The sequence below is a fragment of the Zychaea mexicana genome (genome assembly GCF_025766255.1).
Source record: "Zychaea mexicana strain RSA 1403 chromosome Unknown BDB00scaffold_41, whole genome shotgun sequence".
Taxonomy (NCBI): domain Eukaryota; kingdom Fungi; phylum Mucoromycota; class Mucoromycetes; order Mucorales; family Lichtheimiaceae; genus Zychaea; species Zychaea mexicana.
In genome coordinates, this window is record NW_026516704.1 from 239,499 (window position 1) to 311,587 (window position 72,089).

A 72,089-nucleotide genomic window follows, 5' to 3' on the forward strand; every position below is an offset into this window, starting at 1 on the left:
CTTCGAGAACTTGCGTCTGTGGCTCGACCACCTACCAAAGACGTTCCTCTAGGCTTTGCCCTCTTAACCCTCGCAACCAAGGTATTTTACCTGAATTGATCAGTTTGGTATAATAATATTTTTGCTGATAGAACTACAGTTGCTGTACTTCCTACTTATCCTTCTCTACCAGCTGCCACCGTTGTTGCCGTCAATGCTCAACCATCCGCTCCTCCTCTACCAGCACCACCTACCACTGTCAATGCTCAGCCGCCTCCTGTCGTCGCTAGCAACTCTCCGTCTCCTCCACCTACACCTGCCGCCAATCCTCCTCCAGCCACGCCTGCTGCTGTTACTGCTCCATAACTGATCCATTGCTCTAGTTGCTGGGCACCAACGCACATGCGCCGCACCCACCGCCTCTGCCCTTTTAACCTAAGCAATGACCAGCATGAGCATGGGGCACAATACCAAATTGCGTGCAGAGCCACTTTTGATGCAGAAAATGGATTTGGGTCAAACATATGTTATACTGTAAGAGATTCCTTCTATCGTCATGTGTTGCCACGTATAGATACTGTTTGTTTGTATTGTGGTGTACTAATGTGGTTAGATGAAAAACTTAACAACTCCTCCATCAGCAACCCTCACTTTGGTCTCTGCTATCTTTCTGGAAAAATCCGATTGCCAACTCCTCGCGCTCCTCCTGTTCCTCTTCGTGACCTCCTAACGAATCGTGACCTACATGATCCCGTTAGTATCAACTTTCACACCAATATCAGGGCATATAACAGTATGTTTGCATTTGCATCCATTCTTGGTGGTAATGTCGATCTAGTCTTAGCCAGTGGTGCAAACAGCGTGTGTACTTACCATATCAATGGGACTATCTATCATGCTGTTAGTGCACTAAGACCCAACAACCAAGCGCAAGCCAACTATTCGCAGATATACTTCGCAGATACATAGGAGCAACTAGCCAGACGCACAAGTTTGTTCACCGGTCTCCTCCCTGATACAATTGCAACCCTGCAAAATGTCATGGAGACCCACAATCCTTTGGTGCATACATTTATCTCTGCAGTTGAAACTTTGGGCGAGGAACCAATTGGAACGCTTCAGGCTGTCATTCGATAAAGCGATCTAGGCTGTCGTTGTGACCAGCAGGGCTACCCTGAAGTGGCGGCAATGGTTGTTGAATGCACCGTAGATGGCACGCACGCGAACATGACATTGTCATTAGGAACTAATCGGTTTATGACTATATAATTTTGTGCCAGAAAATTTTTAATAATCAGCTGAATTCTAAAAATCGAAAAAGCAAAATTGAATTTTTTTGATTATATAAAAATACAATTATAATAATATCAACTGATAAAAAATAGTTATCCTCAATACTAAAATTCTTATATGCAAACAGTCTATGATAAAATCTATTAAAAAAATTATGAGTCAGGTGATGGAGAAGTATTTTGATGATGAAATTCTATGCCAAACAAAAGAAAAAAAACAAAAGATGATGGAAAGTATAATAAAAGAAAAAATAGATGAAACAAAAACTAACTATTTTTAGTATATGAATACTAGTCCAAATGTATGTACCTATATACATAGAAGAGGAAAAAAAGAGGGTCGCATATATCATAAAAAGATTAAGACAAACATTGGTAATAATAAACCTGACTTTCTATGCTATCAACATAGTAAGCTACATATACGAAAAAAAAGAGAAAAAAAAATAAAACACTAATAAAAAAGCAGAAAAAAAAGAAATAATACTAAAAAAATTAAAACAATGAAAAAAATTTAAAAAAATATATATATGCAATGGAGGGATTCTTAGTTTTACTGATATTATTAATAGAATAATGCAATAACTCATACAGATGTAATTCATTATACTTACAAAAACAAAAGAGGATATATCCTCTTTAAATATATAGGGTAGACTATGCTATTTTTTTATTTAAAATTTTTTTTCTTTCATATAATCATTAATAATATCTTTTGTATTAAAATCATTTTGTTTTACCTAGGTATTTTCATCATCACTATAACTAAGCCATTTTACATAAAATATTAATTTATTATTATTATCAACCATATGATCTATTATTTTTTCTACCATAAGTACTGCATTACCTTATTGATTACAAAAACATAATTATTTTTATTAGAAATAATTATTTTTCAATGTTTAAATAAAAAGAAAAATAACTGTTAGTAAACATAAATGTTTACAAAATTATTTATCTATTACTTTTAGAAATAATTAATGCTAAGATATTTGTGTAGCCACAAATATTTTCTTGGCACATTATTTCAAAATAATTAAAAAAAAGAAAAAATTATATTTTTATTTTTTATAGGTTATTCAAAATATATAATTAAATATAATTCTGAAAATTAAAAAATTCAATAATTAATTATTGGTTTTGTATATTTTCTAAAAATCTAAAAGAAAGAAATGGGTTAATCCCATTTCTACTAGTAGAAGTAAATTTTATTTATTTCTTAATTTATATTTTAATATTTGACAAATAAAAAAATGAAATTAAAAATTTTATTAGTAAAATAAAATGATCATATGATCATTTATTTTATTTTTATTTAATTTAGAAAAAAACAATTCTTTTTTTTTCTTCCGTCTGGTTATATATCACGAATCTTCGATTCTTAGATATATATTAATAAGTAAAATGTACCATTTTAATTAGGCAAAGGTTTACCTTTGCTCTAGAATTAAAAAAATAAAATTTATTTTTATTTAGCGAAGTAATGCTTCACCTTTATTTTTTAAATCAAAAATTAAAAATATTTGAGGCGTAGCTTTGCTACTTAATATTTTTTTTAAATCAAAAATTAAAAATTTTCGAGGCATAGCTTTGCTACTTAATATTTATTAGGCTTCGCCTAAATTAAAATAAATTTTAATTTATTTTACAAGAATCAAAGATACTTGACCAGATAGAAAAATAAAAAAAAGAATTGTTTTCTTTTAATATTATTTTAAAGTTATAACTTATAATAAAAATTAAAATCAAATAATAATCATTTTAAATTTTGTTACCAATAGCTTTTAAATAGAAACAGTTGGTAATGCATATGCGCCACCTGAAATATATTATCATTATTCTTTTGTTGGTTACATTTTCTTTTCTTAGGTACATCATTTATTAAAAATTCATTATTATCTATATTTTTTTCTGTATCTTTTTCAATATCTTCAATATTTAAATTTAAAATTTTAGATTGTAGTTCTCTCAATTCATTATATTGCTTATTTACTTTTTGTTTATTACTAAAAACTAAATTAATTTTATTTATTTTTGTAGGAAATTCAAATCTATCACTATACCATGCCATATGATGAGATTGAACTTCTATATTATAATCTTCACAAAAGTTATAAATATTCTTTAATAAATATGCAACACAGAGTTGAAGATTATAATATTTCTTATCGGACATTTGTAATGCTGCTTTATTATTATTAAATCTATTAAATTTTGATGCTAATATAGAAAATTGACTTTCAATTTCAGATCTAAATGAGCCAAAATTTACTATTATAATTTAACTCATTAACAGTTAAATTTTTATTAACCTCTTTTCTTATTGGATAAACAAAATTATTGTAACTAAAATGATAACCATATTCATTTGCATTTTCTATAAATTTTTCAACAAATAGATTATATCCACCATCCATTCCAATACAATCTAAATTATTTATATTTTTATATAGTTTCATATTAAGGAACATAGTTCCATCATTACCCTTTGCATATTTTTCACTATTTGAAATATATATAATACTTTTATTAATATCTACTATTATTTGAGTTCTTAAACCAGGTCCCTTTAATTTATATAAATACAATCTACTTTTACTTTCATTTGGATTATAGTATTTTATTTTACTATCATGACCATCAATATATAAAGTTATATTTTCAAATCCATTTGGATTATATGTATTTGCTGCTAAAATTCTAATTTTTATATTTGAAAATAAATTTTCTAAATCATTTTTTACTTGTTTATTAATATTTTTATAATTATTTATCCAAAAATCCTTATATAAATCATAAAAAGATGTATATGGAATTATATTTACCATTTCAGGTCCTGTTCTACCAGATACTATATGATATAATAAAATTAATCCTTTTTCTACTTCACGATAAGGTCCTGGATATTCTCAGTTAGTATATAATTTAGTTAAAAAATAATAAACAGGAATATATCCTAATTTTTCTAATGGTTCATTTTTTATTTCTTTCATAATTTCATTACTTTTTATATCTTTTATTTTTGTATGATGATTAAATCTATTTTTTATTTCAGGCCAAGGATCCTGTAAAAAATTTCAATTATTAACTATTAATTTATTAACTTCATCATTTAATTTATTTTTAAATTCGATATTTATATTATCAATGTCCATTGTTTAATATGGCGAATGAACAATATCTATAATTTTTGTTATAAATAACAAAATTATAATATTCTTCTATTCTAGTCAAGTTAGGCTGCGTCCAAGTATTCCTTGCCTAAAGAAGGGATATGCTCCCTACCGGTACGCTGCTATAATAATAAAAAATAATTATATTGTTTATAAAAATCTTTACTAGTAGAAAAATTATTTATTGATAACAAAATTAAAAAATTAAAATTAATAGTTATAAAAATAAAACATATAATAATTAAATTTCTTTTATTATATTAAAAAAAATTAATTAATAACATATAAAAAAACAATTATTTTTTTATTAATATATTGCTATTAGTAGTCTCCCTATACTATTTTTTCAATTTCTATTGTATTTATTTTGTTAATAGATAATAGTAAAATTGCATCAATTCCGACTTGTCCCCATTCATGACCGTGTTAAGGGTCTTCGTCGAGTCAGCTCACTCTACGCGTCATATATACCGCTCTATTACGTTCTTATGTTTCTGTTTGGTGACAATGGGTGGTTCCAAGGAATGACTTACTAATCGGAGTCTCACGGCACAGTGCAAGTGACCTTGCGTGAGCATTGCGCTTTCAACCCCATGATCCGTAATGGCGACCACAAGACTTTTCAACACCATTTTGGGCGACTCTTTCAGCAGATGGTCGTCGACAACTATGCCCGTATCGAATTCTCTCGCTTACATTATATCCTTACCCACCAAAGAACAATACGTGCAGAGTTGTATAGTGGTGTCGGTGACAACGTTGATCCCAGGCAAATTGGCCGTACTGTCATTTTGCCGTCATCATTTACAGGTAGTCCACGCTACATGAAGCAGATGCTTCAAGATGGGTTAGCAATTGTTCGCTAGCGAGGAAACCCAATGCTTTTCTTTACCTTTACTTGCAACCCAAGGTGGCCTGAAATCGTTGCAGAGCTTCTTCCAGGTCAGCAAGCATACGATCGTCCTGATATCGCAACTCGGGTGTTTCATCTCAAGCTCAAACAGTTGCTCAATGATATCAAGGAAACGAAATGCTTTGGTCAAGCCGCAGGCTACTTGGCAACCATTGAGTTCCAGAAGCGTGGATTGCCTCATGTACATATTTTGGTCATTTTGGAACAAGGAGACTGCCCCCGCAATCCCACCGACTACGACCAGTTTGTGTCTGCTGAGTTGCCCAACTCAGTCACCCAACCACAGTTGTATCACACAGTGACATCGTGTATGATACACGGCCCATGTGGTCCAGGCACAACCACTGTATGTATAAAGGATAATAGTTGCTCACAAGGTTATCCAAAACCTTTCAATAACGAGACCTGTGTCACTCGAGATGGATACCCACAGTATTGATGGCGCGAATTTCCTGACGGCCGCAATAATCATCGCCACATCTTCACCGCCTCTCAATTCCTCGCTGACAACTGACATGTTGTGCCGTACAACCCCTATCTTAGCCACAAGTACGATGCACATATTAACGTTGAGATTTGCACCTCTGCCCGTGCAATCAAATATCTATGTAAATACATCACGAAGGGCACGGATAGAGCACAGATCGAAACCACCACTATCACTACCACCATCGATAGTCCTGTTGCTGAGCCGGTCAATGAAGTAGAGCAATTCCAAAACGCTCGATACATTGGTCCGTGCGAGGCTATCCATCGTACCTTCGAGTTTGATGTGCATATGCACTATCCGACAGTCGTACGTTTGGACCTTCACTTACCTGGCGAACAGATTGGCAATCTACGTGACGATATGACACCACAAGAAGTTCGAGCAGCGCGTGATGCAGCAGAATCCGGCACCAAGCTTCTTGCCTTCTTCCACCTTTACAGTGAAAATCGTGAAACAGAACAGTACCTTTACTCTGAAATTCTGTGCCACTACACTTGGAACAATAGAAATCACTGCTGGACCCCTCGCACCAACCCTCCTTTTAAACCTGTCGTCACTCGTCTTTATCATGCTCTGCTTTCTAACATGAAACAATATTGCCTTCGTCTGCTTTTGCTGTTTGTTCGCGACCCTACTGGCTTTCTTTCCCTGCATCAATATGATGGTACGATATATGCGACGTTCCAAGAAGTAGCTGTTGCATATGGTCTTTTGGAGTCTGATCATGAATAGGATTGCTGTTTGGCTGAGGTTTGTCAGGTTGCCCCTTCTGCTGCAGCAATTAGACAGCTATTTATCTATATTTTGACGAATTGCTCTCCCGCTGATCCGGCATCACTGTGGAACGATTATCGCGAGCATATGGCAGACGACTATTTCTTAAAGATGCGCCGGACGCTCTCTCTTCCAAATGAAGCCAAGTTGTCTGACCAATAGCGCAATCGAATCTTCCAGCGTACACTTGGTGATATTGAAACCCGCCTGCAGGTTACAGGGCACCACCTTTACGAGTTTCTGTCATTGCCGCAAACCTGTGTGACCGAACTGGATCTCCTTCTATGGCTTGAGGGGGTAGCAATGCTTGAGCACCGTGAATATGATGTCAATGAACAGACTCGTGCCCTTGAGGAGTTACTGCCAACCCTCAATGAAGAACAGCGAGCTGTATACGATGACATCATCAATTCAATGGTTGTCTTTGCCCCCCACTACTACTCCCTCATCTTTTTCGTAAATGTTACTGGAGGCACTGGTAAGTCGCAGCTGTTCAAGGTGCTGTTAAGCCGTATTCTTTCGCGTGGAGAGATTGCACTACCTGTTGCTACATCTGGCATTGCTGCAATCCTCCTTGCAGAACAATCTATATTTATAAAATAATCTAAAAATATAGAATAATAATTATACTATAGTTTAATTTTTATACATTTAATAATTGATGTTTAAATTTGATATATAATATTTTTTTCTTTAAAATAATCTTTAATAATTTGTTTTTCTTAAAAATCATTTTCTTTAACCCAAGAATTATCATTATTATCATAACCTTTCTATTTAACAAAAAAGGAATATTTATTATTTTCTATTTAATGTTGAATTATATTTTCTATTTTATATATATTATCATCTTTATTTAGGTTTCTCATATTTTCTATTTTTTTATTTGATTTATATAATCTTTTCCTTCTTTTTTTAGTAACTTTTTTTAATTTGGGATAGTCTAAATCACTTTCTTCAGTTATATTATTTTTATTTTCATTGTCATTATTATTATTATTAGTAGAACTTATATATTCATCAATAATCATATTTTCATTTATACTTAATTTTAAAAAATCATTTTGTATTTCTGTTAATATTTTAAATTTATTAATCTGTTTCATTTCATTATTATAAACAATATCAATTAATCTATTTTCTTATGGAAAATCAAAGTTATCAGTTTTCCATAATTTATGATGTTCTTGTATAATAATATTAAATGTATTTGAAAATTTTTCTATATTTTTTAATAAAAATGCTACTTTGATTTGTAAATTTATATATTTAATATCATCTGTCTTTAATGTTGAGTTATTATTACTAAATCTTTTAAACTTATTAAATAATTCTTGAAATTGATTTTCTATCTTACTTCTAAAACTTCCAAAGACTTTATTATAATATATTTCTTGTTCATTTAATTTTTCATTTACTTCTTTTCTAATTAGATAGAGAAAGTTATTATCATCTAAATTATATCCTTTATTATTGCATAAATCTTCAAATTAGTTTATAAATAAGGTATAACCTCTATTAATAGCTATACAATCTTGTTTTAAAATTTTATTATATAACTTCATATTTAGAAACATCATACTATCATTAACTTTCCACATAAATCACTATAAGATACATATATTACCATATCATTTATATCTAAAACAACTTATGTTCTAATACCAGAACTTTTTAATTTATATAACCACCGTTTTTGTATTGATATATTTGGTTTATCGTAAGAAATAGAGCTATCATGTCCATCTAATAATAGTGTAATATTTTTAAAATTTTTAAGGTTTTTAATTAATGCTGATAAAATTCTTATTTTCATATTTGAGAACATATTTAATAAATAATAATTAACTTTTTTATTTAACGAATCATAATTTGTAATCCAAAATTTCTTATAAAATGCATAAAAGCTAGTATATGGAATATATTTTTTTATATCTTTACTAGTATATCCAGATGTTAAATGAAATATTAACATTAAACCTTTTTCGATTTCTATATATGGTAATGGGTATTCAATATTTGAATATAAATTATTTAAGAAAAAAAATACACTTATATAACCTAATTTTTGTAGTAAATCTTCTTTTACTTCATCTATAAATTTTATATTTTTTATTTCAGTTCTATGCTTATATTTATAATTTATAATTTTCCAGTTTTCATTTAAAAAAGACCATTGTTTTAAAACTAATTTATTAATCTCATCTTTTAATTCATTTTTTAAGTTTATTATATTTCCATCATTTCTATTAGTATATTCATTTATAATTTCAATGTCCGATTCCATAATTAAGTCCTATATTGGGTAGTAATTTTAAACTATATGTAAAATTCAATTTTGGAATTAAAAATATGTAACTTAGCAACAAATAGAAATTTATTACCATATATTATATTTGTTTAAAAGTCCCAGAAATAGAAAAAAAAAGTTACCATAGTAACATAATATATTTTAAGTAATATTTCTTCTATAATAAAATGAAAAATAAAATGTTTATAATTATATTTATTCAATAATATTATACTATAAAAAAATAAATATATTGTATTTTTTATTAACTATAGTAATTGTTTGTTCTTCCTTCTAGGTGGCCGTACTGCGCACAGTCGTTTCAAAATTCTTTTGAATGCTGATGCTGATACTACATGCAATCTTCGTCTTGGTGGACTGCATGTACATCTTATACAGCAAGCCTCCCTTATCATTTAGGATGAGGCTGTTATATGCAGCAAACATAACTTTGAGGCTGTTGACAGGTCACTCCATAACATAATGGGTACCATTGATCCACTATATATAAGAATCCCTTTTGGTGGCAAGGTTATGGTTTTCGGTGGCGACTTTCGTTAAGTGCTTCCTGTTGTGAAGCAAGGTACACAGTCCGAGATAGTACAATAAACTATCCGTGCAACTAATTTTTAGTTACAGCAGCATGTTCAAGTCTTGTACCTCACCACCAATATGCGTATGCGTCAGGCTGGCCCGGATGCTGCTGTATTTGCTGATACACTTCTTGCAATAGGTGATGGGTAAGCACCTTACACTAATGCTGTTCAAATTCCTGAAGAATGGCGTATGGATGCAAATGACGTTACTGCACTCATTGATTTCATCTACCCATCCATTCGATCCTTTGACCCTCTTCCCGAGCACTAGGGTTCCGCACGGTTCAGTTTGGTTCGGTCCTTGAAGGGAACCGAACTGAACCGTCTAAAGCAAGAACCGAACCGACTAGAACCGACGAGAACCATAGAACCGAGAATCGAACCGAAGAACCGAACCCATCATGTATATAAAAAAGGCGAAATTCGGTATCTTTAAATGAAAGCTGATGTGTGTGTTCAAATATCGCGGTATACTTGAATACTGCAGTAAAAAAGAATAGTTTATTATGGTACATTGAACAGCGATCTCAAAATGAATAAGAGAAACAGAATGTAAACATTTTTTATACGATGTGGGTTATTGCATCGTTAGAAGATTAAAGCACAGTTTTTACAAAAAAAAGTGGGTGCTTATAGTAGTTAGAGCGACGTAGTATTACTAGTATCATACAATATGCTATCGTAATATGGAGGAATTAAACCGCAACCGGTAGTACACGCAGCTACTGCGACTCTACGTGTGTATAGTGTCTCATAAAAGGCAAAGAATGAACAGATAAGATAATTCTGTTATGGGCCCCAGGATGTGCAATCTCAGATGGAATGCACAAACTTGATAAAACTGACCGAGAAGCCATGCTACATCTAGTAAAGTAGTACGTCATGAAGACTAATGCATTGTGGATAGCAAAGTAGAGGAACAAGTAATAATGCGCGTCATGGGCGGAGAAAGCAAGCTGCCATTAGAAGAAGTGTTTTTTCTCTTCTCTTCTTTACTATTTTTCCCTCCCTTCTGCTTCTGCAGGTTTTATTAAGTTTTTCAATAAAGTATGGCTTGCAAATACACTACTTCTTGGTCTTTTCGGAATAACATTGTTCGTAACTTCCATTATAGCCTACTTTATACTAATTACCAAAATCGCTAAATGCAATCTTCTGCCTCTCGGCTCTTCGGTTCTACTTATACAGAACCAGTTCGGTTCCAGTTCGGTTCCGGTTCTACGGTTCTGATACAGATCCCTACCGAGCACTATCATGGCCGGGCTATTATAGCGGCGAAAAATGTCGACGTTGACGAGATCAACGAAGCAGCGTACAACCTTTTCCCTAGTAACGGACGTGAATACAGATCTTTGGATCATATTGTCGACGCCGATGATCCTGACTACGCCCATGCCAACTATCCTGTTGAATTTCTCAACAGCTTGACTGCCAGTGGAATTCCCTCACATTCTTTGCAGCTCAAGGTCGGTATGCCATTGGTGCTCTTACGCAACATCAATCCGGATGCTGGTCTGTGCAACGGCACAAAGCTTTTTGTCACCCGCCTTCTCAACCACTCCATTGCTGTTAAGTGAATTGACTAAGGGCATGCAGGTCGAGTTCACTATCTTCCTCGCATCCATATGTACACGACAGAAGGTGACTATCCTTCATCCTTTTTCGCCGCCAATTCCCTGTCCGCCCGGCATTTGCCATGACCATCCACAAAGCATAAGGTCAAGCCCTCGAGCATGTCAGCATCCGTCTTTGCGAGCCTGTCTTTACCCACGGTCAATTGTATATTGCACTCTCCCGCGCTACCAACCCTAACAATATCTGTGTTGCCATCGACCTTAAACGTGTCACCGACCCCGCCACAGCTTCCACCACCAACATCGTCTACTGTGAGGTGCTTTTAAACCCTCCTACACCGCCACAACCACAACTGCAACCGCAATCACAAACACCCACACACACACAACCAAATGTTGCCGACGAGTAAATCTTTACGCTGCTCTACCGATCCTCACTACTATCATACCACCATCATCACAATATAGATTTCTTTTTTCTTCTGTCATTTCCATTATTATTATTATCCATCTATTTCTTTCTATTCCATTATCAAGCATCATCTGTCGCCCTGTTTTTTGATTCTAAAATACAATATAATTAGGTTGGGGTTTACGTTTAGAGGGGGGGTTGGGGGGACGCAAATATGATCATCAATGTCATATTAGCAAAAGCATCTGTAGACCATAACAATGAATTGGGTTTCAGTCTTTGCTTTAGTAAGTAGAGCGAGCTTGATTAAGCATGTAACCATCACATCTTTCATAATGTCCAAAGTTTTCCATCTCAACAAAATGTCCAAGACCCATTTCAAGAGCAAGAGAATTCCACCTTTGAAAATTCTAACGTGTAACTTTTGTGAAGAAACTGAACACGATCTGTTCAGTTGCAAGGTGTACATCGAATTGCACGACCACCTCATTATTTGCAAGGGTTGCCAATGTGTTGGGCATGAATCATCTGAGAGTACAGAATGCATTACCTCAGGTAATTAGCGTTGACACAGTAAAATCATATAAATATTCTTACTATGTATGAAGTATTAACTTTGGGCATTATTTAAAGCAGTGACGGCATCCTTTTTTTAACCAAACAATAAAAACAATTTCCACAACTGTTTTCGACATCACTTTTAAGCAGAATACTTTGAGAACAAATTTTCAGCATTGTTTGAAAAACACTTGGGGGGTGGTAGGGGGGCTTTGCCCCCACCTGGGGTTTGGCGCAGAGCCCCAGTAAACTGGTCCCTGGAGGACAGATGCTGACACGCAGCGAAGCGGAGGGGCTCACATTGTCCGGAAGCGAAGCGGAGGGACCAGTTTATCCTACTGAAAGTAAGAAGGGCAATTCCCTTATAGGCTCCACATTAAGGCGCCCCTACCCCCCAATTTTTTTCAAAGGCCGCAGACAGGGCCACCGGGAACGGGCAGATCTATTTGCACCCTCCCTCGTGCACCCCCCCAGTCACTGCCCAGCCCGGATTTTTAGTTTGCACCCCCCCCTCCCACCGAACCATTTCGTACACCCCCCTTCATCGAACCAATTCTTGCACACCACTTCATCCACATTCCTCAATCACAGATCGAATTGAAGCAATTCAACACAAGATTGAAGAACGAAGCATTAGCATCGTATCAAGTAATATAAAATGAGTAGCTATAAACTAAATGTATGCATTTGCCTTTTTCAACGTAAATTGTCAGAAAGGAGACACACACATGCACAATAAAATATAGCACCGGCAACTGCTACTTGCTTGTATAAAGAAAACTGTCCTAGATGCATGGACAGAATATGCGAGTAATATGCTAATGATGGAACTGAAAAATGATGTAGAAAAGAAAGTGAGGCTAAGAGGATAATTAAACAAACAAAAGAAAATAAACTTTTTGATTTGACACGTCTTACATAATGCATATGAAACTGAGACTGCATTAATGCAAAATCCTTCAAATAGCAGTATATTTATCTACATACATAGTCCGTATATACATAGTCCATAGACACATTGACCTCTACATTATCGTGTCGTTCGCATCATGTTTGGTACTACATAGTACTCAGGAAGTGACAATGGAAATTGGAGCGTATCTTAAAAATTGCTTCTTTTACTTCCCATAAACAAACAAGCATACTTCTCTAAATCTCTCAACTCATTTCCATCGCAATGTCAAAAACTACAAGTGCAATTCCTAAAGAACTGCGGGTCATTATGACGACTTTGACTCTGCCAAGCAAGCTTGCGTCGACTGGGGGAAAAAGAGCAAGGTTTCCCTGTGTACCTTGAAAAGTATGCGTACAGGAGAAAAAAGAGTCCTCCGTCTTGTTTGCAAGCACTTTAGACAACCTACCAATCAAGAGGTATATGACGATGGCAAAACTACGACAGTAGAAACCATATTGGCGAACGACAAAGGTGATGTCATTCGATCCAACAGCAAGGACAGCAAGAAACGGCGCGAGAAAGACTCCCAGTGAATTGGATGCGAGTTTGAGATCAAGCTGCGGCCATTGAGCAAGGCTAGCCAGCAATGGCACGTTGTCTCTTTTTACGACGGTGAACACAATCATGAGATTGCAAAGGAGCTCTCGTCGTATCCAATGCTTCGTCAGCTCGATGGGAAGCAGCACGAAATTGTTCTTAGCATGATCAAAGGGCACGCCAGTAATACTGCAATTGTGTCATACCTTGCTGCTAACAAAACGGTTGTCAGCCCCAAGGACATCACGAATATGCGACAGATGGTATTCAACAACGATCCCGACCATACCATGTTCAAGCTTATCAGCAAGCTACAGGACAAGGATTACGTCGTTGAGTGGGAATCGAAGCAAGATGGCGAAAAACGGTTCTTGCACTCTCTTTTTTTTGCGCATCATTCTGCAATTTCACTTGCTCGCCAATTCCCTGAAACCATAATCATGGATGCCACGTACAAGACAAACAGACATCGGCTCCCCTTTGTAAATGTCGTCGGTACAGGCAATGTTGGTTATCCAGACTTGAAAACGTTCTGTATTGCTGGCGGATAGGTGTCTGAAGAAACGAATGACAGCTACGACTGGTTTGTCAAAAAGCTTGAGCAAGTTGTTTGGCCAGCTGAGCAGCCAGTCTCCCCGAAAGTCTTTGTAACTGACAGCGAATCCGCGTTGATGAAAGCCTTGGATCACGTATTCCCCAACTCGAAGAAATTGCTCTGCACCAACCACATAACACAATTTTCAAGTCAAGCTGCAGAAACTTTTTGAAGTTAAAGAGGACTTTGAGGCGCTCCTGAAAGCCATCAACTACTTGATGGCTGATGAATATGATGATAAGTTCCAGAACAAGCGGCTGGTTCCAGATGAGGAATTCGAGCAAAAGGCGATCGGCATGTACAATGAGGCTGCAATGAAAGCCAAAAAGCCGGAAGAAGTGAAAGCATATCTCGAGAGGTAACTATATATTGGATTTTTAACGGAGATCATTTGCTTGGACACTATACTTATGTGTAATACTTTCGCTTGCAGTAAGCTTTCTAATAAAGAAAAATGGGTCGGACGGTACCTCGCAGATGTCAAGCATCTTGGGAATAGTACCACCAACAGAGTTGAAGGAACGCACGCCAATATGAAGAAGGCCATACAGTCCGCCAGTGGTAACCTATACCTTGCTTTTGAGCAAATCGATGAATTCTACAGATTAAAGGTACAATACATTCGTATATTATATATATATATATATATATATATATATGGTAGTTTGATATTTACCTACAATCCTATTCTACGCACATTAATTGCTAATCGTATTCGCTGTGTGTTGATTTGCCTGTGCAGAATCTAAGTTGGGATCGTCAATTGGATAGCGAACATTTCGGTGTAAACTCCCATATCCCGCCAAGTCAAAAGGAAAGGCTGGTAGATTTACAGCGCCACATATCGAAGTTCGCATTCAATGCAATTCGCAAGGAGCTTGTATATCCAAATCCGCTAAGAACCGACAACTGTCGATGTGCAATCAAAGCTCATTACGGAATTCCTTGCTGTCACATAATACCGTCTAAAGGAAAAATTCCTTTGAGCATTATCCCTAGACGCTGGCATCTCCATCCTAAAAAAACAGCTCCTGAAGGTATAGATAGTTTAACACCACTCTTACTCGCTATACTAAGCTGTAGTAACTTTATGTAGAGGAAGAAACACTCCACAGTAGCAGCAACATTCTAGCGATCTCGGAATCATATTCTGCTCCCACCATGGAGAGTCAAATCGAGGCTGAGCTCACGCGTATCACCACTATGTTGCATCGATTTCCTGACCAAAAGCAACGCTTAACTCTTCTACGCCATTTGCAAGCCATCAGCGATGATCTTTTTATGGACATCAAGCAACTGGAGCAGCCAAAATCTCTACCAACGAAAGGCAAACCTAAGCGCAGCTCAAAGCGCGATCTTATTGCTTTGGAACACCAACAGAACGAAAGCAACAAGAAAGCCAAAACAAACGTGGGTCGCGAAGCAGCCGATATTTGGTAAGTAACAGTATAATCATTGCTGTAATTGATCTTCTATTGTTATTAGATATACAGTACTGACTAGGTTTACTAAGGGAGGGCAAGCATAAAGTTAAAGCTGACATCACTACCATACCACTACCGCCACCGCCACCACAGCAACAGCAACAGCAACAGCAACAACAACAACTTACAATGCCACCTTTTTGGTCATCCTTTTTGCCCGCTTCTTTACCATCACCTTTTCCGTCTGCTGATCCACCTATTGTGCCAAATCTGGACATGGTCTGCGATGCAATTCCACGCTCTGCTGTGAATTTAGTGCACAATCCGAAGCCAGATGGAAATTGTGGTTTCCGCTCGTTGGCTGTTGATTTACTTGGAGATGAAAAACGATATATTGATATCAAGGCCGGAATGCGCGAGTTCTTTATCAAAAATCGCGGAAAAAGTATTTATGAGAGGTTCGACGCTGAAAGAATGCTAAGTGTCCTTGATCCAAATGCGCATCATTGGTTTTACTATCCAGAGTGTGCTCAGCTTGCCTCGGATGCGTTCAATACGCCTATAGCATTCTTTGGCACTGAATCCTCGTTATTTTGCCCCTTACTAAGCACCCCATCCCAAGCGATACGTACAACTCCAATCGTCATGCAGCTCATTCACAACTATATAATTTTCATCCAGCTCAGGCCGGGTGCATTGATTGAATGGCCTGCCTGCTACCCTTATGCTCGAGGTAAAGGCCGCAAAGATGGTGGTGCCAGAATCCGAGGTGATCAATGGTATCCCTTATTCCAAGACGCATTTGAAAGCATGATCCATGTGGATATTCCCCTTCCAGAAAATTTGGATGCTCATTCTCTTTCATCTGGATCTGAAGCAGAACACTCTGATTCTGAGCCAGTTGACCTAACTGGACCTTATCAATTTTAGTAGCACAATGTCTCTTCTTGCCCGCTCTTTCTTTTCTCTCTCTTCTCTTCCTTTACTTTTCTCCCCCTCTCTTTTTCTGATATTCATATAATTAATCCGATATACACATGTTTGAACCAATGGATACATCGACCAGGAAAAGGTGAACCCATGAGGCTGCAAAGTACTAGGCCATTCAATTGTATGGATAGTTTGATGTTACCACTTCCTTTATTATTTTTCTAATTTTTGTTTACAATCCCTTTTTATATCAGCATGAATAGTCAGCTGCCAATGTGTGTATGCAAAAGAAGGAGCAACCGCTTTAGCACCTACTTGGACTCTTTAGTTCCTTGAATATATCAGACCATCCATATGGCGTCTGTTCAATGTTGGAGTTCATATTGCCGTCCTGATAATAGCCAAGGGAAAAACAGAGATACACTCGCATAGTTCGTCAAATGTATTTAGTGTGTACACAATGTTTCGAGTGTAATGACATTTAATACCAGTTGCAGTCATCAATTTCATCATCGATATTTGCTTCGTCGTTTTAAGATGACTATTAGAAGAAAAAATGAGAAACGACGACCACAGATACTCCTCTCCTTAACACATAGTCCGTTACTGCACCAGCGGACATATATAGCCCACCCACACAACGGCCAATCGCCTTCGAATCACACCACTCTAGTTATATTTTTTTCGTCCAGCACAATGCTGATTTGTCTGTAAGGGAACTGCCGTAATACTGACAAAGAAGCCAAAGTGCATGAAGAAATAAATAGAAAATCAGGTTTCTTTTGTTAATCTACCATCTTTACGTTGTAAATTCCGATTGTCTCTTTGTCAGCTCCAGTGAAAGCATTGAACGCTTGCATATTTGTTCAAGTCTTGTCAACTACATTATAAGCAAAAGAAAGCAAAACAAGTTTCAGTTTTTGTTCATCCCAGTTGAAATCGTTGCTAAGACTATTAGTCTCGTTGCATAAGAATTACCTACTCGCCCACACACGGCCTATTTTAGAGTATTTTTTGAAAAGAAATCTTAGAAGGAATCGCTGGATGAGTGCCTTGAATGTTCCTGTCATTGCATGGAATGATAATAGTATGGGCTTTATGAATGAAAAAGACTCGTCAAAAATAGCAATGATTTTCCACAACTCCTTCTCTGCTTAATAAAGGTGTTTCGGTGGGAGGGGGGGTGCAAACTAAAAATCCGGGCCGGGCAGTGACTGGGGGGGTGCACGAGGGGGGGTGCAAATAGATCTGCCCCCGGGAACGGCTATTTGCACCACCCCACCTGCACCACCCCTCGGGTAGTGACTAGCTTTTCGGAGGTGAAATGGCATGGTGGGTGGTGAGAAACGATGAAGGGTGGTGAGAGGAGGCATATATTTCAATGAAATCTTTATAATGGGTCTATCTGTTATTGTTCAAGGTAACTAAACTACTCGTTAACTATCAGTAAAGTACCGGTTTTTCTTTAAAGTGATCTTCAATTTTCTTATAAATCAAAGTGCTGCAATAGTACGATTACAGCAAGACCATAACCATTGTAATATGGGTGTTCACATAATATATCATGTTTTCATGGTCTGATTGATAACTAGTACACTTCTTTGACACTATTTTCTTTTTGCTTACGTTATTCGATCACACATCTTGTAGCAATATTTCTGTTTGCGAGCTGGTTGTTTGACGTTTTTAAAGTAAGAGAGAAGGGAAGAGGTCTAATTTTTGTGGTCGACTAAGTAGGAATGGTTGGTGAAGTTGTGGCGGGTACAAAAGAGATTATGGGAGCGATGGACAGAAGGGTACACAACTTGGGCAGCTGGTCTAAAAGAGACATGGTAGAAATGAAAATTGCTCAACTGCATACTGAGTTGAGAATTCAACAGAATACCAAGCAATGGCTTTTAAGAACGCATTGGCAACTAGAATTGCACAAGAATGATTGAAATATGAAGCAGTATTGCAAGGAGAGGAGCGATCGGATAACTTATGCTCCACTGAAGTCAGTTCATCTTCTCTAAAGAGATGTAAGAAAATAGCGCGATTCTGCTGCAAAAACACAAACATATCGTCTTTGATGGATGGCCACATATCCTCATCGTTTTTCAAAGCTAAAGCCAAGACACGAAAACCACAATTACCATCAGGCTGAGGACTAACAATAGTGGCGACTTGCTGCTTGGGTACATCGGTGCTTAAGACACCAGCCAATGGCACCGCCAGATCCTTGCCCTTTCCTTCCCTATTTTAACGGCCCACCACAATCAGCTTATATTATACACTGGAATGATTGGTACATACCATGTGGCTGCTGCGTCAGCTCCGAAGCGCGTCTTGGCCTTTTTCTTGCTTTGCTCATCTTGGATTTCGAGTGTAATTGGCAAGCGTTTGTTGTTATTACTGCTGTTGCTGCTGCTGCTGCTGCTGGCGTTATTTGCAGTAGTGCGAGCTGTTGTTTTCTTTGTTGGCACAGGTGGAGATTGCAGCTCATGCATATCAATGAACGAATCATTACTGATTGCCTTCAATTTATGCAAAAGATCTGCTAGTTGCTGCTGGTTTTGGAGATTGAATCCTAGGTTTTCAATCCAGACAAGCTCAGCGGCGACTTGCTTTTCGATCGTTGGCTTCTCGTGGTCGTCCACAACTGCTATAACGTTAGGTGCAGAGAGCACATCGACAAATTCGTCTATTGCAAAAAAGAAGAAAAGAAAACCGGCTCATAAATCGTCGGTGAACATACTCACCATTGTTTTAAACTCTGCAATAGCCATACCATTGAGATTCGATGCTGTTTTTTCTGGGAACAAGTGCCAACGCCGAGGGATAATCGACAATGGAATGGGCCCGTCAGCTGGATACATATGACAGCATGGTATTCCGTAATGGATCTTTAAGGCACACTTGCAATGCATCGTCTTCAGCACGTTCGAAAATCTCAACTGGTCTTTGATGGCTTCAAAAGCAAAGTGAGATATATTACGACTGAGGAGCTCAAGTCGCGTTTTATATGCCTCAGGAAGATGAGAATTAGCACTCAATGCTTCCTTATCAACCTGCTGATTCCAGTTGGTGTTCTACAAAAGCGTCTATCATCAATTACACAGTATTGCTTATCGCAAACCCCAAACGTGCCGATACTTAAATATAAGTATGCAACAATATGAATTGATGCGAACATTTCTCAGCAAAACGTATGTATATATACCTTGTCTTTATACCACATATTCAGATGTGTGAAAGAAAGATGAAGGCTGCTGGATGGATCGATGTACTTTTTGATTTCGGCGTGAGCACCTTCAGCCCGGTTGGTACTGGTATTTCCAAGGTGTCGCAGTTGGCCGGTCTCACTGCCAACCCATTTTTCCCTAAAGGCAAGTTTACTATAGAAAGAGTATATGAGCTAGATCAATCATAAAGCCCCGCAAGGATTTGGACAACATTCAAAGGTACACTAATCATCTACCTTTTCAAGTAGCTTCGTGCCTTTTCAGGATCTGAACAACACAGTATTGCATTTTCAAACATAGTAAGCGCCTTTTGCTCTAGTTTTACATCGGACACCTTCTCCATCATATCATCGAACTTGTCCTTGTAAGAGCTAGACATCAAAAGGTTGAGCGCCTTTTCTACCTGGTCCCATTGTTCTTGAGTGTCAAAAAGCTTTCGAAGGTTCGTCTTGAAGTTTCTATGCAAATGGATTTTACACAGTATCTTCGTAGACTCAGGGAAAGTGGAATCAAGCGCAGTCATTAATGCCGCTTCACTGTCTGTGACGAACACTTTTGGATAAACCGCTGTCGAAGACGAGTAAACAACTGACTTTAGCTGTTGAGCAAACCACATATACGACCCTGTGGTCTCATTCGAGACCCATCCTCCAGCTACACAAAAGCTTCTTAACGCCTTCACGCCAACATTTCCGGTACCAATCACATTTATAAATGGCATTTTGTTGCGATTGGTCTGGTAGGTGGCATCCATGGAGATCACCTCCGGGAATTGGTTTGCAACCTTTATAGCATCGCCATGGGCAAAGAACAACGCATTGAGGAAAATCTTTTCCCCTTCTTGTCTCGAGTCAAAACGGACGTGGTAATCGTTCTCTTGCAGAAGGTCGATCAGGTTGAACATTGCACCGTCAGGGTCGTTGTTGAACACTGTTTGACGAATGTTTGAAATATCCTTTGCGGTGGTACCAGAATGGCCTTTGCTGCGTAGGAAGTCTGTGATGACTCTGTTGGTGGCATGGTTGAGGATTAAGGTACGCACTGTCTGGAGAACGTCTCCTTTCAAACGGCGGTGCAGTGGGTAGGCACTAGGTTCCAAAGCCATATGGTGATTGTGTCCGCCATCATAGATACTCACCACACGCCATTGCTGGCTCTTACTGTCTAATGGTCGTAGCATCAGATTAAAAGGGCAACCAATCCGTTGAGAATCCTTGCTACGTCCTTTCTTCTTTTTCTCGGTGCTGCTCAGAATGCCACCTTCCTCGTCAATAACAATTGTTGTTTGTTGCTGCTGCAATTGTTGCTCTTTCGGTGCCTGGTCATGGGGCTGACCAAAGTGCTTGCAGCCAAGTTGGCACCTTCGCTTGGGGCCTTTTTTATCAGCTCTGATTACTGAAAGCTGGAACTTGTTTTTCAACGCCCAAGATTGCAAGGATGTAATTGCAATGTCGTACGATTCGTACGTTTGGTTGATTTCCTCAGGGATGTTTGGTGATCTCGTCTGTAATGTCGACATGCTTGCTGAATGGAAAAGGAAGGACGCGTTTTCTTTTCCTTGTCACACAAAATTATAAAAAGGATCACATCTTTAGTTCTCAACTCAAGCCTCTCTGATTCTTTCGGTAGCAACATCCTGGTTAGTGTGTCATAGTCTTTAGCAAACGTTCTCATCAACGATAGTGCTTAATACTGCAATGACTGTAAACTACTACTGATGAATTACATTATTTTGACAGATAGTGTATTTAGTCGCGTTTTTTTTCTCACTAGTGCTCCTTTTTTTTTAAAAAAATAGACATTTATGCAGCAAACTCGTAATGTTTGTATGATCACTATGTTTCTTATAGTTATGGATGCAATTGAAAAACGTGGTGGTACTGCTACACATATTTATGCATTAAATAAACAATACGCCATAGTCTTGTTTCACATTCATCTCTCACCACCCTTCATCGTTTCTCACCACCCACCATGCCATTTCACCTCCAAAAAGCTAGTCACTACCCGAGGGGTGGTGCAGGTGGGGTGGTGCAAATAGCCGTTCCTGGTGGCCTTGTATGCGGCCTTTGAAAAAAATTGGGGGGTAGGGGCGCCTTAATGTGGAGCCCATAAGGGAATTGTAAGAAGGGGGCTACTCCTCACAAGATGGAGAAGAGGCTGTAACTTTTTTTTATTTATTTTTAGGGGATAAAAATTAGGGGACCAACCTAGCTTCAAATCTTATACTATTCTTGTACTAGTCTTATACCAATATCGCTCTTATACTGGTCTTATACTATTCTTATACCAATGGTATAAGATATACTAATACCATCTTATACACCACTTTTCCCACCGTGACCACTGGAGTTGGCAAGCGATGTCAGAGGCACTGAAAGCACACTGAAAGCGGTACTTTCAGAGTGCTTTCAGAGTGCTTTCATGATGGCTTTCAGAGTACTTTCAGAGTACACTGAATGACCGTTTTGTTTACAGGTGATACACGTCTCCTGCATGCCATTCATAGCTTCTTACTGGTTGGGGAGATGTTTAAGCAGCACAGTAACATTGGCGAGTTCGTGGCTTCCTGTGCATTAAGGCTTGCTAATGATTCGTTGGGAGAAACAAACTTCCATTCCCTTTATCCAATTCTATTTGCTCAAAAGCCACTCATACACCCCTTTTCATTTGCTCAAAATTGCTCACACATGCATATAGTATATTGCTCATACGTGCATATAGCCAATGATAGTGCTTTATTAGACCACACGGCACTGACGGTGACGCGTCAGCACAGGTAGTAAAAAAAAGGATGGAATAATAGTATACAAAAAATAGTAGGGGAAAAAAATACAAAAGAAAAGCCATATAGAAACTATTCAATAAACTACACATGCTGGTGGTATTCAAAAAGCAGCAGTACCAAGGGATTCTTGTTACAGCGATGTACATAGAGATTTCCTAATAAAAAAAAAGAGAAAAAGTATAACCATTAAAATACGTCCTATACTCTATTGCTCCACGCTGTTATAACCCCCACCCTTAAACTTACCTTATAGTACATCATCTTGTCTCGTTTTCATGGACCACTGTAGCCTAAGGAGGGATGAGATAGATGAGGTTATAGCGAGCTGGTTAGTAACATGAAAGAGGTTGAAGGAATAGCTGGTGAAGTGAACTCAATCTCATTGGCAGAAGTGAAAGGAAGTGAAGTTGCTCAAGTGATGGTGCTCAGGCGACGGTGTTAGTATGAAGGACTTTAAGGAAGACACATTCAGCACGAAGATGTGACAATCTGATGAGGCCGTTCAAGTAAAAAAGCTCAAAGTACAAGTTTGAGATGCACAGCAAACGTAAAAAAAAGTGGGTAGAAGAGAAAAAGGTGACGAAATTGAATTGAGCAGAGCGGAATACTAAATAAATAAAAAGAGCGGCAAAAAGATACACGTAGAAGAAGCTTTTGAAGAAACACGTCTTTCATACAAAAAAAAACTGCTTTATTCAATTCTTATATGTCCAGAGCGCAAGGCCATGACGAACTTTTTCATCTAATGTTCGATCGTTAAGTTCTATTGTAGGTCGTTCATGGGAGGATGTGTGGCCAGGTTCGCGGATTTTGTCTATCTCTGTTGCCTATAAAGCTGATTTAGACTATGCTGGATATATCAAGATGAATAGAGTACGAGTGATCTCATGCTAGTCCTTACATTATCGGATCTCTAAGCTGGACGAGAGATCACTTAACTATCCTCAATATCGGACATGCATGCTGCAACAAAGATGTCTCGGGGATCTTGATACAAGGACAGTGCTGGATGGGTCTTGTTTGCGTTGTACGTTCTCTTACGCTTGTTCGCCAACTGTCAACCGAATATATATTGTATGTTATTGCGAATCCATGCTGTAAAGAGAAGTTGAAAATAAACTTACACTTGCACGCGCAGCTCGTTTCTTGCTTTTTTGTCGGCGAGCTTCTTTTATGTGGTCCGGTTGTGTTTCCCAATTTTTCTGGTTGTAAAAAGAAACCCTGAGCGCCCTCTTCATAGCCTGGGTGCTCCAGTTAAAAAGCTGGTAATCTCGACTCTCCGTCACTGTCCTAAGAACTTGATTTATGATGGTACAGTTTGGTTCATCATTGATGCGTAGGCTGTAATCCCACGCGAGACCTTGGTGTCTGGATACAGAGGAATAGGCTTCTTGCAGAAGACTCTATATATCATAATTGATGAGATGTTTATAATAGCCCATGCAAAATAACTGTCGATTTGTAAAGCTTCTACAAATACGTACCATCATACTACTACTGCTATTGCTCTTGATATCACTTCCAGCTCTGATTGTATTGTGGCTCTCGACATATGCCGCAACTCTCTGTTCTAGCTGTCCTACTTGCTGGCGTAATGACTGGATTTCATCGTTATTGACTGGAGAAAAGCTTTGTTGGTGGAATTGACCTGCTGGGAACATGGTAGTAGAGAAAGTAGTGACGATATAGATTGCTATGATGCCTATCAATGCTAGAGAATGGCCCATCTATTTATACTTTAGTTGAAATGGATGATTCAGACACCAAGTTACCGAGCTCTCTACTAGATAAAAGTCTTGGCCAAATAAGTTGAGATGTCCGTTCTCTGAATGAGCTATTCGGTAGAGGCCATCCGGAACACTTTTGCATAATATGCCTTGATGTGTAAAATCTGTAAACAAGTCTCAGGAAAAGTAGACATATATTATAGACAGGGATGCATCTAATCGCGCGAGGATGGTATTTGTTGTTTCTCTTTCTTAGCTATGTGATGCAGATATAGTTTTGCTTTGAAGTAAGTGAGACAGCATTGTCAGATTCGGGGCATGTCTGTTGTATAACATCCATGAGTGCGTAGTACATGACAGAATACATAGATGCTTGGAGGAAAGAGAGAAGATTATATATACCAAAAAGAGATGCTGCCCGCTGTACGCTATCTATTACTAAAGCTAAAGTCATGCATAAGAAAGATGGGATATGTTAGTGTAGGGACAACGATAAAACAAGCAAAGAAACAATACCAAATCGAGATGCTGTCCGCTGTATATTACCCATCATTTATCATCCGTCGTATTGAAGGCAAAAGTATACATATCTCATTGTGCGGAAGAAAAAAAACATGCATAGACATAGTTACCAAATCCAGATGCTGCCCGCTGTAATATATATCAACTAGGTCAAAGCCTTGTTCGTGCATGTGCATTTCCTTTTCTTTTCGTTCGCTGCTGTAAGCGTCATGCAGCTACCATTACACAATGGGACGTGGAATATGCACATCCTGGTTTTTCTATCGATTCGCGCCATCACATTATAAAAAAAAACACTATCAATCCAGTTGTGAGCAGCTGTTTTTTATTTCATTCTTTCACGAAAAAAATGTTGCTACCCTCTGGTTGATGTGTAAGATAATTGTACCTGCAAAAAATTCATCTGTAACTTACTGTTCTACATGAAGATGGCCGTGAAAAATTAAACGCACTTCAGAAACAGCGGTGTTTACTCTACCTGCATAGTAGCATTTACCAAAAACGACTACACATCCACACCGGCATTGCTGTGCATTTCCAACAATTAATATAGCATCCTCATCCGTCCAAAGTCCAAAGCAATAATAGCTTCCAAGTACTTTCTGCATAAGTTTTCTGCTTCGACTATATATAAGCTGGATAAAATAAGTTTTTGAATCATATAACCATTTTTTTTCAAATACCTTCATTATGTCAACTTCCCCCACGCTTCCATCCCTTACACTGGATCTAAACAGAGCCGTACTGTGCCATTGCAACAGTTGCTTTGTATCAAACGACTCGCACTGTAAGCTTGTGTCAGCACGAACAGAACGTCGCCATTGTCACGACCACGGTATAGCCAAGTGTATGTTGTCGTATATATATTGCTGCATATATTGTTGTGTACATATTGTTGTATGGTTCCTGATACATAAATAGACATCCTTCTAGTTTCTGCATGGCGCGAAGGTCGTTCAAGCCTCCAGCTACTCTATTCGGATCAGCCAAGCACCGACGAGAGTTGCAAGTTGTCATTTGTCTTCAGAGTGGGAACGTCTTGGGTTGTTCGGTGCTAGTATCAACGATCAGACCATTAACGTTATTGCCATTTGACCCGTTAGCTACACCAATGGAGCTCGATTCAAGCTTGAGTGAGAGCATTGGCCAAGCTACAAGCACGATTGACTTGCTGCAACCGCCACCATCAGTTTTGACATTCGACATTACTATTGAGGGAGAAGAGGACGAAAACACCGATGGTAAATTTATGTTCTTGTATAAACTAAAGATAGTAGCACGAAATTCAAATTATTAGTATCTCATACACTATGTTCTACACAGATATTACACGACCATCCGACTTCTTTATCATGTTTTACCTTTTCCTGGCCTTGTTTCCAAGATCGCTATTTGAGCAGGGCTGGTGGTGAGCTGCTCCTCCATTTTCTATCTGTCGTTTTTGCGGGTCTCTACATTCCAATCAGTATCCCACGGTCAATGGCTACTGTACGCCGCTTATCTGGTCTTAACGAGCTCTTGGATTGCGGTCAAGCAATCGTTATATGTCCCAGCTGCCACTGCCTCTATCCCAATGAACATATACCTACCAACTTGAAATGCTCGTTCCAGAAGTTCCCACACCATCCAATGACAGCACACCGAGCCCCATGCAGCATGAACTTGTTTATTTGAGAAACAGAAACCTTGTACCTCCCAAAGTGTATGCGTATCATCCTGTGTCAGCAAGCTTGCAATTATGATGCGTAGACCAGGATTCAGCGAAAAACGCCAGCACTGGTGGAAGCGAACCCCACGACCAAATTTTTTGATGATGTATACGATGGTCGCAAATGGTGGTCGATAATGGCGCCAGAATCCACGGCAGAAAACCCTGTATCATTCGTTGGACATGTCGGAGATCAACACTCACTTATGCTGACGCTCAATGTCGATTGGTTCCAGTCATTCGATAAGCAGACTTCGTATTCTGTGGTGCCCTGTATATGACAATCAATAACCTGCCAAGATCTGAACGATTCAAGTCATCAAATGTCATATTAGTTGGTATAGCACCAGGACCCCACGAAAGCTCCAAAGGTACCATTTCGATTATACTGTTGCTTATCTTTTTGCTCGTTGATTCTGGAGTCTCACATGTGTGATTCTGATTTCCTTTCTTTTTTTTGTATTGATAGAGCAAATCAATAATTTCTTGCGTCCAATGGTCGACGATTGTTACAATTATATCATGGCAAAGATATGGTTATTGATGACGGCTCCTTGGTCAAAGTGCGAGCAGCTCTATTGTTCGTAGCATCGGACATACCGGCTTCAAGAAAGGTTTCTGGCTTTACAGGTCCAAACTCATTCTACGGATGTAACCATTGCGACATTTCCTGGCCATCGCAAGCAGAGAATCCAAGGCTGCGCAATTACTCCAACTTTGACTTTCCTTAGAGATTACGGACAAAGGCAAAGAACTTGTAGACGCAAAAGCTTGGAAGGCAGCAAAAACGGCTACCGAAAGGACACAGTTGGAGAAGTCAAATGGAACACACTGGTCCGAGTTGCATCGTCTTCTATACTTTGATCCTATTTCGCAGACAATAGTCAACTGTATGCACAACATGTTCTGTGGGACAGCCGAGCGCATGGCCACCATATGGAAAGATGACGGAACCTTGACCAAGGAGCATTTGATCGATATGGAGAGTTGCCTCGAAAAGATGGTGGTGCCCCCATCATACAGCATCGCTCGCGGCTGTATTACGACTGGATTTGCTGGAATGACGTCGGATGAATGGAGGTCGTGGACTGTTGCACTCTCGCCGTCGTTGTTGAAGGGAAGATTGCTTGGAGAAAAGATGCACACTGGTTGCTCTTTGTCGCAGCAGCACGTCTCCTGTGTAAGCCATCCATCACCATCGCCGAAAACGAGGAAGCCCACCAACTGCTGCTCAAATTTGGCCGCGACTTTTCAAGATTGTACTCTAGAGATCAAGTCACGCCAAATATGCACTTGCATGTTCACCTTCGCGACATGGTACTCAATTTTGGCAGCTGCTATAACATGTGGGTATTCAGCTTTGAGCGGTTCAACAAGATCATCAAGAACCAGCACACCAACCAAAAAGACCGTTTCGAGCTTACGTACATGAAGAAGTTCTTGAGTGTCGTGTTGCTGATGATATGGTCCGACGAGTCGTGGTCGAGCGGTGCGGCAACAGCACGATTGCCAGACAGATTGCTGAGCTGTTGCTGCCACAATCAGAAGCTATGCAAGAGCATTACGATTGTCAGCCGTTTTTGGATCAATCGGATTTCGACTACACCGCGGGAGTAGTGTAGTTGGTTGGGAGCCGCTGCACTATCATATCTTCCCCTCAAGACGGCAAAAAGGTATACATGGATATGCGCTACTACCACTGTCTTGTCGAGTATTACCAATCGATGTTTCCAGACATGAATTTTGTGTCACTCGCCAGCACTAGTGGTAATCAGGTCAGCGATCACCTCTACAAATTTGTAAAAGTCGATCTCCTGGGCCAAACATTCATTTCTGAAATGTCTCGCTACATTAACACCAGCACTTATGTCTGAGTCGTTTGCCCAAGTACTCAGTTTCATACTGAAGCGATCATTCGTCCTAGGCGTATTTTATGTTTCTTTGTCCACAACCTATGCAATTCCACTGACGGTAATTTCTGCCAGTTCGTTTTTGCTTTTGTTGAGTACCTGCGACCAAATATGCAAGTCTTTGAGTTGTTTAGGATGCTAGGCATAGACATCTACCATTTAGAAATCGAACTGTATACGTGGCAGTGTGTCGTTCCTTTGGGGAGGCTCCATTCCAGCGTTGTTGTTACCCCTATTCAAATAGACAATAGCTGTGCTCTTACATATTTACCATGTAAAATAAAAGTAATCTACTCTTAAAAGTAAAATACCTTAGGTCAGGTCTTTTTCTTTTTTGGCTTGACACTGCTATAGTTGTAATAAAGAATAAAATAAAAAACAAGTTTTGAATTATAGAAATCGCTTCAGATTTAAAAAGCATTTTGAAGGAATCTAATGCGATGGCGAATCAAGAAACTTATAGATGGTCAAATAAATAAAAATGTTGAAGAATTTATTTAGTAATTGGTAAAAAATAAAAAATAAAAAAGGAGAAAAAAGCAAAGTGGAGGAGACAAGTATAGTGGCAGTAAAAGTCTCAGAGTGGAAGAAGCACAGCAGTCCAGGTGGTGTAAAAAAGGGGTCATCCCAGATGGTTTTGGGGGAGAAGGATTTAGTAGGGGAGCCAATTTTATCCATTTGCTGCATCACAGCTCTGAAAGCACACTGAAAGTGCTCTGAAGTAAATTCTCACTGAAAGCACACTGAAAGCACATTGAAAGAAAAATTTCAGAGTACACTAAAAGCACTCTGAAATTGGTTTTAACTCCATGAAGGATCTTATAATATTGCCACGAAACTTTCTTCTGCCACCTTTATACACACAGTGCCTGGCTAGCTCAATTGGCAGAGCGTGAGACTCTTAATCTCAAGGTTGGGGGTTCGATCCCCCCGTTGGGCTTGTACCTCTAAATTGGTAGAGAATACTTTTTTTACTACTAGATTTCTCCAACACCTTTGCGCTGTTGTTGAGTCGCCTTTTGGCAGGTGGATCCGTAGCCAATGGGAAAGGATAGGAGCAAGGGGTAATCAGAGAATAGAGGGTTGTTAAAAGATCCCTTTTTATTGCTTATGATCGCATGGCTAATTATAATCTTTTTCTCTAATAAAGTGCCTCAGTGCTTGCCATATGATACAACCATATAATACACTACAATTACGATGTTGTCGAATGCCGCCTTCTACTTATTGTTTGTGTATTCGTTTGTATGTTGTCAACGTATTTTAGGGTGGCAGAATTCTGTTGTAATTGTTTGCTGCCTGGCAAAAGTGTTGCGTCGCCAAAATAGAATAATTAAAGGGCAGTCATTTTTACTACGACACTGTCGTAATTTATATAGATAGAAAACTACAGGAGTAGACCACACAGAGAGAACCACAAAGAAGGGAAGACCACAAAGAGTAATACTGATAGGTAACCATAGAGATAATCTGATAGTAGCTAGATGCCTTCTATTGTGATTTGTTGATCCAAGGTATTTATACCTTTTGATCAACTTATAGGAACCAATAAAATATACAATATCAACATTACTAATATGATTACAAATCTGATGAAGGTTAATAAATAATCGTGGAAGGAGTAAAGGCGATTAGTACTTTGAATGTTTTAGAGAAGTATTATCGTGATTGGTACGGTAACTTCTTGTAAGCACAAAAAATAAAAGAGGAACCTAGACAATATATACGATTGGTCCATGAATCTCATTAGTTCATGTATCAGGTCGAGAAACATGCTGCGACAGTGCCCAGGTGAGTTGAATTATCACTCACTGGGCTGACCCATTTGTGGGCCACCCAATCAGATTTGCAGTATAGTTTTACGCCCTTGAGCCTAACTTGTTTGCAGGCCTAGTTGTTTTTTTTTTTGCAGCATGAAAATACTATAGTAGTTTTACTTAGTTAACACTTTCCTGATAAGCGACTAGATCAAATGGAACTAATTTAAGGCTAGACATGAAGCAAATTTGGAGATTGAATGGGTTTGTATATCTTTACGCTTTGCCCAGAAGAAAATATATATTCTTCCAATCCCTCTCCCCTTCTTATATACTGCTTAGGACTACCTGCTTTTATTAAAAAAACTATATTTAGAAACAGAAAAAAAACCACTAAATCTTAGGATCCTATGTAAGGCAGCAAGAGAAAAGCATCCCCTTATTTCACCCTAGTTGAGTTCTAAATTGAAGGGTGGTAGCTGAGGCAGGTGGAAAGAGTAGGGTCCAATAGCAGCAGTAGGGAGGGAAAGAAGCAACAACTAAAGATTTTTTTTTCTTATTATTAATAACCGCCATGGCAAATCAACAGCTGCAAACACACTTAGAGTATTAATCAATAACAATTAATATTACTGTAAACAGTAAATTAATTTTAGTTAAGGATTTCACTGTCAAGCTAGCCTTCATCCAGGTATTCCTCAGCTAGAGAATGGACTTACTCACTATTGTTCCGCCACCATAAGTGTTGAATTAAACATTCAGGGATATTACATTTTAAATAGTTTAAAAGATTTATACAAAATATAAAAAAGTTAAAAAAAATCTTAAATGTTTAAAAAAATTATAATCTAATTTTTTATTTTTTTATATATATCTTTAAACAATAATATACCTGTAATTAATTAAACCTTTTTTAAGCAACTACTAAGGATTAATTCCCTTATAAATGGTTTTTTACTGTCTCCAATGATAAATATAGTGTTCTTCATAGATCAGATAATGGTTGTATCCGTATCTAAACCGTTCAAGGCAGTTACGGATAGCTAACGGATACAGATCGGATGTTTGGATATTGGATCGGATGTTGGATATCGAATTGGATAGCCTTGAAAGGCAGAGGTGATTTCAAAATTAGTAGACGGAAATCTTAATGTAGATTGTTCTTTGAATGCTTAAAACTCTCAACGCATATTACTTTGAAGAAGTGTGTGGAGAACAAGTCTGCTATAAAGAAACGGTTCACCAAAAGATATGTGAATATTGTATTAGCGTTTTATCTCACAATAAGAAAAATAGAGACATCAGAGGAGTAGAGGAGAGGAGAAAAAGGGCGCGGACAAAGCATTGGCAACTTTATAAAAGATATAAACGTCTTTATGTGATAATGAAAATGAGAAGTGCTATAAATACGAGTTTTTTTTCTTATGCGTAAGAGTTTTTCTAAGCGGGTTTTTAAGGTAGCTGTGCTGTGAAACCTCATATAGCCAATCCAATTGCCGTCTTACACGTATGAGGTTTTTGCCAAAGGAACTGAACAGCATATGCATACGAGATTTTGTCTACCCATCAGTCTTCCCTTTTTTTAGATGGCCTTATCAAAATAACTAGCTATTGTCATACTTCTTGATGTAAAACTACTCATTTAATTGGCACAATGGATTTAATTATACTATTCTTTTCGAGATCTTACAGGATTCTGTTCTGCCACTATACAGTGATGGCATATATAAGTTTTGCATTCCTTCTTTTCTTTAAGTTCTTGGCCTTTTCCCAATATTGGATGGCACACTAAGCTCGATATCAGGATCCTAATCAATCAAGTATTTAATTTGTTTGTGTGGAGGAGTTTTCTACCGAGTCCACATAGGTAACAATTACTTATAAAAGAACTCTAGGCAGCGCTCTTTTACACGTACGAGTTTTTTTAATCTGTTTCCACATAAATCATAAGTAGCGGGGACAGATTGTGACAGTTGTCTGCTTACGCATACGCGTTTTTTCTATCCTGGTTCTATGTAAATTATAACTAGCTGGTGCAAATTTTGACAGCTATCTGCTAACGCGCACGAGTTTTTCTAAACCTGGTTCCACGTAGATCATAACTAGCTGGGACAAATTTTGACAACTATCTGCTTACGGGTACGAGTTTTCTTAAGCCTGGTTACAGTGAGTTATTTGTTAATCTGAAGACCGTTCAGCTCTATAGGAAGTTGGAGGTTCTTAGGAAACTTGCTCACTGTACTTTCGAGTACCATATGCTTCTCAAATGTAGAAAGACTATCATCTGACATATTAAGTAGAAATAGTAGTGAGGGTAAGTACAGTCTTCCTACTTCATAATAAGACCAAGACTCCAACATCGAAACATTGCGCCTTACATATATGACTTACATTCAAATGATCCTTACATCTGAAACAGCCATTTTATCTATAGCTGAAGATCTAATAGAAGGTATTGTAGAAGGAGCAAAAATCTAAATGAATAGGATCTAATGCAGATAGAAGGTGTTGAAGATCTCAGGTCTTATGCACGAACTCGCATGTGGAAAAGTGCATATTTCGTTCCATTGTTTCTAGAAACGTTTAAATAGTATCTGCTAGTTTTCATTACCTTTTCCCGGTAATATCTTGTTGTAACAACCCATTTGTTTATCTCTCCCCCATTTCATTTCTATTTTTCTCTTTCTGATACAATTACCATTATTCACTTTATACTTACTCTGTTCCCAACAAAACCTAGAAACGTCAAAGATTGTTGTGATTCCATCGGCACGTAGAGTAGCCGTGTAAATAAAATAAGAAATATACAGAAAAAAGAAAAGAAGATGGGGAGCCAAAGTCTGTTGCAGAATGGTGAAAAAAAGGAGAGAAATTTATTTGGCCTAGTCGGGCAATGTATCCATCGTTTTGCTGCTGATGACTACCGATTCGTCGACAGCTTGTCAGCGTGGCACCAAATCAGCTCTAGCTTTTCTCTTCTTCAACAACGCAATAAGCGTATCCAGCTCACCTAAATATTCAACAACCTTAAAGTATCATAATTCGTTTAATTCCATTCTTTTAAAAACCCACTTGCCCCAACATAAGTTTGAAAATCTTACTAATTGTTGATTACGGTTGCTGGGGATAGCAACATGCAAAACCTTTGACTCTCCTACTATTTCGTCATCAGAAATTTCGGGCGACATGTACTTGGGAACCAGGAGACGCTCGCCATTAACCCATCGCATCCCCAAACTCGCTTGATGTGTGGCGTTCGCAACTTTTTGAGCCTACAGCATCTGCTCAACCAATGTGTATAAGTGACTCATTCAAAAAAATTAACGAATTTTTACAGCATAAAAGTAATAAGTACTGACTCGCCAAACACGCCCAGAACGTTTCTTCTGGAGCTTAAGCCTGTCATTGCTGCTGCTCCCCTCCTTCTTCTGGCCTCAGAAGTACCGGTGGACCTTCATTCGTAACTGCTTCTGGTCCAGAGCACCTAGGCAGTATGCTATGATGGTCATGGTTACCTGTTCATTATGACTAGAACGGAAGGTCTCGTCATACTTGTATCCCGCGGGAAGGGGAAACGCACAATGGCGTTGATGGATGTCCCTCTGGTACATATTGACTACTATTAAGTGATGGCTACAAAGGATTGTATTACAAGAATATCAATAGACCTACAAGCACTTTTTCCACCTCGCTCTTGGGCATATGAGGTGTCGTCGATGCAACAACAGGCTGCTGTGCCCCAAGCATGGCTGTAATAACGTGCAGTTGACGGCGTGTTACCAGATTTTTGACTTCTAAGAGCACCTGCAGCAGTCGCTGTTACGAAACTGTTAAATTTCAGAGTTTAACAGCCCGCTTAACAGTACGTAACAGCTTAACAGGGCATTTCGTGCAGCAGTTACTGTTACGAAGCTGTTAACTTCACACGGCGTTGGTTTTAATGAAAGCTTTACCCTTTCTCCTGAGCAGGGGGCAGCGGCAGAAACGTCAGACAGGCGAGTGGCGTTAGAAGTAGCGTTGTTCAATTTGAAGATTACAAACAAAGAATGAAGTGAGATATAGCTTTATTTTTCAAGTCCTTTTTCTCGATTCAAGAAACTGTTAAATTTAACAGTTTTTGTTTGTTCGGGCTGTTAAATTTAACAGGACGTTAACAGCAACCGCTGCAAGGTCTGGCTGTGAAATAAACTATTAAATTTAACATAACAGGTTCTTAACAGCGACCGCTGCAGGTGCTCTAATGCCGCACACTTGTCTTGCAATTACACGACGTTATCACGAAGGTTGGCGACCTCCATTGCTGCTGCATATTACTGGCATCACTGAGCAATTGCACTGGTGGTGTTAGTGGTGTTGTTGTTAATAGAAGACATCTAATATCAAGGATACAGGCAAGTCAATATCAGAAAAGTCTCATTGTATATGGCTTTGATCTTTTAGGCTTTACGTTTTAGACAGATCAAGGGGGAGTGGTAAGAAGCAAGCATAAAAGTAGGACTGGGTCGACGTTAAGTATTATTTCTATATCCTAGTAGTGTGCATGGTCATGGTGTGCATATTTGATCAGATTGTGTTAAGCACGAATAGCAAGTATATAAAGTACTTTTGTGGTTGTTCCTCTTTTCCCTCTCTCTTTCTATTTCTCTTCTACAATTAATAGTCGTATGGTCCCTTCTAAAGTAAGTATTTCTTGTTCTTTCTCCCTCCTAACTGCTGCTTTTTGATTACTTTTTCATCTTTATGTAACTGTTCTTTGTTTCCTTTATGGGAGTTACTCATTAATAATTAAATGTTCAACAAATCTTGATTTCTTAGAACTTTAATTAATTAACACTGGGCAGGAGGGGTAATATAAAGGGGCAAAAAACAGCTGAATATAAGCTGAATATACTGCTTGTCATCCAAATATAAAGCTATTTTATAACCGCTTTATAGTTCCTGCAAAAGGCCGCTTTTTTATCACATATTCAGCTGTCTTTAACAGCTTTATAGCTGGTTTCCAATTTTGATAATGGGTAGTGCATATGCGTAGAAAGAGATCCCCCAATTGCTTTACATACGGACTAGGTACTCCATCGTGCATATAGAGGGGTGCATAGCATATTTTAGCGCAATCGATTTTGGGCATATACTAAACGGATGAAATAATCGCAGCACATCTTGATTACTGTATAGCAGTGATGATTATTATAGTATGGTCATAAGCAACCAATTTATTTATTCCATTATTAAAGTTCTGAAAAACATTTACAGAGCAATAAAAAGCATTAAAGGGGCGGTAAAAATAAATGCGAAGCATGAAAGGAGTCTTCTATGTATATTTGTGTGAATGTGGTGCATAAAATCTCTAGATGGTGATGGGGCAAAGGCAAAAGGGTGAAGCATACTGTATGTGTTAATGAGTCTGTGACCCACTCAAGAAGAACGAAGGTAACCTGTGCTGCAGCTAGACAGAAGCAAAAATATGGGTAGCTTTACCGTACCTGAAAAGTTCGGCTTAGACGGTGCCAACAGCGATCAGACAGTGGGCAACATGCATGCAGCAGTGCAAATGGGGATCTACGTGGATATCCAGGTTGGAAGACCATGCAAAGTACAAACAAGCTATGAATGAGGAAAGAAGGCTTTTAGTGAAAGAAGAACTATAGAAAGAAAGTATGTAAACATTACAAAGGGAGTACTTACAAGCTTCAACTCGTATGGATCATGCCTATGATATTGGATAGGAAAACCGGTCGTTTCATGAGCTACATATGCACACGAAATAAAATATCCTTAATAAAAGCTGCAGAGACTCCAGGGTAGTTGAAGAGCGATAAAAGCAAAGAGTGCCTTACAAACCTATGGTACTAGGTCCTTGAGAGAATAGTGTATCGTAGCAGCCAGGAAGGAAGAGAAAAGGAAGAGAAAGAAACAGAAAGAAAGGCATAAAATACGAAGGAACGATCGATGCAAAATATAACTAACCTAAAATACTGTTGAAGTCATGCTGACCATGCATTAAAGGCTAATGTTCAATATAGGAACCCGGGCACTTTTGAGCGACATGAGTGTCGGAGTTTCTTTAAATTTTGTGTAACGGTAACCCAATATATCGCATATGTGTGTACCAAATTTCGCAATCACAGCTATAAAACTCGCAGAGATATAAACAGGCAACGTAGTGGATATCATATCTTGTAAAATTAATAGTGATGGCTACCTCTAAAAAAAATAAAAAAGATACTAGCAATCTCAATATGAAGACAATGACTACATTTCAGACCAATCTTAAAGCTCTAGCACGTAAGAATAAATGAATATTATCTACACTGATAAATAATGATACTTGAAGAATGAAAATTCTCAAATCTCAATAATACTTTCAAAATAAACACTTTTCTTTAGCTTCAAAGAGTGAATAGTACTGTAAAAGTACTATTAGAGGATAACCAAAAAAATATAGAGTAAATATCATTGTATATTCAAGGGTGATAACTAGTATAAAATTATGATATGTATATACAAATCATATGCATTGTAGGAGTGAGATACTTACTAGAGCAAACATATAATAAATAAGTAAAGCATATTCACTGAAAATAAAGATTAAGATATTGATATCATACCTAAGTGAGTGATAAGTAACTGATACATATAAAAAAGAAAAAAGAAGAGTAGATAGAGCTATAGTATTGCAGCTATACTAAAGTATGTATGCTAGAAACAAAAGATGTATGTAAAAAGGAAGGAAATAAATAATCTAGCTAGCACTAAAGGATGGAAACAGCACAAATGAATGTACATAGTAAGCAAATGATGCCAGTAAAGAAAAAAAATAGGTATAGATAAATACTAAAAGACCGGAAATACTTTAACGTATGTATATAGTAAATAAAGAATACATACTAAGAGAGATTAATAGTTCAAGATAGCAATAAAGGATTTCAGACACATAAATGCATATAGACATTAAATAAAAGATGCAGAAGAGAAGTAAACAGTTACAGGTACCATCAACAGAACAAAACCATCCATATATGTATATATAAATAAAAGATGCAATGAAAAGAAAAAGGAATAGTTATAGTACTACAAAAGGTCTCGAACAATATAAACATATGTATGGAGTAAACAATGAATGCATGCAAAATAGAAATAAACAGTTCTAGATCAGCACTAAAGTACTAGAACAGAATCAATGCATATATATGGTAAACAAAGAATGCATGCAAAGAGAAATAAATAGTTCTAAATAAACACACAAGGACTCAAACAGCGTTAATAGAATGTATAGAGTAAAAAAATAATGCATATAAAGAGAAGTAAATAGTTCCAGATAAACATACAAGGACCCGAACAGTGTAAGTGCAATGTATAGAGTAAACAAAGAATGCATGCAACGAGAAATAAATAGTTCCAAATAAGCACATAAGATCCAAACATGAATAACCTATGATTATGGAAAAGCAAAGTAAATGGTTAAAGATAGCTCCGAAGGATTGATGCCACTCAAATGCATGTACATAATAAATAAAAGATATTGAAGAGAAGTAGGTAGTTATAGATAGCATCAATAGATTGCAGCAACACATTATATGTATGTATAAACAAAAGATGCAAGGAAAAGAGAAACAAATAGTTATAGTACTAGCAAAGGATTAGAGGAATATAAATGCATGTACGGAGTAAACAAAGGATGCATGCAAAATCAAAATAAACAATTATATGCAATAATCCATACCCAATAAAGTTAAGAAGATACAACAGCAATAATATGCTGTGATATATCTAGTAAGATTACCTTCACTGTTAAAAAACTATATAAAGGCACCAATATTTTTCAGTTTAGTTCATTGCTATTTTCATTATCCCTTTTTTACTTACGTTCTTCATATTCTGTATCATCTAACTATGGCTCTTCCAAACATTCTTGACTTTATGGCTACTATTCCAGACCATCATCAAGCTTTGACGTAAGTATATCTTTATGTTGTTGAAATTGTGTCCTTGTAAAATGTGGTGTTTTTATAAATATATGTACTGACTTAAGGAGAATCTCCTTACTTTAGTTTTTTGGTTAATAACAATGTGTTCAGTACTACCATGGTCTGTGATGAGGGTTCATCTATGGAAGTTTACTGGCCCCCTAGTTGGAAACGACCGAAATGGCGCTGCTCGCGTAGCTGTCCTTATGGTCGGTCATCCAAAAGCATTACTACTGGCAGCTACTTTTACAACCAGAAGGCTGATATACGGATGATTCTTTTCATCTTGTACACCTTTATCGCACGAGCTTCTGTTACAACACTCACAGCGTTGACAGGGCTCCACCGGGATACTACATCACAAATCATTTTTGATGTCTATCAGGTTATACTTCAGGATATCACAGATGATGATCTCATGCTTGGTAACGCATTTATTTCTTTTTTTATTGATGATGCTTTTTGGGTAATTGTTGTCATTAATCAAATATATTTTTAAACAGGTGGTGAGGGCGTCACTGAAGTACAAATTGATGAAAGCAAGTTCGGTAAACGGAAATATAATCAAGGCAGTCGTGTTGAAGGTGTCTGGGTCTTTGGTATGATCGAAAATCGTAATGGCCGAGCTGGGAAGGCATTCTTAACCATCGTGCCGGATCGTACGGGTGATACACTATTGCCACTTATTAAGCAGTATGTGCGTCCTGGTACTACCATCATCTTGATTGTCATGCGCCGTATATGCGTATAGGCGATATAGAGGACAGAAATTATACACATCATGCCGTCAACCATAGCATAGGCTATGCGACTACTGACCATGCTCCTGGTAATTCTGGTGATGATTCTGCATTGTACAATACGAATATGATCGAAGGTAATATTTATCTATATTTATATTTTTTCTTTAAAAGATAGTGAGCTCTCTACTAACTGTAGTTAATATTAGGGTTTTGGGCAGTTGTTAAGCAACAAATCAGCTGCCGCCACCGCACAGTTTCTGCTTGCCCATGGAAGCTTTTAGAATTCCTATGGCGTAGAAAGCATCAAGATGAGCTGTGGGGTGCCCTTTTACAAGGCCTTTCTGCAACTGAGTTCTCTTCTGAGAGGCTTAGTGATGAGAACACTGAATTTGTTTTGGACTCTCTCCCGACTAGGGTTCCAGGTGACTATACACAGTACGAACATCCAGCTGATAATGGCCCTTTCAATATGATGGAATTAGTCCCTGGTAATGTAGAAGAAGAAGAGGAGAGCAATGATATTAGCTCTGAATCAGACGATCCATCAGGAGACTCTGATGATAGGTAATTATCTCTATTTATTTTCTATAACAATTCATACTCTTTTACTAATACATAGAGTCTATTTTAAAGTGAATGGTTACCTCTGCTCACCAATAGGGAACAAGGTCCAAGTGTAGTTACTCCCCAACAGGAGGCGCCACAATATAGGGTGATCCCATTGTCTCTCCTTAGAAGGTTTCCTTCTTTCCCTAGTGATAATGACCTTGGTCTTTAGTTATACTAGATGCTTCTATATCCCTATATTATTATCTCATTTATATTTCAATCCCTTGCAGTTTTTTCTTATAACAATTCAGTTTTATATATCTTCTATCAATAAAATAGCTTAGTCTGGACATTTCTCTGTATTAACTATTGATATATCACTAGTAAAAAGTATAGAAAATATTTACTCTACTTCAAAGTTTAATTGCTCCCCGAATATGTACCGCTAAGCCACAAAAATTACACCAATAAACAGCCTATTGTCTTGGCTACTTTGATGCAAAATTTCATTTGTGTAACGTCACGTGAACGCTGGGAAACCCCCGGGTTCCTATATTAGGCGGTAACCGCATCAAAAGAGTACCAAAAAAAAACCAGATCCCCCACAATAAAATGATCCCTTATAGATCCAGGTACTTGCATTTTATCGAACCTCTTTCCTCTAATACTTCTTGTGCCTACATGATAAAATAACAAAACGAACGTAAATTATAATAACCACTGTAGCTGTTAGTTAATGCTGTATATAGGCATTAATCCTTAACCATAAAGTAAAAAGGGTTTAATTAATTAGCTACATATAATTGTTTAAACATGTATAGGAAAAAATAAAGAATTATATTATAATTTTTTCATTTTTGAAACGTTTAAGATATTTTGTTTATTTTTTTAATTCCTAAATATATTTAGGTTTTGTATAAACCTGTTTAAACTGTTTGAACTATAATATTCTTTTATAATTAATTTAAAACAGGCTAGGAGGTACAACGATGCCCAGTTCAATAAAAAATCAATGAAGTTAAATTTTTTTTAGAACGCTTGACAGTATTAATCCTTAACTAAAATCAATTTACTATTTATAGTAATATTAACTGTTATGGGTTAATACTCTATTGAGAGATGATAATACTGTATAGATGCCTACTGTAAGCGATCTCCAAGCCCAGCAACAATGGCGCATGGCACAGCGCGAAAATGAGGCCAACAGTAGAACAGTGTCTTGGATCGGCAGCAGTAACAACAACAGTATAACGCGCTCTTGGATACTGTCCGTAATTTGCAGGCTGAGAACCAGGCACTGCACAAAAAGGTCGATAGAATTGGCCAAACAGTTGCTAATATGGCATATCGTACTGCCACAGTTGGTAGTAGGGCCCTCAGTGGAGGTCAATGTGTGCGGCGTTGGCATTGACCGTCAAGTTGAAGCGCGTGGTCATCGTGTTCCACTTGTATCTGTAAGTGCTATATTAGAGAGGAGAGAGACAATTATAAAAAAAGGAAAGTGGTGAATATTAGAACAGTAATGATTGCTTATAAGAGGACTAATGTTACAATAAATGTGTTGAAGGATTGTATACGTACACAAAATGAGCGACTGGGCGACACTGGTCTCAGGCTCGACCTCCCCTTCACAAACCAGGCCAACAAGGATGCTGTGAAGCGCCTTGTCGACTACATTAAAGGCTAAGGCTACTTCTACTTGGACAAGAAGCATATCAAAAAATGGTCTACACCCATTTTGATAATTTAAGGACGAAGGGGAATGAGTCGCCTGAGACGAAAGCACCCAAAAAAGTGATGAGAAGACGCTATTAGCACAGACATAGCATAAGTAGAGTAATAGGAGGTTTTGTAAGAGTATTGTCTTAACATCTGAAACAGAAATTAGTACGACGACTCAATGTTTTCCAGCAACATGCGATCGAACTGGAGGAACAGTACCCCAGTAGAAAGTCGTTGCTCTAGGATGGATGTATGTCGGAAAAGGAGACCGACAACGAAAGCAGCAGCACTGGTGTCCTGCACAGTGGCAAGCGTGTCTCAGTCTTCATGCCCGAATGGCGTAGTGAGTGGATAATTACTTACAAAGTAGATTTCTTTATGCGTGAATCTTGACAGAGATGTTGTCTGAAGGCAAACGTTTTTTTAAAAGACTTGACGATTTCAGACCAGCTGTGGACGTTGACTCGCAGCCGAACGTGCTTGAATGATCAGTAGCATGAAAGGCAGTTACCTTGCACTCGGCTATGTGTGAGCAGCTACAAAACTGGATGTTTGCTTAAAGTAAAGGGTATTACTAGGGACACTCCAAAAAAATGACTCGACACTCCATTTTTCCTCAAATAAACCAAATAGTTGCACAAAAATAAACAGTTGCTCTATAAATATACTAACAAAGGACTATTAAAGGAAGAGGAGTATTTGGAGTGTTGCAATCACCACGATGGCGTTGTAGGCGTTTGGAGTGTTTGGAGTGTTTGGAGTGTTTTTTGGAGTGTTTAAAGTGTTGCAATCGCCATGATGGCGTTGTAGGCGTTTGGAGTGTTTGGAGTGTTGCAATTGCCATGATTGCGTCGTAGGCGTTGAGCTTATGAAATTTTTTACTACTACGATGACTGATAAGCTACGAGATGTCTATTATATAAGTTGACAAGTTTAATAAAAGAAAAAGGATAAATCCCCTTTTCTTCCTCTCTCCCTTTTCTATCAAAATGAGCGCTACAACAAGAACAGATACCATGGTCGATCTTATTGGCACCAAATATGATTCGAAAAATCAGCTCCGAGCAAAGGTTCAAGAGATGGCCCTAAAGAATCAGTTTGCAACATCCACCAAGCGCAGCAACAGTCGAAATATCTACATCTACTGTATCCATGGGGGTGTCTACAGGAACTGTCATGACATCGACGATGATGAACGTGAAAGATTGGTATCGACACAGAAGACTGGTTGTGCTTGGGAGCTCTTTGGCTCATACATGCAGAAAATCAAAAAATGGGTGATTAAACGTGTCAGCAGCGCCGACAGCCACAATCATTTATTTGACAGTAACGCAGCAGCATCTTACCATCAACATCGAAACCCAACAGCTGATATTGCCAGTCGCATCTTGTCAATGACAGAGACTTCTATCAAACCAGCCAAGATTTGTCAAGAGTTACAAAACAACGACGAAGGCACAATCGTGACGATCAAGGATATTTACAAAAAATATTCAAGGACGACAAATCTGGTGCATTCAGCAAACTATTCAGCTTCTTGGTCAGCAATCAATATATCGTAAGATATCGCATAGATAGGAAAACGGAAACATTGGAAGCATTGTTCGTTACGCATCAAGTTGGCTTGGAAAAAGCAAGGCGATTTAAAGAAGTCATTCAGTCTCGATGCGACGTATGGAACGAACAACAGCAAGATGCCACTAATCAACGTTGTTGGGATCAGTAACCTTGGTACGACGTCGCTACACAATATGTTAATTGCATCAGCAGTTGTCGTCAATTGAAAAACCGACTCCTATCTGTGGGTTATGAGGACCATGCGTGATACTATTTGGCCTGAAGGTGATGTCGGTATCTTCATTACTGATAACGAGAAGGCGCTCATCACTGCCATCGATACTATCTTTTCGAAATCGATTCATCTTTTATGCATGTTGGCACATGGCGCAGCATTTGATCTCTCAGTTCGGTGGCTGCTTTCCGAAGAAAAGCGAGAAGTACAAGCAAGTCAAGAGCGTTGTGAATTGCTTGATTTACAAGTACAAAGACGAAGAGAAATTCGAAGAAACGATCAAGGAATATCGCCAACTAGCGGAGGATGCAGCAGCAGCAATGATCGAACAGGCAGAAAAACAAGACATCAAAAAGGCTGAAGCAAAAGATAAGAAACTGAAAGAAAAAGAAGAAAAAGATGAAGAACAAGAAAAGAAGCCGACAAAAAAAGAGGAACTGCGCAACAAAAAAAGGGAAGACAAGGAAATGTAAAAAAGAAACAAAATCGTAGTTGCCCGTAAGACAAAAATCATCAAGTATCTCGAAAGGTATGTATCTCTTACTTTGTAACGGTTTGCTTGAAATTATGTAGATTAAAGTATGTGATAAGGGTGATTTAGTTAACTCACTGTACCCTCGCGTTATCTTACGTCTAGTGTGCTCACCTACAAGGATAAATGGGCTGCACCGCAGGCTGGAAAGCAGTTCAACCTTAATGTGCGAACCACATCACGAACAGAAGGGACTCATTTAAGCATCAAAGATACTATGCAAACGACGGGCAGCCTCTATCGCACGTTTAAAGCTATTAACGAAGTCATGAAGAAGACAGTAAGCATTCTATATTCTCACTCACCTCCGGTGTTTGCTATTCAATTCATATGTAGCGACATGTAAATAAGCTAACTTTAATGCTTAAAAGTTTGAAACAGAAAAGATGGACTTCATACACGAGCTTTGCAATACTCCACTTTTCACAAAGCATGAGAGTGCAGCTTTAAGAAACCTTTTCGGCCATGTCAGTTTCTTTGCTTTGATCCGAATTCGAAAGGAGCTTGACCGTGCGTGGAAAAGCGTAGGCAATCAAATCAATTGCGACACGTTGGATTGTATTTGCACGAGTAGAATCAATTTTGGTTTACCATGCCAGCATATGATCAACCTAAACGGTCCTGTTGTTGATTTGAATGAGATTCCTAAACGTTGGCTTCTACAGTATGATTCAGGTATGTACTATTATACAGCTTCATCTACTAACAATAGCATGTTGTTGATACCCTCTCATATGAATGTGCTTCCTGTGTATTATAAAGCTCTATTTGAAATTAAAGACCCAGCAGTATTAGTTGACAACCAGATGGAGAAACTCGTTACAAACTTAATGAACAAAATCATTTCCCTGGAAACTGAATAAGAGAAAGTCAATCTCTTATCCCGTTTTGAGGAGATCCTTGAGGAAGACGTTGAGACTATTGATCTCGCTGAAGTCACGTTTCCTGAGCCAGTTGCTACGAAAGGAAGGCCCAAGAATACGAAGGACAAAAGGATCCCATCTTCTTTTGAGACCCGAAAAGAAAGAAGAGCTGCTTAATGCTGCTAGTAACGATAAGCCTAAAAAGGCCCTTCAAACCAGCGAAGTACAACACGACGACTATGTCCTTTTAACATCGAAAAGGGATCAAGAAACTGTGTATTTGGAACGTGCTCGTAAAAGGTCAGTCTTTTTGTATTCAGAACAATTCTTCGTCATATGTACTATTCCCATTTTATATTAATAGATGTATATATGATTGTACATATAGGATTCGTACCGAACCTAAACTAGAGTCTTTCTCCTTTTTAGTTCACCTAGATATTCCGAGGGATTGCATTCATGGGACAGTTAATATTGCTTCTGACGGCTGGTGTGGCTTCTGCACCATCGCGCATTGCGTTAAAGGAGACCAAGAACAATTTATGACGGTCAAAAGGGAAATGCTAGAGTGCCTGCACAAGAACAAGGACATATATTCGAAGTATTTCATCAGCATGTATGACCTTGCTCGCCTCGAGGAGACGATCGCTTTTGGCCTTGACTACACCCGCAACACTGAGGCAAATATCCAAGGTGCCCCAGCAAGCATTGGTTCTACACTCCTAGTTGTGCTCAACTTGCTGCTGATACATACAGACGACCTATTGCTGTGTATCCGGACAGAGATGACAAAACCGAAAATGGAATGTACTGTACTGCGCCATTATTGTTTGTACCATTTGAAGGACCAGGAACGAATGCTCGACCGTTACCTCTTATCATGCAGTTCGTTTCAGGATGTCATTAGGCGATATTAGAAATGAAAACTGCAAAGAAACTACAATGGCCTTTTATCGAACGATCGGTTGTAACAGCTTGTGAAAAGATGGGTCACACGCATGATTTGCGCAAAAAAGTTTGGAGATATTTGGACATTAAAAAAGGTCAACATTGAGGAAATTGTTTAGAAAGAAATAATTTTTATAAATAGTTTTTTCTTATGCATCTGTGTGATGCTATCACATATCATTATCAATTTTCTCCTGTTCCTTTTATTTTAATATTAACATTTAATATACATATTTATGATAAAATCAATAAATATCAGCTCAAGCTTTATTTCGCTCTTAGCACTCCATTTTGCACTCCATTTTGCACTCTATTGTCTACATCCTGCACTCCAACATCTGAAGGTCCATCAAGCGATATATTTATAGAGCAACTGTTTATTTTTGTGCAACTATTTGGTTTATTTGAGGAAAAATGGAGTGTCGAGTCACTTTTTTGGAGTGTCCCTAGTAATACCCTAAAGTAAATAAAGCAGTTGCCGGCTTATGCTGTGCAGGTTAGGGGTGGGCAAAAAAACGTCTGTATAAGATGCGTGTGTGAGTGTGCTATTTATTTGGTGGGGGGAGGAAGAAGCAATAGGCCGCTCGTTTAGAGTAGTTGGTGGGGGGGAGAAAAATATGAGAGAAACATAATTTTATGGAGGGGGGGGAGAAAAAATTGCTTCTATTTGTTTTACACCAACATCTTTTTAGGCAACGGAATAACGACTGTTCTACCACTTACATGTGTTTGATCGCCGTATTTTACAACTGCTACTTGACTATACAGACGGTGAACGGGCATGATGCATTACATGTCTTCAGTAAGGAAGTGGCTACGCCATGTCTCTAGATATTCATCGACGAACCACGACTCATTACTGCTGTAAATGCTATGCCAGCGAACAAAGGCAAAAACATGTTCTTTAAGTTAGGCGTCGACCTTTAACTCGTGGCGGAAGAAGTACTGGATTTCGCACGGCCAAGCTATCAGTTCGCCTCGATCTTCTGCTTCATACAGCACCGGAGCGTGTGCACCAAGCCGCGATTTTGCTTCTTTGCTCCTATAGAGCTGACCCATAATAGTGATTGTCTTCATCTTGTTATAACGATTGTTCACAAATACCTGGCTACCCTGCGCATCTCTGTAATGGTCCAGATGGGTACCATAAATGGATCGATAAAAGGCAAGAAGGAAATTATACACTGGGTCAGGTATAAATGTTACTGGTGCAAAATCTAATGGGTATGCATCTGGTGGTAGCGGCTCGCCTCCAGTGGCCTGTTCAGTACTGGTCGACAGCGCAAAAAATCTGTGTGGATCGAACGCACCACTCATAGTGTCACCAGTTTGCTTCATCGGCTGCACGATGTCCAAAAAGCGATTCAAAAAGGCGAAATGGCTTGGCTTGTCTATGAAGCGGTCCTTAAACGACCGGACAAAGTCGCGAGCACCTGTCTTTTGTAAGAACTTCTTCATGAACGTCATCGCGAATGAATCCTTCTGGTTCGTATCGATCTCCTTTAAATATCCATTATATCTCTCAAAACTAAAGAGCCAGAAAGCATATAAAGGTCCGAAATCCTCGATCGTTACGTCCAAGTGCATATGCAGATGCATTTTTGGCGTGATTTGCTCTCTGCCATATATGCATTCGACACCATGACAAAAGTCCAGTAAAAACGTGTTGGCTCCTTCTATCTCGTTCATGGTAACGAAAGGTTTGACCAGCAATCGACAGGCGTTTACGAAGCTCAGCCAGTGAGTGAGAAGATGGCGGGGCAGATGGTTTTACAAGACGAAGGGCGAGTATACGATATACCACGATTTCCAATCATCAGCGGTCAGAAAAGAGAAGCCAGCTCCGATCTTCCGCTTCAAGGAAATGTAGTCAGGAGGGAGCACTATGCTGTCTGCCAAAACCGGCATTTCACAAAGGTCCTGCCTAGTAAGGTCGCCGTTTTCGATCCACATCTTGGTCATATGTGTTGCTATGCCAAGAAACAAGTTGTGCATTGGATCGATGATCGTGCAGCGAATGGGATCGAAGTATTCAAGGCGGTGTAATTCAGACTATCGTGTTCCAGTGTCACGTTCGATCTGTCAGCGAGCAGCAAGTGTCTTGGCTTGTCGCCATTGCTAGGCGTTCTCTCAATTGCCTTTGCGTGTCCGCAATTCCCATTCGTCCAAATTGAATCCCGAGTAGTCGATATCTGATGTGCTAGGAAAAACGGGAAATTGGCAAGCGCACTTATGGCAAGCACAAGTACTTGTGTGCGAGGTGAATCCACTTGTTTTTCTGGCGGCAGGTATATCACAAGCATTGAGTAGGAGTGCCAAACGTACTTGCGCTCTGTCTGGACACTCATTCGTCCCGATCGTTTTCTAGTCATACCACTGAAGCAAATCATCAACCAATGGGCGCAGGTAATGATTCATGTCAGATGTGCTGGGTTCTCGAGGATTTGGCATTACTCCAACGAGTATACGTTTTTGGTTTTGTAGTGCTCAGATCGGGGGAGATTATTGACAGTTAGGTAAATTGCACCACAGGAGTAAGTCGAGTTTATGAACGGGCCAAACCAGTCAACATTGAGCATAAGCAAAAGCAATCGAATCTCTTCGACGAATCAACGACTAGTACGATCAACAAGATCTCGCCACATGTCACCATCATAAACGTCAAAAAAAGCATTTGCCACACTTCTGCGATCGCGCCATGCTTCGAATCCTGGTTGCTTAAACAGTCGCTCAATACTCGCAGACAAGGACTGGTAAGTATATTCTTTAATCAGTAATAGGCTATTACCTACAGATCGAAACAGTACTTGACCACAGAGGCGGTTGTAACGGATATCGTCATTCGTGGATGTGCACAGGCAATCTGGAGTCAAAAGGTAAATGCTATGGCATTTAGGGCAAGATATATAACGACGCAGGGAATCGATCTCAGCAGAGATGCCAGTGAATCGACGCAAGGTAGCAAGAGAGAGAGAAAGGCGGTCGGTGGACGGGAGCGGAAGATCTTCGAGGAGGAGTCCACAAAACTCAATAAGCGCCGTTGACATATGCTCAGACATAAGGTGCAGCTGGAAGAGTACAAGGAAAACAATGACAAGGACATAGGGATGCGAATATCCCGAAAGCAAGGATGTGCATGCAGGAGAACTTGTAGTAGCATCTTTTGGAAGGTATGAGAAATTTTAAACGATTGTAATAAAATAGGTTGCCTTGGACACATATTAGTATATACACACCTCCTTCCTCGTCAATGCTGGCTGTCTCAATTACATTGCCATTGTCACCATCGATCTCCTATTCGACATCGTCTGCATCAAGCAAACGATTGTCGCTTGCTATTGATTCCTCTTCTTCCTCGACCCCAAAGACAGTGTCCTCAGCAGAGAACAATAACCAGCGAACGGCAGCAACAGCTATATACATTCAACTATAGTTATTTTTTACTCTTTACTACTTTTTGATCGCTTATCTCAGTATACCAGGAGAAGGGGAGGGAGAAGGCTCATTCAAAACGCCATCATCAATATCCATATTATTTGCTGATGCCGACGGTGACAGTTGGGAGGGTGAAGGCTGCTCGCCTTCAAATGTAGCTATAATTGCACTCACTGTAGTACAAAATATATTATTAATACAGTACCAACACTTGATATCCTACATCAGCAGCCATACCTTTATACGACATTCTAGATCTTGCAGCATTCACAGAACGTTGAGTATGCTGTTCTCTTTGCAAGCGGGTAACCTCACGGAAGCTAAGAACAGTGCTTCTGCTATATTCTAGGCAAAAGCATGCGACTAGCTCTGGATTATTCTCTATGACGAGATGGGAATTAGAAAAAGAACAATGATCAAGACGATCGCTCTCTCTTTTCTTTTCTTTTGTAAGAGTGCACGTGTCCTTTCTTCTAAATTATTCCTGCATCCCTTTATGTCTTCCTCTTATTACACAAAATAAAAGCGAACGATGTATGTTTCTGCATCAAACACATTCATACATTGCTCTAGTACAAGCTACACAACACAAGAAGCGGAATAGAGAAAACGCATATATAGAGTATTTAAGTATATGGGTCTTTATTGTTGTTAGAGAGACAAGTAGGTATGCTGCATCATAGAGTATTAATCCATAACAATTAATTTAGCAATAAATTGCTAATTGATTTTAGTTATTCCTTTCACTATCAAGTTAGGCTGCGTCCAAGTATTCCTTACCTAAAGGAGGGACATGCTCATTACTATTCCGCTACTTAAGACTTAATTTAAACATAAAAGAATATTATGTTCATAATGGTTTAAACATGTTTATATGAAACATAAACACATTATATGAATTAAAAAAAAATTAAAAAAATAGCTTAAATATTTCAAAAATAAAAAAATTATAATCTAATTTTTTATTTTTTCCTATATATTTTTAAACAATTATTTATATTTAATTATTAAAACCTTTTTAAATTTATTGTTAATGATTAATACCCATAATGCATAAATTCGATTCCTTTAAACCTAGGATATAGGGGCGCTCATAAAAGAGCAAGATAAGAAAGTAAAGAAAAGTGGGTGGTGGGTACAGCCCCCTGCCTCTGTACTGTCCGTTTTCATAGGAGTAACGTTTGTAAAATCATAGAGCAACTCGTTAAAAGCCCTCTGCATCAGTACACTAGTAGAGAGTACAGTTGTAGATGCACATAAGCTAGCTAGTGCATATCTACTACATTTAAGATAGAGGTTTAATCAATAATTTAGTGATTACAAAAAATTCTTAATTTTTTATTAATCACTAGATTATTGATTAAACCTCTTATAGAAAAGGAATACCTTTTCTATATAGATTAGTATAAAGTATTGATGAATATTTATAATATTCATCTAGAAAGTTAAATATAAATCTGATGATTACAAAAAATACTTAATTTTTTGTAATCATCAGATTTATATTTAACTCTCATATGCACCTTGATGTTTTTTCCAGCTCATACCCCCAAAGCTTGACATCCAACTATAAAGCTTTTTTTAAACTACTGATTATTTGGTTTTTCGTGCAGTGTAATATTAACGGAGAATTACAAAAATTAAATAAAAATAAAAAAAAATTAATTTTTTATACTTTTTTTAATTTTGTAAATCTAAATATGATTCTTATAAATGTTATTAATTAGTAGGCAAGCAGGGATTGACGAAGCCTAGAGAATCGAAGATTCGGAGCTTGACCTCTAATAGAATAATAAATTAATTTGCTGTTTACAGCAAAATTATTTATTATTGTTTAGAACCCTATGCTTAGTCAAGAGCAGCAGTATATTACAAGTCCTAAAGGTAAAAAAGTAATCTTCTACTTTCCAATTAAATTTGTTTTCTCTTTTTCTTTATTTCAACCTACTCATGCCCACTTGTTCCTTTTCTCTGCTAGCCTTTATACCACATTTCATAGTATGCCGCAACATAGGTTAGTAGCACTATAGAGTGTATTGGAATATATAAATACTTTATGGGGTTATCATCATACTTACTTTTTTTTGTTCTTGCAAGCCCCTTTACTACAGTGTTTAGCTTATAGGTATGCTTTATACCCTTTTACCATTCCACATCCGCTTCAAATCTATATCTTTCATTCTAGCACTGGCCATTTACATCCACTAGCTTCCTTCTTTATTGGATCGTCCCTACTGCTACTAGTCCCCTCTATACGATAGCATTAGCCTTAGATTTAGTATTAGCTATTATTATTGCTATTGTCACTATCAAAGATACATAGAACATAAATAAAATCCTTTGGATCTATGAAAGAAAACACGGCGCGCACTATATATATGTTATGCACATTCCTCGACCTCTACTAAGTGATCGTCATCAACCTCGATGATCACTTATTAAATCCCTAAGTAACAATATCATCCATCATCATCGTCCGAATTAACAACCCTAATACCAATCTTTCCGTTTATTCGCATTATTAAATTCCATAGTAAAAGATATATAAACACCATAGTCTTTGAATAATAAAACATCAGTCAGATATCTTGTTTCCATCCTATATCTTGTTCCTTATATCTCTCTCATCATCTGCTCTCCTACCTCCAGGTTTCCTTCTTGTCTTGTCCTGTTCTTGCTGAAAGCACCTAGCACATTCTCGTCCGGTCTTTCTGTCCTTGTCTTGTCTTGTTCCTGTCCGCACCTTACATCATATCTGACTCATTCAGTGTTACCTGCTTTCTTCCTTCTCTGACTCTAATACTTCATTCCAGTAAATCCACTTTACCTTTTTCTGATTCATTACTGCCCCTTGATCTCTATACCACTTTTACCATTTCTATCTATTTATTGTCACCCTACATTCCCTCTCATTCTTCGATATTTCCTTTTTAAGATACTCTGTTTCCCCACTGACTCTCTTGTACTTCCTGTCTCCTATTTCTCCCCTTGTCAATCCATATGCCCAAATACGTCCGTGCTCAAACTCCGGAGTCCTCGATCAATGCTGCCAGCATCGCAGAGGGTCTCCAAAACCTCTCCCTGGACTCACAAGCACCCGCGTACCGCCGTGCCATCCGTGTAAATGACCCACCAATTTTTAAGGGCAATACTGAGGACATCTGCTCGTTCATCACCCACGTCAAGATGGCCATACACATGAATCAGGACAGGTTTGCTGACGACCTTTCAAAAATTTGTTTCATGTGTTCTTTCATGGCTGGACCTGCGTTCGATTGGGCTCAGCCTTATCTCGATGACATCGGTACAGACGAGGTTGATCCGTGCATGCTTTCGTTTTCGCTCTTCCTTAATGAATTTCGTTCGGCTTTTGGACAGGTCAACGAACTACTGGAAATCGAAAACAGCTTGCTAGACCTACGTCAGGGTTCGACTGCAGCTTCTGAGCACGCCGCCACCTTCTGCCGCTTCGCCTTACGCACTCAGTTCAATGATGCTGCCCTCCTTGCCATCTTTTGCAAAAGCCTCCGCGATCGCCTTAAGGATGAGCTCGCCACTCGCGACATGCCCAAAGTACTTATTCTGCCCCAAATTTAACTTTGAAAGTCAGTTACGAGAGAGTGTAAAGACAGTTGAATAAAACTGTTAAAGTGTACTTGTCATTCTGTTTCATAAGAGAATTGTATATTTCAACCATATGAAAGGTAAGTAAAGAGAGAATGGGAGGGGCAAGATCTTACCACTACAAGAGGAGAAACAAAAATGGAGGTAAAAAACAAACCACCTTTCATATAAGAAATAAACTTGATTTGTTTTATAACTTTACAACTTCCTTTTTTACCTCCATTTTTGTTTCTCCTCTTGTAGTAGTAAGATCTTGCCCCTCCCATTATCTCTTTACTTACCTTTCATATGGTTGAAATATACAATTCTCTTATGAAACAAGATGACAAGTACACTTTAACAGTTTTTTTCAACTGTCTTTACACTCTCTCGTAACTAACTTTCAAAGTTAAATTTGGGGCAGAATAAGTATTTTGCGACATGCCAGTTGAGCTGTGGTCGTATGTAACGAAGGTAATCGAGCTCGACAACAGAATGCGCGAAAGAGAAGGGCAACGACGCAATCAGCCGTTCCGCCCTCGTCAAAGATTTTCGGCACCGGTCACAGTTCCCCCCACCAACACCACAAGCGCTGTGCAGCCCATGGACCTGGATGCAGCTAAAACCAAGTTCATCCCATTGTCGGCAGAGGAAAAGGCTCGTCGACGTCAGCTTGGTCTCTGCTTATACTGCGGTGGTGAAGGTCATGAGGCCCGCACTTGCCCTAAGAAGTCGGGAAAAGGCACCTCCCATGGCCTGTAAGAGAGTATACCATGGGCTCCCTATCATTAGAAGTAACTTCAAATAAAACAACTGTTGAAACCAAACCTCTCTGCTCTTCTGTTATTCCACCTCTGCCTGCTTCATCTTCTCCGAAATCCTCACCTTCCTTGCACCATCCTCTCAAAATGTCGGTATCCATCGATATTTCGGGTCGTATAGTAAAAACACATGCCATAGTCGATTCGGGTGCCATGGAGAATTTTGTCGATGAATCCTTCGTACGCCATCATAACTTGCCGTCCATCAAAAGTAACAACCCACTCTTGGTCCGCACAGTCGACGGTCGAGCTCTTCGTTCCGGTATTATCACTGACGAATGTCCAGTCGATCTGTTCGTTGGCCAACACCATGAACGAATTTTGCTGTATCCAACGTCCTTGGGACAATACAGCATCATTCTTGGTATGCCCTGGTTGATCAAGCATAATCCATCTATCAATTGGCGCACCGGCCACATCGACCTGACTTCCACCACCTGCACCACAGATTGCTTGCCAGTACCTTACAGCAGCAATTCACATCCTTCACCACCCACTGCTAAGCATCCACCGGATATCCGACTGGTTAGTGCACTTACTATCAAGTCACTTATCCAAAAGGGCGCCCAAGCGTTTTCAGTCCATGTCGACCCCTTAGGGTCCCTGTCATCCATCGCTTCCGTCACAGTTGAAGGATCCACTGCTAATTCCTCGCTGCCATCCAAATATCGCGCTTTTGCTGATGTGCTCAGTAAGGACCAAGCTGATGCCCTTCCCCCTTCTCGTCCAGGCATCGATCATGCTATCCCGATTGCTGAGGATACTCAAGTTCCATATGGGCCGATCTATTCCTTATCACAAGAAGAACTCGGCGTCCTACGTGAATATATAAAGACCAACCTGGATAACGGTTTCATCAGTCGTTCGACTAGTCCTGCTGGAGCCCCCATCTTGTTTGTCAAGAAAAAGGACGGTTCCCTACGCCTTTGCGTTGATTACCGTGGGCTTAACAAGATCACCATTAAGAATCGTTACCCATTGCCTCTGATCAACGAAATGCTCGACTGTCTTTCATCTGCCACCGTCTTTACCAAGCTTGATATCCGCAATGCTTATCATCGTATCCGTATAGCCAAGGGTGATGAATGGAAAACCGCCTTCCGCACAAGATACGGTCATTTTCAGTATAATGTTATGAGCTTCGGTTTGACCAATGCGCCAGGTTCCTTCCAAGCACTTATTAATAATGCCCTGCACGAGTATCTTGACCAGTTCGTTATCGTGTACTTGGATGACATCTTGATCTTCAGCGACAATCAAGCAGAGCACGATGAATATGTCAAGCTAGTCTTGCAAAAACTTCGTGAGTCAGCCCTTTATGCCAAAGCTGACAAGTGTAATTTCGACGTCGATGAGGTTGATTTCCTTGGTTTCCGCGTGGGTCGCTCGGGTATCAGCATGGATCCAACCAAGGTAACCTGCATCTTGGATTGGCCTACCCCCAAAAACACTCATGACATTCAGGTTTTCCTTGGGTTTGCCAATTTCTATCGCCGTTTCATCCACCATTACTCTCGCATCACTGCCCCCCTTACCTCGCTGCTGAAGAAGGATGTTCCGTTCGATTGGACTACTACACAAGATACCGCGTTCTCAGCACTCAAGCAGAGCTTCACTACTGCGCCAGTTCTGCAGCATTTCGTGCCTTCTCAACCGATCTTTGTTGAAACTGATGCATCCGACTTTGCCATTGCTGCAGTGCTTAGCCAGCCCGACTCTACTGGTGTGCATCATCCTGTAGCCTTCCATAGTCGCAAGTTGAATCCTGCCGAGGTCAATTATGACATCTATGACAAAGAGATGCTTGCCATTGTTGACAGTTTCCGTGTATGGCGCCATTATCTCCAAGGCTCCCAGCACCAAGTTACTGTCCTAACTGACCACAAGAACCTCGAGTATTTCATGTCATCCAGTGCCCGCACCCTTAGTCGTCGTCATGCCCGCTGGGCTATTAAGCTGTCCGAAGTTGAAAACGTCACGATCACGTACCATCCAGGCACCAAGAACCCCAAGGCCGATGCCCTCTCCCGTCGCTCAGATATGGCCTTCTGGAAGGGGGACGATAGCGATAAACAGCCAATAAAATCCATATTTCGTGAGGATCAAGTCGTTCTTGGGGCTGTCTCTAGTTGCCCTGTTGATGACGACCTGATATCAGCAATACGCGATAAATACGATGACGATGCTAAGACCGCAAGAATCTTGAATCTCGTACAACACCCTTCCAGTATACCTAGGCAGCTTCACGTTAAGATGAGCCGGTATCGCTTCGACGATGATTCAGGATTGTTGTTCCTCGATGACCGCATCTATGTACCTGATGTTGATGCGTTGAAGTTAGAATTGTTGTGGCTACACCACGATCACCCAGTCTCAGGCCACTTCGGTATCGCTAAGACTTGCGAACTGTTGGCTCGGCGTTTCTTCTGGCCGGGACTACGTCAATTCGTCAAACGTTACGTCTCCAATTGTCGCACCTGCAAACGCTCGAAGCACTCCCGTCAAGCCCCTCTCGGTGAGCTCAAGCCCTTACAAGTACCTCCTCGTCCCTGGTCTTCTATCAGCATGGACTTCATTGTTGGTTTGCCATCCTCGTCACGTCACAATGCAATTTGGGTTGTTGTTGATCGATTGACAAAAATGGCGCACTTCGTCCCATGCAAGGACACTATTACGGCCAGCGAATTAGCCCACCTTTTCGTCACGGAAGTTTTCCATTTGCATGGTCTACCCAATGATATTGTCTCGGATCGTGGCGCACTGTTCACGTCGCGTTTCTGGCGTTCATTACTCGAGTTGCTCCAGATCAAGTCAAATATGTCAACAGCTTTCAGGCCCGAAACCGACGGACAAACTGAGGTAGTAAATTCAATATTGGAGCAGTATCTTCGCGCGTATATCAATTACCAGCAGGACGACTGGTCTTCCTTGTTACCTGTTGCCGAATTCAGCTACAACAATTCTGTCCAGTCAAGCACGCGCCATACTCCTTTTGAGGCCACCTACAGTTACCACCCACGTTTTTCTTTGTTGCCAGCGCCCCAGGGTTCAGGTCTCTCTGGTGCTACCGAAGATTTTTGTAAGGAGTTGAAAGAACTTCATGAATCGTTGAAAAGTGAAATTCGCCTCGCCCAGCAACAGCAAGCCATGTTCTACAACGCGCACCATCGACCCATACCAGTATTCAATATAGGCGACTTCGTTCATGTCTCTAGCAAAAATATCAAGACTGTTAGGCCATCTTCGAAGCTTGACCATACTCACTTGGGCCCATTCAAAATCATTGCGCGTGTTGGCTCCCATGCCTACAAGTTGAACTTGCCTGTTGCACTACGGGTTCACCCAGTGTTCCACGTTGCCCTATTAACGCCTCACGATAACCCAGCGACTCCAGATATTCAAGACCGTGTACCTGCGCCATTGCCTCCTGTAGAAGTTCAGGGCGAAGAGCATTTCGAAGTCGACAGTATACTTGATAGTCGCCGTCGTCGGGGTCAATTACAATATCTAGTTGCGTGGAAGGGATATATAGATCCCTCAGAAAACACCTGGGAACCAGCTTCAAATCTTTGGAACGCCGCTGACGTAGTTCGTGACTTTCATATGCAGCATCCGACCAAGCCTGCTCCACCACCATCACCTCGGCGTTTGACCCGCTCTCGTGTTACTCGAGCCTAAGAGGGGGGGTAATGTTATGAACATTCCTCGACCTCTACTAAGTGATCGTCATCAACCTCGATGATCACTTATTGAATCCCCAAGTAATAATATCATCCATCATCATCGTCTGAATTATCAACCCTAATACCAATCTTTCTGTTTATTCGCATTATTAAATTCCATAGTAAAAGATATATAAACACCATAGTCTTTGAATAATAAAACATCAGTCAGATATCTTGTTTCCATCCTATATCTTGTTCCTTATATCTTCTCTCATCATCTGCTCTCCTACCTCCAGGTTTCCTTCTTGTCTTGTCCTGTTCTTACTGAAAGCACCTAGCACATTCTCATCCGGTCTTTCTGTCCTCGTCTTGTCTTGTTCCTGTCCGCACCTTACAATATAGTATATATGTAGTATATATATATAAGGAAATCTGTGTAGCGTAAAAATACCCGATATAGTAAAATTGACGTCACTGAATCCCATAAAAGGTACGTCGGAGCTTCAAACATATACTAAAAAAGGAGAAATGGGCTGAAAACCAACTTGAGCATAGAGAGTAACTGTTATTATTTGATGAAACTAAATGCTTTTATTTTTCGCATATAGAGTATTATTTTGGCTATCTACTGATTTTAATTGCAAGTCACAGTACCCAATAAGTAGCTTTAAATTATTTCTACAAACATTTTGCTTAATAGCTTTAAATTGGTGATCTTAAATAAGCTAATAAATATACATTTAAGAATAGAAAATTTAGCATGTTATTTTTTAAAACAAAGGTACAACAATACAGTCACATTTTTTTGGTTTTAATTGGGCCCTTTCTTATAAATTTCAAAGCAAACCAAGTATGCTGGTAGCTTAAGGTGTAGAGCTTTGGACTAGTGCTAGGTATGGTAAGGGGTCAAATCCTGCAGTATACCTTTTTTGCTTGTTCAGCTTTACTTTTTTTTGAATATTCAAAATCTCCAAAGGTCAAGGGTTCAATTCCGGCAGTGACCAACTTTTCTTTATAAGAAAATTTTACAATATACTGAATGCAACTTTTTTCATCAAAAATGAGGATATTTTATTTTAAAAAATCATTATTCTATTCCGATGAATTCCTTCCCTTATGACTCATAGTCATTCCGTTCCGATGAATATCCTTTTTTCCTTTCTTTATAACTCAATAGTTATTCCGTTCTGATGGGATATCCTTCTTCCCTTCCTTTATGACTCATAATCATTCCGTTCCAACGGGATATCCTTTTTCCCTTCCTTTATGACTCTAAACATTCTGTTCTGATGGAATATTATTTTCCCTTCCTTTGTGACTCATAATCATTCTGTTCCGATAGGATATCTTTCTTCCCTTCCGAATGCTTCTGGTTAAAAAAGTATATAAAGGGAACTAATCGGTTTATAACTATATAATTTTGTATCAGAAAATTTTTAATTATTAGCTGAATTCTAAAAATTGAAAAAGCAAAATTGAATTTTTTTTATTATATAAAAATACAATCATAATAATATCAACTGATAAAAAATAGTTATCCTCAATACTGAAATTCTTATATGCAAACAGTCTATGATAAAATCTTTAAAAAAAATTATGAGTCAGGTGATGGAGAAGTATTTTGATGATGAAATTCTATGCCAAACAATTATAAAAACAAAAGATGATGGAAAGTATAATAAAAGAAAAAATAGATGAAACAAAAACTAACTATTTTTGGTATATAAATACTAGTCCAAATGTATATACCTATATACATAGAAGAGGAAAAAAAGAGGGTCGCATGTGTCATAAAAAGATAAAGACAAACATTGGTAATAATAAACCTGACTTTCTATGCTGTCAACATAGTAAGCTACATATACGAAAAAAAAGAGAAAAAAAAATAAGACACTAATAAAAAAAGCAGAAAAAAAAGAAATAATACTAAAAAAATAAAAAAATTAAAAAAATATATATATGCAATGGAGGGATTCTTAGTTTTACTGATATTATTAATAGAATAATGCAATAACTCATATAGATGTAATTCATTATATTTACAAAAAAAAAGAGGATTTATCCTCTTTAAATATATAGGGTAGACTATGCTATTTTTTTATTTAAAGATTTTTTTCTTTCATATAATCATTAACAATATCTTTTGTATTAAAATCATTTTGTTTTACCCAGGTATTTTCATCATCACTATAACCAAGCCATTTTACATAAAATATTAATTTATTATTATTATCAACCATATGATCTATTATTTTTTCTACCTGAAATATATTATCATTATTCTTTTGTTGGTTACGTTTTCTTTTCTTAGGTACATTATTTATTGAAAATTCATTATTATCTATATTTTTTTCTATATCTTTTTCAATATCTTTAATATTTAAACTTAAAATTTTAGATTGTAATTCTCTTAATTTATTATATTGTTTATTTACTTTTTGTTCACTACTAAAAACTAAATTAATTTTATTTATTTTTGTAGGAAATTCAAATCTATCACCATACTATGCTATATGATGAGATTGAACTTCTATATTATAACTTTCACAAAAGTTATAAATATTCTTTAATAAACATGCAACACGGAATTGAAGATTATAATATTTTTTATCAGACATTTGCAATACTGCTTTATTATTATTAAATTTATTAAATTTTGATGCTAATATAGAAAATCGACTTTCAATTTCAGATCTAAATGAGCCAAATCTATCTTATTAAAAAAATAAAAGTTATGTATTATACAAGGAAATATGTGTTCCTCTGCCAGATATTTTATCCTCTTCTACGCAGGTGTGTATAAATTGCTTGCTACACAACATGTTTTTTCTTTTTACAGATGAAGAGATCTGGGCAAAAGTTACTCACTACGAGTCTATACGTGAGGCCTACCCCACTGGAATCAAGCACCTCGCATTCAGCTACAAGACTCTGTATATGGAACTAAACACATGCATGGGTGAAATCGATGAAGCAATTGCAGAATTTCACCAGAAGAAACAGCACGCTATGGAGAAAACCAAGAAATAGTTTTTTTTTATTATAATAAACTTTAGTTTGTCATATTTATGCCTTAAGTAAACGAGCGAAGCGAGTGAGTTCGGGTTTAGAAGGAAGTGTGGTTGGGGGGTACACCCCAACGGGAGGGCTCGCGGGGGAGAACGTCCCGCAAAAGTTTTTTTTTTTTTTGATCCCAACGCAGTAATAGTCAAACGTTCTTTTACTTTTAACTCTCTGACATGTCAACACCTATTTGTAACTCTTGCGGTTTGCCGGGCCACCAACGCGTAACTCATCGTGATTGCCTAAACAATCCTTTAAATTGGCAATACGCCAAAACAATGAGAATGATGAGTGCGATTTCGACATTGTTCGCGAAGCACCAGAAGCTGTGCCTGTCTGTTCCAGTTGTGGGCAAGAGGGTCACTCACGAAGGTCACATTGTGATTGCCCTAATAATCCGTCAAACAACGAGAATCTCACTACACCTACTGCTGCTCCAGTTCATGTATGCTCAAGCTGTGGACAAGAGGGTCATTTGAGACGCACGCACAGAAGCTGTCCTAATAATCCTGCAAACCAGATCGAGCAAGAAAACGTTAGTTACTATTTGGATCTTCACAATGACACTGATGATTACTGATGACGCCGTTATAATTTAGCTTCATAGTATTGCCCGCGTTTCCACAAACTCCCATCCACTGCGCCATTTCATTGGTTCCTGGATACTGAATGTAGTAACTGCCATGCTCGCCTTTGGATCCAAGAGCGTGTATCTCATAGCTCTCTCCGCACGCCACGTTTCAATCTTTGCTGCCAACAAGGGTCGGTTGAGCTCCCACTACTCAATCCACCACCTCCAGAGATTTCACAATTGCTACGTGGTACTGATGCTGCTGCTGAGGATTTTCGTACCAACATCCGAGTATACAACAGTGTTCTGAGCTTCACATCTCTTGGTGTCAACGTTGATCAAACTGTTGCTAATTCGCGTGGTGGAGCGTACAATTTCCGAATTCATGGAAGTGTCTACCATCGCATAGGTTCATTGCTACCGGCTGAAAATAATAGACCCGCCTTTGCTCAAATTTATGTGCACGATCCATCCACTGAAATTGCCAATCGACACGCTGTTTCCCCTATATGCCTTAATGATTCCACTCTACGCCAATTACAGGCCGTAATGCATCGTATCAATCCTTTTGTCGAATCCTTCCGAGATATGAACGAAATTGCCCACGACCAAGGGGTTGACAATGTTAGAATGCTCATCAGATCAGAGAATACTCCAGACCGTCGACGTTACAACGCACCAACTACCAATGAAATTGGTATCCTTATCATGGAAAACAATAACGAGGATGCTGGCCCACGCAATATTGTGTTGAGAACAAGATCCAATGAGTTGCAAAGAATTAGCGAAATGCATCGCTTCTATGATGCACTTCAATATGTTTTACTTTTCCCTCAAGGTTCGTCCCTGCAATTATTAGCACTGTCTATTAGTATTTTGGCAATATCATTTTGTGTTTAGTGCAGGTCCGGACTCAGGTCCACAGCATAGCGGGGACCCAATCTTGATATCCTGGAAAAAAAAAGAATTTTCGAAGCTTCACCACTTTTCTTTTGTCAGGCACATCTGTTAGATTCCGTTTCCTTCATCTCATTTCCATTCCTCATTAAATCGTTCACTATCTTAACAACATGAGCAGAGGTCGTGGTAGCACTGTTACTCCTGCTAGGAGAAGCACCGCCCGTTTGGCTAATCGCCCGGGCCGTGTGGTGGCGAGTAATGGTGCCTCACCACGACCTCTTTCTCTCCCTGTCCCTCCCCCTCTACCACAGTATACTTCTTTCATGAGCTCGCAAATGGAGTATCAAGCTGCTGCTGAATCTGCTGCCCGAGCTACATACGAACAAGCACGAGGAAGTCGTCCGCAGAATACAGTTAGATCGTATTCTCCCAGGCAGGAAGAATTTCTCGAGTAGTGCCGAAGACGCTGTCCAAATGATCACACTAACCAGTTGATCGACGACAGAAAGCTTCATCTTTTTCTTGTGGAAGAGGTTAGCAGCATATCTGTTCGCAATCTATATATGTACGCATGTCTTACAATTGTGTTCTTTTTAGGTCGTCTTCAGAGAGAAGCGTAAACCTGGAAGAAAGAGAAAAGAGCCAGAGAATTCTGTGCTGTCGCCTGCCTCGTCACCCGCTCCTGCCATGCGTACCACCACCACCACCATGCCATCATCCTCGCCTGCTGCTGTTGTTCTCTCGCCCGCCACCACCATCATGCCATCATCCTCGCCTGCTGCTGTTCTCTCGCCCGCCACCGCCGTCATGCCATCATCCTCGTCTGCTGCTGTTCTCTCGCCCGTCACCGCCGTCATGCCATCATCCTCGTCTGCTGCTGTTCTCTCGCCCGCCACCGCCGTCATGCCATCATCCTCAGCTGCTGCTGTTCTCTCGCCCGTCACCACCATCTTGCCATCATCGTCGTCGTCATCATCTGCTGCGCTACCTGTACGCGATGCTCCGGGTTATACCGTTGAGCAACCTGTTGCGTCTGATGCCCCCGCCCCCAAAGTCAAGCTTGCTACCGTTAAACAATACATTACTTCCATTGTCGATCTCCATTTTGAACAAGCCAAAACAGACCCTTGCTTCAATCGTCCGCATCCGCGTGGTCCGCTTGTTCATGCACTAGTTGATCATTTGAAACGTGTGGAAAACGAGCTTAGTCGACAAAACTACGAAGACAGAGACATGCGTACGACAGCAGATGGTTATTCGACATCAGCTGAGATAGAGCGTATTGTAGATCATTTTCTGGCCACCAACAAGCAACAAGGACTGCGAAATTGCACTGCTTTTCTTCTGCAACACTATGGACTTCTACGGGGCGAAAGCGTTCGTATGATGGAACTTGCCGATCTACAAACGTTACTTCTTGAGTGCGAGGGTGTCACTGAATGTCATGCGTTGGTGATGGTGCTTAAGCAAGGAAAAACAAACCAAGAGGGCCGTGTGGAGTTTGCTGCTGCGATGCGTAACGCCAATGTTGTTATCTGTCCTTTGATGATGCTTTCTTTTTATCTCTTTCATCGGTGGCACGTTGCTGGTGAGGCATTCCCTTGTTTCCAAAGCAATCGAGATTGGTTCGACATCAAGCTCATCAGAGGCAGAGATCGCAACACGCAGTCCATTACGTATGATCGTCATCGCGAGTGTATTTTAGAAGCATTCAAGTCAGTCGGCATTCACAGTAAAGCGGTCACTCACGCTATGAGGGGTTCGTCAGCACGCATGGCAGAGATATCTGGAACGAGCGAAGAGTCTATCCGGCGATTAGGTCGTTGGAATAATTCTGCTTTATCGACCAGTTATCTAACCAATTTGCCTCGTGATATCTTGTGGACCATGGCAGGATTCACTAGAGAAGCTGGCCAATTCTACTTACCTCGTGCTGCTGTTATACCACCCCTTGAGCTTTGCAAGAAGGTTTTTCCTGAAGTCGATCGGTGGCGGGCGTTGCTGGATGCCAAATAAGTGGAGGACTCGTGCGCGGCTGATTCGTTTTTGCATCTTCTTGTGCAGTTGCGTGTAGTAATTTTGCAAGATTCGGTTTTGATGAAAAAGCGCTGTCCAGGTCATCATTTGTTCCATGATCCTTTGTATCTTGAATTTGAACGGTATGTGCTGGTGGACTACAGTCTTTCGTTTATATACTAATTATCCTTTTAAAATAGTAACTTGAATCATGCACTTAGAAACAACGAAGAGCCCACTGATCTGTTACTTCAACGTGCCGTGCCGATCATTGAAAATAGACTTGCCATCTTGCAACAACAAATCGCTGCTCAGCAACAAGACACCAATCGCATCGTACAATCTTTCTCTAACGCCATACCCACTCTGAAAGCACTTGCGCAGCTTGCACCAAACATGAGTCGTATAGGAGATATTGTACAGCATTGGGACCGCATCGCCAGCGGACAAGCGTCCTTGAGCGTCACGCTCAACTTGGCAGGTCAGCAGCAGCAACAACAACAGCAGCAGGAAGGTTGGGGCTCGGTTTCGCTCCCGTCCTCGTCCTCCTCCCTCCCATCCACCATGACAGCAACTGTGGCACTGCCATCAGCAGCACCAGCGCCATCATCATCTTCGTCGTCGTCGTCAGCAGCCCCAGCACCAACATCGTCAGCAGCATCGTCAGCAGCATCAGCACTAACTCATCACCATCATCATCACCCCCAACAACAACAGCCCATATATCCATCCATGAACCGCACAAACGTCCAAACAATCCCACAATTATGGACTGAATGGTTTGACGGTTGGAATGGCGGCATGTCTGTGATTAGAATGGAAGAAGTGTACAAAACTGCATGGCGAAAAAGTGATTCAGACGGCAAATGGTTTCGTAGAAGACGAGCGATTATTCGGAAAGTTCAAGATTATATCGAAAGAAAAGGAATGCAAGAAAGAGTACCAGAAGCGTTGGACACTATACATAGACACTATCTCGCTGTCGGCATTACCTCATTAGATTCACTATCGAAAGACTTATGTTTTTTTGATACACTTTAAAGTTTTTGTATATTCATTTCACCATCTTTTTCTTTTTTTTTCACTCGCTAGCTTTCCCTTTGACACGCTTTTTTTCAACTTTCTAACATTGGCCTTGCTTGGCCATATTTTATTTATTGTATTACTTTCATATTGTGGTCTGTTGGCCACGATGGTTTTTGCCTCGCTTTTTTTTTTCTTTTTAACTTTTGCTTGTTTCGTAGCCTTGTTTGGCCCTTTTTTTTTTCAAAGAATATATAACTTTTGTTTCGTGGGCTCACGAGGCCTGTCCTAAAAATGATTGTCAATAGTTTGGAATAGGGAATGCTTATTATAGTACGTTTTCTGAAGCATGATAAATTGCATTTGATAAATTAGTTGCACTTGATGCAGAGCTTAAGATGTAGGAATTAGATTATATATATACATGCAGTACTGGATATGGCTCTAATTATAGTAATTTAATAATGGACACTCGAGACGACTGTGTACAGTATACCACGAACGATACATGGTTAGCAGCATGGCGATAATGTATTACTGGGAACAGAAATATGTTGTTTAAATGAAGGCGATGTAGATTAGTTTTTCTCTCCAAAAATGTTCGTACTGCTGCAGATGTTGCGCTGGTTTTTCGCGCCTTCCGCTGTCAAAATGCATTGTGAATACATTAATCTTGAGCAGTTATCAAGGAAGGATAGTCATTAGAACTGCTTATAGTTAGTTCATCGTTCGATAGCGGTTACAAAGTGGTTTTATAATCGTTGCAATGGCAGCAATAAGTTGCTGTTATTCATCAGTCAGGCAAAGAAAGGAACAAGATATGACATGTACCTACACAACACTAACTATCTCTACCTAGTGTCTGTTACATGTTCAAAGTACAGGAAAGGAGAGAAAACATTGTTAATATCTCAAGCATAGATAGAACAGCGTATACCGTTCAATCCACTGAATCAATGTGCCATCTATACTAATGCTTCTTGAAAGCTATCAACAAGGTACCTGACGAGACAGAAGAAAGATAGGGTTAGTCTGAAGTGTAGACACTGATGTTGGATCTATGTGTATGTTAGAGTGTAGTAGTTTTGCTAACACCATGGCATCCATATCACTGTCATCTAACATTGAAAGTATTGGAGAGATCACTAAAATGTAGGCTCTTTGAGTGGTACGGTTGCTGTATGTAGCTAGCATGATACAAATTACACGACCTAGAGCCGCTCATTCATAAAGAACAGCACGATTTAAAAAACTTATTCTGCAATCTCGGATGACATTAACCTTTCCTTGAATACATGGAATCAATGCCCGGTTCAATTAAAGCATTTTGAAGGTTTTCTGTAATTATTCTAAAGATACCAAGCTCTTCTTTTATTAATAACAAGCAGGTCCACGGCTCTACTTATAAAAACGGTCCCCAACAATTGATATTCGCAGATATCATTCGGTATAACCAATGATATCGCTGGATATCACTGTGGTCCTGCTATCGGGATTTCAAAAAATGGTGGACCCAGGTGGACTTTGGTGGACCTCAAGATTTTATACTTTGTTGTATTGAGATTACTTTAGGTAATGAAGGGTGGGCGATTAACGCAAACTCAAATAATCATGACATTACCATAATGGAGTGGTACAAATACCGCCTCATGGTTCGTGACGGTGCTGATGGTGATGCTGATGCCAACGATTTACATCGATTCGGAAAGTTATTCCAACAATTCATCGTTGATATGTATGCGAAAATGGAATTCAACCGCTTGGGATTCATACGTCTGAACCAAGATCGATTACGCTCCGATCTTTACCGCAATGTTGTAGACGCAATGAACGTGGGTGATAATGACTTGACCAGCGTTGGAAGACGTGTTATCTTGCCGTCATCATTTATCGGCTCTCCACGCCATATGCAGCAGCTGTACCAAGATGCCATGAGCATTGTGCGTCGCTTTGGCAAACCTGACCTTTTCGTTACTTTCACCTACAATCCGAACTAGCCAGAAATTCAAGATTCCCTTTTACTAAGACAGCGTGCCCCTGATCGCCCTGATATCACTGCACGTGTTTTTAGACTGAAATTGAAGCAGCTGATGGAAGATCTCACGAAGAACATGGTCTTGGGCGATATCGTTGCACACGTTCACACTGTCGAGTTTCAGAAACGTGGCCTCCCACATGCGCACATATTGCTTATCATTTCGGACGAAGACACGCCACACACAACTGCTCACTGTGACGATATCGTTTCGGCTGAACTCCCCGATGCTGAGCGCTATCCAACTGCACGTGCGACTGTTGAGCGGCATATGATGCACGGTCCATATGGCATGTTAAATGCTCGATCCCCGTGCATAGAAGACGGTAGATGTACAAAGCGATATCCTAAAGAGTTTCACGAGGACACGGCAATGAATGACGATGGCTATCCTGTGTACCGCCGATGTAACAATGGAGACTATGTTACGAAACCAGGAAATATCAGACTCGACAATCGCTGGGTGGTCCCTCACAACATCTACCTGTGCGCCAAATATGATGCACATATCAATGTGAAAATTTGCACGTCTATTCATTCGATCAAATACGTCTACAAGTATGTCTATAAAGGTCATGATCGTGCATCTGCCACAGTTATACAACAACAAGTCAACAACGATCCTGCAAATGCAAATGGGAATGACGAACAACCGGTCGATGAAATCCAAACCTTTCTTGACGCATGCTACGTTTCTGCTTCGGAAGGATGTTGGCGACTGTTTTCGTTTTCCTTATACCATGAATATCCTGCATACCAGCGATTGGCGGTTCATTTGGAAAACGAGCAGACAGTGAATTTCGGAGACGATGAAACTCCTACCGAAGTCGTTGGACGGGCCAGCATGGTTTCAATACAACCAAGAGTATGAGCATGCCCGCACGATTTTATACCCTGATTTTCCAGAACGACATGTCTTTGTTTCTACTCAACGTCGATGGAAAATTCGTGAACGTCGTTTCAATGGCACCATTGGTCGTATCTACGCTGTCTCTCCTCGCGAAGTAGAAAAGTACCATCTTCGACTTTTACTTTATCATGTCCTTGGTGCGACATCGTTTATTGACATGCGCACAATCAACAAAGGTACTCCAGAACAGGGGATCCTGCCTACTTTCCAGGCCACTGCTCGACGCCTTGGTCTTCTAACCGGCCAGCAAGAATGGAGTGATTGTATGCACCAAGCAGTTACTTACCAGTAGCCACATGCATTACGACGGCTTTTTGCTATCCTTTTGGTGTTTTGCCATCCTGAAGATCCTTATGCTTTGTGGTTGGATCATCGTGATAGTATGGCGGAAGACTATCTTCACACTGCACGTCAGGACATGAACGATCAAAGTTTGCAATTCACAGATGCCATATATAACCGCGCTTTACTGCAAATCGAATCCGTCATGGTTCAGTTATCGAGATCACTGCGAGATTTTGATGGATTCGTTGTTCCAGAGCCTGATGATGAGGATGATGACGTCGGTGCTGGAGAGCCTTTGCTCATCCGCGAGCACCGTCGATTGACAGCACGTCTGGCTTTACAGCCTCAGCGTCAGCTGCAATTCAATGAGGATCAGCAAACAGTTTTTGATGCTGTGATTCGCTCTCTCAATGCTCCCCAAAACGAGCCCAAACTGCACTTTGTTGACGGCCCTAGAGGAACTGGAAAGACATATCTTTTCAATGCTATACTTGAAAATGTCCGGCGCGCTGATGGTATCGCCCTTGCAGTGGCCACAAGTGGTACGGCAGCTCTTTTGTTGGATGGAGGACGTACGGCTCACTCAACCTTCAAGATTCCATTGGAGGTGAATCGAACGTCTATGTGCAGTTTTACACCTCGATCTGACACAGCAAGATTAATTAAAATGGCGCGTATCATTATTTGGGATGAAGCGTCCATGATAAGCCGCGACCTCATCGAAACTGTGAACCAGAGCATACAAGATACCATGCGCACTGAGGATCCTGCCCTTGCTGATGTCCCTTTTGGCGGTAAAGCTGTTGTGTTTGGCGGTGATTTTCGTCAGGTATGACCTTAATTTAGCACTAAGGTTTGGGGTGGTCAGAGTTAACAATAGGAGCACATCGGCATACGGTTTAATATTGTCTTATGTTATGAATAGGTCCTTCCTGTAATTCCGAATGCTGAGTGCCCGCAAATTGTCGAGCAATGCTTGAACAGAGCTACTGCGATTTGGCGCCATGTTACAGTCCACCACTTATGCAATAATATGTGTGTTCAGCAAGCTGCTCATACAGCTGATGCTACAGAGCTACGTGAATTTGCCGAATACCTACTTCGAATTGGTGATGGTGCTGAGCCATTAGTTCCAAATACAGAAGATAGAGTCTTAATTCCTCGCCAAATGCTGATGCCGCGTTACAATACTAACGAGCTCATTGACGTTGTGTTCGGTGATCTGAACTCACCAAATGTGGACCGTGATTTTCTAACTAGTCGTGCAATTTTGACACCTAAAAACAAGGATGTTGCTGTTCTGAACGAGCGGGTTCTCGATCAGTTTCTAGGCAAATACCTTGAGGAGTTAAAAAGTGCTGACTCGGTCGACGATCCAGAGGACCAAATCGCTTACCCTCCTGAACTCCTTAATTCCCTTGATCCATCCAACCTTCCACCACATTGCCTCAAGCTTAAAGTTGGCTGCCCAGTGATGTTGCTACGAAACTTGCATACTGGAAATGGTCTCTGCAATGGTACTCGATTGATTGTTCGCTCTGTCCGCCGATATGTCCTTGAAGCCGAGATTGCCACTGGACCACAAACTGGCACAATTGTTCTAATTCCACGCATCACCCTCACACCGTCGCAAGCCCACTGCCTAATACAATTCAAAAGAACGCAGTTCCCTGTTCGATTGGCATTCTCAATGACAATCAACAAAGCCCAAGGTCAAACTTTTGACAGCGTTGGTCTCTACCTACCAGAGCCGCCATTTACACATGGCCTCCTATATGTAGCAATGTCTCGGGTCTGTAGACCATCTGCCATCCACATTATAGTCGATCCAGAAAACTCTACTTCACCTGATCAACCTGGGCTCAATATAAGAAATGTCGTATATAATGAAGTTCTTCTATAACTCATATACGAGCATTTATGCTTTTCTCTCTCCATTACCATTTATATACTGTCCCTCTTTCCGTTGCTTCATATAGTTCTCTTTTCCATTTTTCCATTGACTTCACTCTACTCTACTTCATTTTTTTTAATCCCATTTCAATACTTAGATTTCTCTTCTCTTACACTCATACTGAACATATATTATGTACTTATACTTACAATTGATAACACATAACACATTAGAGTAATGTAGGGTTTCGGGTGCTTTAGCAGTTAGGGTTTAGTAATATGCAAAGCGAAGTTGTTTAGGCTTGAATACTTCAAGATCACTGATTCAGCCATGAATAAGCAACGAGAGGGGGTTTGGGGGGCTTACCCCCAATCTGGGGGTCAAGGGGGGAACCCCCTTGCGACATGTTCCTGTTGAATGACACGGAGCGAAGCGGAGGGGCTCATTCAGCCGAGCGAAGCGAGGCAGGGACCGCTAGTTTACTATTATAATTTAACTCATTAATAGTTAAATTTTTATTAACCTCTTTTCTTATTGGATAAACAAAATTATTATGACTAAAATCATAACCATATTCATTTGCATTTTCTATAAATTTTCAACAAATAGATTATATCCACCATCCATTCTAATACAATCTAAATTATTTATATTCTTATATAGTTTCATATTAGGGACATAGTTCCATTATTACCCTATACACATTTTTCACTATTTGAAATATATATAATACTTTTATTAATATATACTATTATTTGAGTCCTTAAACCAGGTCCCTTTAATTTATATGAATACAATCCACTTTTACTTTCATTTAGATTATAGTATTTTATTTTACTATCATGACTATCAATATATAAAGTTACATTTTCAAATCCATTTGGATTATATGTATTTGCTGCTAAAATTCTAATTTTTATATTTGAAAATAAATTTTCTAAATCATTTTTTACTTGTTTATTAAGATTATTATAATTATTTATCCAAAAATCCTTATATAAATCATAAAAAGATGTGTATGGAATTATATTTACCATTTCAGGTCCTGTTCTACCAGATACTATATGATATAATAAAATTAATCCTTTTTCTACTTCACGATAAGGTCCTAGATATTCTCGGTTAGTATATAATTTAGTTAAAAAAGAATAAATAGGAATATATCCTAATTTTTTTAATAGTTCATTTTTTATTTCTTTCATAATTTCATTACTTTTTATATCTTTTATTTTTGTACGATGATTAAATCTATTTTTTATTTCAGGCCAAGGATCCTGTAAAAAATTCTAATTATTAACTATTAATTTATTAACTTCATCATTTAATTTATCTTTAAATTCGATATTTATATTATCAATGTCCATTTTTTATTATACTATTTTTTCAATTTCTATTGTATTTATTTTATTAATAGATAATAGTAAAATTGCATCAATTCCAACTTGTCCCCAAAGGGGCAACTTTTGGTAAGCCTCTCTTTATATTCCTTACTCACTCCCTGATTTGATTCCTATTAATTACTCTTATTGTTTACTTTTTTCACTACTTTACTATGTCTGCTACCTCTCCCTCTACCCCTCTTCCTACTACCGCTAATGAAAGGGCTATTTGTATTCCTGACCTATTTGAGGTGATGCCTAAGTGTCTTGATGTCTAGAAAACTATAGAGTAAGTAGTAGTTATAAACTTTACTTTGTGTGATATTTAAAAAAAGTCATGAAGGTTGCTAATATATAGTAAAAGGTATATTCAAGAGCTTGGGATTATTCTAAAGGAGAAGTTCTGTGGTGATGGGCACCTTATGAAGCTGTCTGATAGCCCACGTGATGGTTTACTTTGGTCTTGTACTAAAAGAAGAACTTATACTGCTAAGCCTAAGGTTGTATCTGCTTGGAAGGGGTCTTTTTTTGGTGGTCATCACAAGGAGAACTTTGGCCGTATACTTTTGGTAGCCTACCTTTGGCTAGTAGGTAGTTTTCCCACAGAAATGTACTAGATGTCTTAGCTTAGCTTGCCAACTATTAGGGGAGTTGTTAAAGACCTCTTTTTTATGATTGAAGCTGATTTGAAGACTGAAGATGTTGTAATTGGTAAGTTCTATATACCTTTTTTTATTCCATCTTATTTATTGCTTACTAAGCTACTTATTTACTTTGACTAGGTGGCCGTCTCCCAAATGGAGAACAGATTATTGTGGAAATTGATGAAAGCAAATTTGGCAAGACTAAGCTTACCAAAGGTGGCTATGGCAAACATGTTGAAGGTGTTTGGGTAGTAGAGGGTATTGTGCTACCGACTAGGTAGCAGTTAGTCAAGGAACCTGGGCCCCGGCCTGGGTTGTACAAAGCTTATTAGGCCCAGCAGTATATAAAGGCTGGCTGGGCTGGGAAAATAAAAAGTAACCTCTTTTCCACTGAATCATTCACTGACCTGGATAAACGTTCCCTATAGACAAGGCCCTAGTCTATAACACTTGGTAGTGGAAGTTTCGATTCATCAATCAATAGTCAACAAGTTATAAGCAAGTCAGCAAGAGCACGTGCAAGGACAAGGCAAGCTGAACGAACAAGAACAACGTCAAGAAATAAAGCAATTCTGGTCAAGCTTTCTATCAACACCAG

At 39.1% G+C, this 72,089-nt stretch overlaps 2 protein-coding genes and 1 non-coding gene across 3 annotated transcripts; 1 reads left to right on the forward strand and 2 right to left on the reverse strand.

Moving 5' to 3' along the window:
• Positions 1-15,077: 15,077 nt before the first annotated feature.
• Positions 15,078-15,735, reverse strand: BDB00DRAFT_825675 (uncharacterized protein). Its single transcript, XM_053123680.1, has 3 exons — positions 15,655-15,735; positions 15,238-15,577; positions 15,078-15,178 (listed from the first exon to the last, which is right to left on the reverse strand). The coding sequence occupies exons 1-2, from the start codon at positions 15,682-15,684 to the stop codon at positions 15,311-15,313; spliced, it is 297 nt and encodes a 98-aa protein (XP_052979267.1). The 5' UTR covers positions 15,685-15,735; the 3' UTR covers positions 15,078-15,178; positions 15,238-15,310.
• A 13,506-nt stretch (positions 15,736-29,241) lies between these two features.
• On the forward strand, positions 29,242-29,314 carry BDB00DRAFT_t59. Its single transcript has one exon. It is a non-coding gene; the product is annotated as a tRNA-Lys (tRNA).
• Positions 29,315-32,393: 3,079 nt separating this feature from the next.
• Positions 32,394-33,742, reverse strand: BDB00DRAFT_788347 (uncharacterized protein; the record flags this gene model as incomplete). Its single annotated transcript, XM_053120795.1, has 5 exons — positions 32,394-32,408; positions 32,523-32,541; positions 32,851-32,867; positions 33,233-33,403; positions 33,647-33,742. The coding sequence occupies 5 exons, from the start codon at positions 33,740-33,742 to the stop codon at positions 32,394-32,396; spliced, it is 318 nt and encodes a 105-aa protein (XP_052979268.1).
• Positions 33,743-72,089: the final 38,347 nt, after the last annotated feature.

Coding starts and splice junctions, on each gene's coding strand:
- BDB00DRAFT_825675 (XM_053123680.1), bottom strand. CDS start 15,684: ATGTCAGCTTTAACTTTATGCTTGCCCTCC. Junction 15,578..15,654: donor TAACTTTATGCTTGCCCTCC/CTTAGTAAACCT, acceptor ACTGTTACTTAC/CAAATATCGGCTGCTTCGCG.